At 35.1% G+C, this 72,089-nt stretch overlaps 1 long non-coding RNA gene across 6 annotated transcripts; it reads right to left on the bottom strand.

The window, feature by feature from the left end:
* Positions 1-12,680: 12,680 nt before the first annotated feature.
* LOC131165838 (uncharacterized) lies at positions 12,681-61,908 on the bottom strand. 6 transcript variants are annotated; one of them, XR_009139658.1, is made up of 5 exons: positions 61,732-61,894; positions 61,386-61,547; positions 57,569-57,648; positions 57,283-57,495; positions 12,681-13,674 (listed from the first exon to the last, which is right to left on the bottom strand). It is a non-coding gene; the product is annotated as an uncharacterized LOC131165838 (long non-coding RNA). The 6 variants fall into 6 exon arrangements; XR_009139660.1 differs by lacking the exon at positions 57,569-57,648 and adding an exon at positions 18,726-18,810 and having other exon boundaries at positions 13,426-13,674; positions 61,732-61,840; XR_009139661.1 differs by lacking the exon at positions 12,681-13,674 and adding an exon at positions 22,989-23,183.
* Between the last annotated feature and the right edge of the window lie 10,181 nt (positions 61,909-72,089).

Raw genomic sequence — 72,089 nt, 5'->3', positions numbered from 1 at the left:
GCAAAGCATATATTGATTGGTTACTTATATTGTGGTTGATTGGTTTGAGTAGTTGATTGATTATTTATTTGTGTTGTGGTTGTGGATTGAATTAAAGACTTGAGCATTTGTGTGATTGCTAAAAGAAGTCAAAAAGTCTTTGAAAGAATTATAAAAGGTTAAGAATTCATAAAAAGATTTAAAATAAATTTTAATAACCCAATTCACCCCTCATCTTGGGGCTACACCTTAGTTTTCAAACATCCATTTGAAAAAATTTCCATGAATTTTGTGCAACCAATGAAATAATCATACAAACAGTATCAAGTCGAGCAACAGGCGCAAAAACCTCAAAATAATCAATGCTTGATTTCTTCTTATATCCCTTCACTAACAATCCTGCCTTGTAGCAATCCACCTCGCCATTCAGCTTGTACTTCACCTTAAAAACCCACCTGATTCCAATGGATTTTACTCCTTCGAGAAGTGTGGTAAGCTCCCAAGTCTGACTTTTTCTCAATGACATGAATTTCTTCATCTATTGCTCGAATCCAATGATCCTCCTAGACACCTCACCATATGAAACATGGTCATAATATGCAAATAACGTAAAATTAACAATATCTTCATTCAATAAATTAATATCATTATTAACAAAATAATCCTACAAGCGCATTGGCAGAACACACTGTCTCTGAGGTTGCTGAGATGACTCTGCATGTATAGGAATCCTAACTAATGAAGATGAATCAATAAGAGGCCACTCAAATTGATCTGCAAGTTCCTCAAGAATGGTAACTAGTGGTTCCGCCTTCTTCCGAGACTAATTCCATGTAGCCTGCTCATCAAAAGTGACGTCCCGACTTACAACTGTCTTCCTCGTCTTAGGATTGTACAATTTGTAACCTTTCATTGCTATACTATAGCTAACAAAAATATATTTTTCACCTCTATCGACCAACTTCTTCCGAATAGCATCTGGAACATGTGCATAGGCTACACAAACAAATACTCATAAATGATGAATATTTGGTTTGTATCCACTCCAAGCTTCTTACGAGGTCTTTCCATAAACGCTTCTTGTCGCACTTCCGTTCAAAATATAAACAACACAAGAAAAGATTTTTGCCCAAAAATTTTTAGGCAAATTTTTAGATCTCAACATGCATCGAACCATATCCATAATAGTCATATTTTTCCTCTCTGCCATACCATTTTGCTAGAGAGTGTATCTAGCTGTTAGTTTTTTTTTTTTTTTTACCTCTATCAAATCTCAAAATTTTTATTTTATTTTTTGTCTACTTCTCAACATAAGTCTTAAAATACTTAAAAATATCATAGGCTTCAAATTTTTACTTAAAAAAATAAACCTAGGTTTTCCGACTAAAATCATCAATGAAAGTAATAAAATACATGTTATTACCCATTGATGCTTCTTCAATTGAACCATATAAATCTAAATGAATCAACTCCAATGGTTGCCTCATCCTCCATGATTTTCCTTTGAGAAAAGGTTTTCTGAATTTCTTCCTAGTAACACAGGTCTTGCATACCCTCTTAGGAAAATCGATGTGTTGGGTAACCCATAAACCATATTCTTGCGAACAAGAAATCCTAGACTTCCAAAATTCGCATGCCCAAGACGCATGTATCATAACCAATCATCTTCAATAGTCACATAACTATAGCAAGGAGCACATCCATAAATAATTTTCAAAGGAAATAGGCGGTTGGGAGCCATATTTACCTTTGCAATCACAACTCCTTTCTGGTCATCATTAATAGTGTGGACTCCATTATGGATCTGCATGTCATATCCTTTTTTTTGACATTTGTCTCACACTTAATAATTTTTTGCATAGGCATGAGACATAAAATATATCAGAAATAAAATTGCGCAATCCAAAAAATTTCATTTATAAGTAACTAGTATAATGGAGTTGTTGTCGAATTTCACCTCAAAACGAAACGACTCATCCAAGTCTAATAAAATTTCTTTGTCACCACACATGTGATTACTACAACCTGTATTAAGATACCAATGATCAGTGTGATCATGCTCGGTCTCCAAACATGCCACTATAGTAATCTCTAATTTTCCTTCATAATTTTCAACAATTTTGGCTCGATAATCAGCCTTGTTATTCTGTCACGGGAACCGACACTCACTTTTATAATGCCTGAATTTTTGACAATTGAAGCACAAGACCTCGAATTGATCTCGCTTCTATTGCCCTCTTCCAGAACTTGATTCAATTTTTTTTCTTACCCCTATTACATGAATTTTGACTTCCCTAATTTGATTCAGCTTGCTTCCGAGGTTCATCCCTTTGATTGCTAATATTCAACTATGTAGGACTTCTTCAACACTAATATTGTAACGACCTGGAAAAATATTGATATTCAAATATTAAAGAGAGAGGAAAATAGATACAGAAACAGAAGGAGGCCGTAGACTTCGTCGACGAGTGGTTAAGAAATTTCGTCGACGAGAAAATATCGAGAGGGGTTCTAAGGCAGGCTGAATTTCATCGACGAATACAGGGCCTCGTCGATGAAATTTGTGAAGGACTCGTCAATGAAATCCCCTGTTATATATATATATATACGAGAATTCGAGAATAAATTCATTTTTAAGAAGTCTCTCTCTCTCTCTCTCCTCTCTCTCCCTACGACTTTCTCTCCCTTCTCTCTTCGGTTCCGGCCCCACCAGTCGCCGGATCGACGATTCGAGGCTACCACGACGCTCTTGGTGGAATTCCCTACAAGTTTGCCAGAGCGGATCGTTGAGAAAACGAAATTGAATTTCATCCCAAATTTTGGGTAAGGTCTTTTATTGAATTTTTGGTTTTATGGTAGTTATAAGAAATGACGTAGGCGGAAAAATAATAATATTTTGTTCTGGGATATTGTGTTTTCAGGATGTTGATCTAGGAATCCTGCGGGCATAAAGCCAGATTTTTATAGGAGCTTTTCAAAGTTGAGGTAAGGGAAATATGTTATGTTAGGAGTTTTAATAGAGTTAATAGAGATTTTATAAGCATATTTTTATGTCAGTCTATTATACAGTTTTTATAGAAAATGAGCATAAATGTTTGTGTGGCCTAAGTAGACTTTCATGTGAAGAATGAATTTATACAATTGTTATGAAATATCATACTATACTAAATACAAAGATATAGATAGTATATACATTTGATATGGTTTTCCAGCATATGAGATTATACAGAGATAGATTTATATTCGCAGAGAAATGTACATGCATATACAGTTTTTATATGAATAGTTCAAGAAACAGATATATATATATATATATATATATATATATATATATATACACATATATACAGATACATGTATACAGTATTATTCATATCAGTATTTATACCACAGCTTTATACAGAATTTGTTATGCCATGTTTCCTATTACCGTAATATACAAACAGAAATACAGAGGTAGCATCAAGATGCTACAGATGCAGTATACAGTTTTACAGTATATATATATATATATAGTACATAAAGACAGTGTTACGGTAATTTTGGAAACATGATGAAAATAGTAAAAGAATATATATGTATATATGTATATAGTAATAGATCCCTGAGGAAAGGTACACAGACAGATACAAATTACAGAACACGGTACCGTTGCTAGATACAGATAGAGTGCAACCATATATCTTAGATAGTATGTGGGTACCGTCAGCTGTGCTCGGAGAGTATGCAGCTCCCCAGTACACTAGGTTGAGGGGGCCGATTTGACGAGGTAGTAGCCAGTCCCGAGCTTAGGAGAGGATGCAGTTTGGTCGGGCTGAAGTAGTGTAGAGTATGATGACTTATCTGGAGGGCCGACCAGATAGAGTCCCGCCTACGGGCATCACAACCCTGTCATGAGGGGTCAAATCATGACGTATAGAGTCCCAGGGATAAAAGCATAGTTATATATATATATATATATATATATATATATATATATATATATATATATATTTACAGTTTTACAGTATATGATGAGAATAGTATGATATATTATCAGTATGAAAAGTAGAAAATACAGACGATACAGTGTATTTTAAATTGAGAAGAAAGATATGTTTGAAAGATATGTTTTACTGATTGTTGCATTACAGTTCAGTTGCTATATTTTAAAGTACCTTTAACTTAGTTGTCACACACTAGTGATAGCATATTTCCATTTACTGAGCGTCGACTCACCCCATTACTCTAACATTTTTCAGGTGAGCCAGTGAGGCGAGCAGACCAGGCTCGCGAATAGAGTGTAGCTCAGATCACCCTGGTTGTAGGGTGAGTTTTTGGCAGAATTGTGTATGTTTTTGGGATAGATGATACTGGAGTGGCATTTTTGTATGGTCTGTATATTCTAGAATCTGGTATTGTACAGTTTATGTATAAATGGTTTTATGATTTGTGTTTCCGCTGTGTAGGAATGTTTATTGTATATAAAAAAATAAAAAAAATGAAAACAATGAAAAATGATAAGAATTTTGAGGTCGTTACAAATATGCAATTTCTCATTTAATCGCTGCTTATGTGTCTTTAAGGACACCAACAATTCTTCTAGCATCATGATGTTCAAATTCTTCAACTCTTCAATTGAGGTAACTATGTACCCCGTACCTAATCATGAGAGTTCAAAGAATTTTCTCTACAATCTGCACACCCTTCATCTCTTCGTCATAAGCTTTCATCTGATTTACGATAGTTAATGTCCACGAAAAATAATCGAAAATTTTTTCCGATTGTCTCTATTTGCAGACACACCTACTTAGTTCTTTCAACACCTTGATATGATCTCAACAAAGCATCACATGCTTGTTTTTCCGTTTTGGTGTGTGCAATGTTCTCAAAAATTGTCAAATCGATGGCCTAAAAAATATAGTGCTGGGCCTTGACTTTCTTCTATCTAAAAGTAACTAACTTCACTTTCTCTATTGTTGGTAAAGCTGCTTCGTCTTCTGATTCTCCATAACCTTGATCCACAATGTCCCAAATATTCTAGAAAAGAACACCTGCATCTGAATCTGCCAATATTCAAATTTTAATTTACCATCAGACAGTAGGTTCGTTGATTGAATCCCCCACCATCTCGGAATGCATGCTTTGATATCAATTGTTGATAAAAAAAAAAAAACAAAACTCAATGAAATATTATTTAATCAAGATCAAAGGAAAAAAAAAAAAAAACAAAGAATAAGAAGTCCAAGGAAGAAGACACAAACTTGGCAACCCTTCTATTCTCTCAATTCAAGATTGTGGCAGTCATATATCAGTGTATATATACCTAGATTTTAACCTAGGATAGTTATCCAGTGTAAGCAATCCTATATTACCCAATTGCAATAAGTCAATAAGAAATTAAATTAACAAATAAAACCAATTCTAATCTTAGTTTACGCCCAACATCATTTATGAAAATAATTCTTTGTTTGTTTAATTGTTTCTCCATCCTTCAGCCTATTCATTCCACACAATGTTTGTCGTGATCATAAATTACAAAAAAAATAAAAATAAAAATAACTAGTTTAATAAATAGTTTGCATCGTCCTTGTGTCATTATTTGTTGCAAAAGATATTAGTTTCATTGGGCTTTGATCAATTTAAATAATATTTTATCACCTTTTATATTTTGAAAAAATTTAGGGCAAAAGATACCCACCTTTCCTGAGATTTGTCAAAAAGACAGAAACCTCCCCTGAGGTTTCAAAAATACCAAACACCTTCTTTGATATTTGCCAAAAAGACATAAATCTCCTCTAAAAATAAAAATAAAAAAACTTGTCCTTTTTGCATAATCAAGGAGAGGTTTGTCTGTTTTTTATAAACCTAATGGAAATTTTTAAAACCTTAAGGGAGATTAATGTCTTCTTATCAAATCTTAAGAGAAGTTAGTGTCTTTTACCTCGAAATTTAACTTTGATTCAGTTTGAGATCTAGTAGTTTCACTAATTAATTTTATTTAATCTTAAGAACATTATTGGAATAAACGCGGAGTAGATATGGTATATTCTTCTTTCTTTTTTTTATTCTATTCTAATATTGACTGAAAACTTTTATCATTGTTTTATTCTTGTACTAATAGACGTCCACCACCGGAAGAGAATAATTACAAAATCTCTTTATAAAGTGAGAAGGATTTTATTCCATAGTTCAAAATTATATTGCAAAAAACGTATAGCTCCACAACTGCACGTAATATAAATATTCCAATTACCGTCCATTAAAATAAATCTCATTGATAGTGATGAATTAAATGTTAGTTTTATTTTTCTAATAAAATGATATAAGAAAATGCAGAGGACTCACGGGGGAGAGAGAGAGAGAGAGAGAGAAAGAGAGGGCAGGGGGGAAGTTGCAATAATAATAATAATAATATTAATATTAATTGTGGTTGGAATGCAGGGGGTCAACTGCTTTGGAATTCCTATTTGAGAGGCAAACGTGTAATTTTCAAAGAACAGTGACCAGTGAGTGAGATTATGCTTATCAAATTCCCAAAAAGCAACTTCTTTATTCGCTCCTGATTTTCAATCTTAATTAATGCCTAAGTCATCACATACTTTGGCCTGTAGCGTATTATTATTGGTCTCTTAATCCAAAAGCGGCTTAATTACTTTCTATGTGGAAAGAGTTTCTTTCTTCCTCAAAATGAAGAGCAGAATTCCTATTTAGAACTTAGTCCTAGTAAGTAGGATCGTCAATAACAATAAAATCAAGACTTAGTCTCACTAAGATTTATGTGATCATGGACATAATTTACACATAATTTATAAATAAAATTTTTGATACAAATTGAACCGATAAAACTATATATTTATAATTATTAAGTTTTGTTTTCACTTTCTTTTTAAGAAGTTTCCTAATTAAACTATTGAATTTTTTTTTTTTTTAAAAAAGATACTATATCAAAAAGGAATGAATAAGTAAATACACAAATACTCGATTTATTTTTGAAAGACAAACATATAATATGTGAACTTTCTCAATAATCCAGGTATAAAGTCTTGTTATGAGCTTGATTATAGACCAAAAAAAAAAAAATCTTATCATATTTATTTTTTTAGTTGGATACGAAAAAATATATTATACATTTACAAAATGTAAAATAAATAAAAATATTTTGAATTTTTTGAACCTTGAAAATAAATATACTAGACATGTACAAAATAAAATGTTTGATCAACCAAATTCAAATCGAGATTGCACTGTTCAAGTTACACAAACGTAAGCTCAACCCAAACAATTTTTTTTTTGTAAAAAGTGTACGATAACACCGCAAAAACTAAAAAGATAAAAAGTAGGGACAAACAAAAAAGAAAAGCAACCTAAAGAATTTGAAAGAGAGGATAAAGGTGGGGAGGAGGGGGAAGGAAGAAAGTGAAGGGATTATGTGTCTTTGGATTTGGTCGTGGTGATGCTCTACAGCCTGCAGGTGCATTTGTTTCAGTGACATGATTAGATTAAGCGCACTTAGTTTATGCTTACTATAATGAAAGTATGCCCATATGATAGGCCAATAAGGAAGGCCTTGGTCCCCATATTTACATAGCAAAAGACTGGCATATCCCTCCCATTGAGCTACATTAAGCTATCTCTCGCCTTTTCTTCTCTTGTTATATTGTTCTTTTCATTAATTTTGTGTTTGGGAATTAAAAGGTTTGAACTTTAGACTTTTTTTTTTTTTTTGTAAATTTGAAGAAAATGAAGCAAGAAATTGTCATAAACTTTTTTCAAATCTAATATTTGAAATTCATGCTCCCAAACACAAGTTAGGAGTATATTCATGTTTTGAGAAATTATGGTATCTTCCACAAATGACTACCCAAATACTTAGTGCGACAGCTATCATAACTAGCTCAATCCAATACTATATATCACCATTAAATCAAACTCAACATATAACAACTTGACATGGCGTAAAACATAAAGAAGAGTAGTTTAATTAATTAATTAAATTAAAATAGCAAAAATTTCCCTTAATATTTAATTTATGAGATAATTATAAATATCTGTTTTTTTTTTTTTTTGCCAAAAATGTTGGATGATGAGTGTGTTATACTCTTGATCAAAATATCTTGTGGAAAGGATGAAGGGCGTGGTTGGGTAATGGTGCACTTTACATGGAACGGGGTGGTGGGGGTCCGCACGGCAGCCCCGCGCCCAAGAGGGTTGTGACTTGTGAGTGGAGAAGATTGGAATGAGGTGGTCCGCTCATCTATCCCTCGCCCATCCCCATCTCTCTGCCCGAAACTAGATTTTGTTCATATTTGATTGGGATGCCCACCTTTAATATAGGTAAGGCAGCTTAAAAATATTTAAAAATCAATCAGATCCGAAAATTCAATTCGAACTAATCAAAGATTAGGTTTTATTTTGCTTTATACTTTTTTACGATTTTTAATTTTTGGTTTGATTTCGATTTTTATGTTCATAAACTAACGATTACCCAACCAATATATATGTATTTATTTATAATATATATGTATTTATTTATATCATACATTACTATATAATAATTTATATATTATATCTTAAAGTTACAAAATAGTATGTACTAAATATTTTTTTAAAGTGATTAATTTATATAAATAAAATGTGAATGCACATATAAAATCAAAATTCAAGTAAAATATCTATTTTTTCTTTGAAAAATTATACTGATTTAAAAATTAGTTCGAATCGGATAACCAACCAAACCATTGATTAACCGAAGGCCTCAGAATAATTTTGGTTCATAAAAACATCGAACCAAAACTTTCAATTTGATTTTTGAAGGTTCGATTCAGATAATCAAATTATAAACACCCCTAATTATAAGCATATGTTAGGGAAAAAAAATGTTTTTCCAAAGAAAAAAAAAAAACCTAGTGTCAGAGTCTTATATCATCGTATGCTCACATCATAATAATAGAAAAATTAGGACAAGTGAATAATCCTACTGTCATGTGATCCTGTAATGAATACGAGACCATATAGATTAGGATTGCTTCGATTGATACCATTATTAAAAATCATTTTTTTTTATACCAGCTGTAAGCTAAAGGGTTGCCATTATTAGAGAAAATCTCTTTTTAACAGATTCCCCATTTTAAAGAAAAAGCGGATAGAGTCTGCTTAAAATGACTGGTTTTTTATGAGGAAAAAAGAAAAGGTGAGGCTCAATGGAGAGAACTGAACCATACGCCATTGAAATTGAGAAGTTGATTTGAGTTGCACAATTACATTAGAGTTTCTGTATAAGTGATGTCATATAGAATAGGTTTTGTGTAGTGAACACAACAATACCTCACTTGATTTAGTATTGAGCTTGATACTAAATTTAGTGTGCTTTTATATGAATTTTAACGTAAAAATGAGAGAATGCATGCATGAAAAATGAATATGCATGGTAAAATGTTTGTAGGATTTAAATTTCCTTCATGGAGTTTGAAAAGAAGAAAATAATGTTTTATTATTTGGAAAAAGAGCAAACTTTCTAGTCGCCGCTATTTTGACGAGGAAGAAAGAGAAGATAAATGGTGTTTTAAGTAAAAAAAACATTTCAAAATATATAAGAATATATAGATAAAAGGATTAGAGGATGTGAATTGGGAACAAAGTCCGAATCCCACCCTCAAAAGAATGACTTTGTGTGAAAGCAAGTAAGGATCAAAGAAAGAGAAAGAAGTAGAAAAATATAATTATTTGTTAAAATTAGGTAATACTGAATTAGGGTTTACATATATTACTTTTGAAGTGATATTGTCCGAAAAAAAAAAAAAAAGCCATTTACAAATATCTCATCTATTCCATTTATAGTAGAATAAGGATTGCAAAGAGTTCAGTATAAAAACTTAAATCTAACATAAACCCTTCAATATATATATATATATATATCTAAAAAGTGAAACTCATAAAAGTTTATTTTAAACTAATATTTGTAATTATCCCCTCGACCGATGATGCAGTGAATCAACAATGAACGACTCATTTTCTCCCAAACACCTTCATGATCAATTATAGGTCAAGTACAAGCTTGAGTATGGAATAGATGCTCATTTCTTTCTATTGGCCAACTCTTCCATTACTCGAACTCTATTCAGCACAATGTTACATCATTTCGGGCACAATTTCAATATAAAGAAAACAAAAATAGAAGGAAAAAGATGAGGGTAAGGATAAGCAGCTTGCTAATTTTTGTTGGCATCCTTATCAAGAAACACTAGCTTCACTGTTGACACCTACATCCAATTTGGGGCCTATGGTGGCTAAAGGGTAAACCTAGAGTTGGATGCACCCTATGTGTGTTTATGATTAGGATGATAGCAGTGTATCCAAATTGTCCCACGGCTAATGTAAATAAATAGTGTTTAGGAACATGAATTTTAAGATTTTGAATTTAACATAATATAAATTTTGAACAAACTTAATATAATTTTATATCAAATTTTATTCAAATTTACACAAATTTAAATTTACGTGACTAACTCTTTGCAAACTCCGCTATAACATAAGGGATAAGACTGAAAACAAGTGAAAATGTTAATGAGCAGCTCAAATTAAGTTCAATGTCAAACCCCACTTAAGCATAGTTTGATATGAAATTGCATTAGTTCAAGCGTCAAAAGTAGGTTGCGTTAAAAAACAAGTCAAATCAAACGAAGCAACACTTTGAACTTCTTGTTATACTAAAGCACTGCAACCATGCAATGTGCCTTTTTTAACTCATCGATTGAATTTCATTCAAACTTGGACTTGAAACTGATACAGCTTCATACGATTGGCTTTGAGCTTTAAGAATAGATTAAACTTGAATCGGCCTTCTCTTTTGTTTTGCCGACCAATATCCTCATAAACGCAGTGGACAACATTAAATAGAAGAAGAAACAAAATAAAATAAGCGAACGGATGAGACAAGTTTTCTCTTTGCAACGTTTTGGACATAGGACTGTAAATGCAATATAATTATATCTCGCTCAATTTTTAAGTTCATTTCATTCTAACATATCCAACATTGTAAATGAACAACAACAAACAAAGAGTGCCTAAAAGTTCAAATCTGTACTCATAAGTTGAAAATGAACAAAGGCGCAATACAACTTGTTAGTGTATTTTAATATTTTTATTTTATTAATTATACTGTTAGTGTATTATAATATTATTATTTTATTTATTATCTTGGAAAAGAGCATATACCTCGGATTGGATTATATATCAATATTTAATTAGGTCATTCATTCATGTATTTCATAAATGTATAAAATTAATTATATGAATGTACCTTAAATCTAGGTGTGTATCTATTCAATATATACACATCTGATTTATTAAGGGCATGGAGAATGAAGGGTCATTTTGTGCCTATAAATAAACCCATAAGGCATTAGCACAACACATGAATTTTTTCTCTTCATTCTCATCATATCATCCTTCTTTTGAGTATAGAGAGTTTGACAAGCAAAGAAATGTGTTTTTAGTGGAACTTTGGACTCCTCCGTTTGTGCAAAATTGGGGAGAGTCATACGATTCAAATCGGACTGTTGTATCCTAGAGAAGACAAGTCTCGAAGAATTCTGCTGCACCGGTTTGTGGGTTAAGTCAAAAATCGTAGAGTACTTGAATCTCCTTAAGGAGAGCGAAATATTCATATTTCAGCCTATCTGTGAATCTTGTTTATATTTGTATTTTTATTTATTTTAAAATTTTATTATTTTTATTTTATTAGATTTCCTAACACAACTTTCACTACGAATTCGTGAAAATTATCATTATCATTTGAATAAATTAGACATGCAACTCATGTATGAGCCACAAGTTCGCATACAAAAAACTATCATTAGCATTTTGAATATTAGACATCCTGCCCACTGCAACAACCCAATATATAACAAGAAAAAAGAGCTTTGCTAGCTAATCTACATCCCCTTGAACAAGTAGAGCATATGCATTGAATGTGATACTTTACCAGACAATCGTTTTGGGTATCTCAGTTACCTATACTATTAATTGAAGACAAATCTGGGGCAGTTTTCAATTTACATTTTTTCTTCAGTGTATTTAAAATACCCTTCTTCCACAAATTTAAGATGAAAATGAAATTCTCAGTTATTGGGTAAATTAGTACATTAATATTTCTTAAAAAAACTACTCTCGTGTATCTACATAAACCCCTTCCCTTCAAAAACTATTTCCCTGGAGTTAGGGATATAGAATAGACTGCACATGCTTAAGAATGGGAAGCCATTCCCATGAAAATCCAATATTGCCAAAGAAATAGTTAACTAGTTGTATGGTTTGAGAAATCTTTGAAGACTCCTCCGAATGTGAATCGGGGAATCTTAGATGCACGTGCTTATTTCACATTGAACTACAACCGCAAACATTTAGAATTCCTTAAAGAATCCATTATATCTATAAACATGTCTATCAATATTTTAAATAATCCTTGACTCCTATAAGAATGACACCTTATTTTTATAATACTTTTTAGCCATGTGACTCTCCAAACAGAAAGTAAGCAGATTACAAATTCCCATGCTATGTGAGCAAACCAAATCAAATTTCCCACCGAAAAAAAAAATAAAAATAAAGGTTCTGTCCCCACTTCATAAGATTCTCGCAAGGAATGAGAATTTTGGATTCCCAATTCACATTCCTAAAATTCTCAAATTTTCACTGCCTCGGGACAGTTAGGACTAGGATCAACAAGTCAAAAAAGATAAAAATTAGAATACTCTGACTAATCCATACAATTGATTTTGAGAAGCATAGTTTCTCTCAAGATGACTACAATAATAATAATGAGATGTTCCATTTCCAATCTTTGACAGTAGGTGCCGTCCAATCCTTAAAATAGTGCAGTCGGGTTTACCCCAGCCCAAAACCATTACATTGGTGAGTGCGGATTCCATTGTTGACTCCCACTTCATCTGATTCTTATGGAGAGCAAAACTTGGAATTCCACCCTCAAACCAACACAAGAAGATGTTGTAGTCAAACTCAAGCAGAGCCAATACAAGAATTCACTATCAAATCACAGTGACTTCCACTTCATTTGTTGGCATTAAAAAGCACTTTAAACCTTTCCAGCATTTGTTTGTGGGCACAGCACATTGTGCAAGTGAGGCCTAATGCTATTAGCTCCGCAGGACCAAAACAGGAGTGCATAAAGAGAGAACAAGCATGTATAACCTACAGTTTGGTGGACAGAAAGCACTAAACCAACAAAAACCTCTTAAGCTTCTCTTTTGGTTCATTTGAGGCCCAGGGCCTTGGCTGCGTGAATAGCCACCAGAGGTAGGCCGACATCTCCCATCCCATACCCCTTCCCACTCCCTCCCAAGTTCAAACCCAAAACCTTGAATATGAAAACCACAAACTCAATTCTCCCCTACGAGATGCAGAAACCACTGAGCTATAACTCTAGGTTTTACCATTTTCTGCTCTTTAAATAATAAAATGCCTATGAATTTTTTGCATTTTGCAGCTTCTGAATCTAGTGCCTGCCAATTATCTGACTAAAATAAAATAGGGCACAACAATGGGGGAAAAGGGAAAGAGAGCTTTTCTTTTATGGTGTGATGAGAGAATAAAATAAAATAATAAATAACCATCATAAATCTTACTTTCTTATATTGTCTATAGCCTTCGTTTCCAGTGCTTTCAATTTCTGTAAGCCATGTCCTTGAGAATATCCTGATGAAGTATACAAAGGTGAATATAAGTGCTGTTGATGAGAATTGGGTGCTACTGGGAAAAGCAAATTCTAATTCTAAGAAGCAATATCCACACTGCTTCAGAATTGCCATCAGAAACTGTTTGGCAGTGGAGAAAGTAAGAAATAGAAGTCAAAGAAGACTTCAAATGATTAACTATCCAGAAAGCATGCTGCGGTTAATTTAGAACCACAATTCTAATTCGTTTGTGCTGAAATTGAAAGGAAATATTCCACCAGTAAACATTCTTCAACTAACCTTTAAACAGGATGCAGCAAGCAATGGAAGGGAATAAGCATAGAATAAATCTATATTCCAGAGCATCAGATTCTATCAATATCCAAACTAAAGAGAAACTTTAGCTAGACTTTTGTAGTAGAAATAAGGAACTACTCCCATATGACCATATGGCTCCAATTCAATCAAGTAATTAATAGTTCATAAAATCCATAGGTGAAAACTTAACATCTTCAAAATTACTAAATTATATAAAACAACAATCATCTCCATCTGAGCCCCAAGACTAATTCTTGAACAACCTGAAAATTGTCAGATAACATCTCTCTGACATGTAAAATAACTTCAAATTATATTTAGACAGCGAACACCTTTACGTCCCCATTATATGAAATTTTTTCCAGATGTTTACATTCAACATCATCATCATCATCATCATCATCATAATTGTTAAAGCTTGATATGCATTGTTGGCCCACAACCTAACAGCTTAAGCTTTTCGGTAAAGTGGTAATCTAAGATCATGTCTAGGTTAGTCTATGGTAATGGAACTGGCATCCCCATCGCAGATGGTGGATGACAAGATCAGAATTCTCAATCAAGAACATGGAACCACAGGCCAGCTAGCCTTAATTTTTCTTTTTTGGTTTCCCCTTTTTCTTATCTATTGTAGGATTGTTTAACAAAGGATTTCTGTTCAGTTCATTGCATTCTTACAGTAATTAATATCATCTTATTTTGCTGGCATACACAACCCAAAAAATTCACACTCCTTAGACCAAGTGAACTGGGTTGTTCATTGTTGCTTATTTTATAATAGTGATATAGGTCCATTAGTTTTCTTTCACTTACTCAAGGGGAGGGTGGGGGAAGAAGTCAGTATTTTAAATATATAATCCTTGTTTGGGAAACTTAGAACAAGCCATCAAGCTTTAAAAAATGGAAAAGAATGGGCTGCTACAGGCTAGGCAGATGACAATGTTTTGTCATTGTAATTGTGTGCATTGTGAAGTGTTCATCAATTATGTTCACAATTACAAGATTTTCCAACAAGCATATGTAATTTGGATGATTGATTTTTTTTTTTTTTTTTTGCTTGACATTTGGCTGGTTGATTGGCTCCACTGTGGTAGCCATATTATACTCTACCTTTATGGTATTAGTCATATCAAATCCAGTGCATTTTATATGACAAGTGAAGACTGAAATTTGTATCTGCTGGACATATTTGTTTTCTACATTTGTATCCATTCTTTAGACTCTTTTGTCAAACAGATCTTCTTTCTTTTCTTTTGTGGTTATCGAGTTCTTTAAATAAATGGAAAAGAATCAGCTGCTACAGGATAGGCAGATGACAGTGTTTTCCCATTGTAATTGTGTTCATTCTGAAGTGGTTCATCAATTATGACCACAATTATAAGATTTTCCAATAAGCAGATGAAATTGAGCTGGTTGGTTGGTTCCACCATAATGGGCATATTATGCTACTTTTATGGCATTGGTCAGAACAAATCCAGTGCATTTACACAACAAGGTGAGGCTGAAATTTGTATCTACTGAACGCATTAGTTTTCTACGTTTGTGTCCACTCTTTAGACTCTTTTGTCAAACAGATTTTTGTTTATCAAAAATTTGTGGCATATGACAGTTTGAAAACAGAATATAATTTATGTATTTCTTGAATGAATTTGCGCAGCCCAATTTACAATATATAATAAAATCGGAAGTTCTAACTATGGTAACAATCTCCTATAAGAATCACCCTCAACAATATACAATCTTCTATGTTTACACACTTTCCTAATTTACTCAAGATACATGAAAATACTCGGGATTTCTAAACTCCCCCTCAAGTTGGATCATAGATATTAATCATATCCAACTTGCCAATGAAGTCATTGAAGCTCTGTCGGGCTAACCCTTTAGTAAAGATGTCTGCAGTTTGTTCCTTGGTAGGTACATAAGTCATACAGATAGTTCCTTCTTCAACCTTTTCTTTGAAAAAATGTCGGTCCACCTCTACATGCTTAGTCCTGTCATGTTGAACTGGATTGAGAGAGATACCGATGGCTGCTTTGTTGTCACGATAGAGTTTGATAAGGAATTTCACCGAGATTTGTAATTCTTCCAAGAGTTTTCTTAACCACAGTCCTTCACATATCCCTTGTGCAACTGCCTTGAATTCAGCTTCAGCACTGCTTCGTGCCACTACATTCTGTTTTTTGCTCCTCCAAGTTACCAAATTTCCCCGTACAAAAGTGCAATATCCGGTGGTAGACCTTCTATCTTCCGCTGATCCTGCCCAATCCGCATCTGTGAAGATTTCTACTTCCCTGCTTTCACATTTCTTGAAGAAGAGTTCTTTATCCGGAGAACCCTTGGGGTACCTGAGGATCTTATACACAACATCTAGGTGAGTCTTTTTCAGTGAATGCATGTGTTGACTTACCACACTTACCGCAAATGCAATGTCGGGCCTGGTATGCGATAGGTAAATTAGTTTACCAACCAATCTTGATACATTTCCTTTTCAACTGTTATTCCGCAGTCTTCAACCCTTTTTATGGCTTCAATCGGGATTTCACTAGGTTTGCATCCAAGCATGCCAGTTTCGATTAGGAGATCAAGGATATACTTTCGCTAAGAGAAACCGATACCCTTCTTTGATCTAGCAACTTCCATTCCCAAGAAGTATCGCATTTGTCCCAGGTCTTTAACTTCAAACTCAGCAGCTAAGACTTTCTTTAATCTTTCCATCTCCACTGTATCATCTCCAGTTAGGATTATATCATCAACATACACTATCAGAATTGTTTTCTTACCACTTTTAGACTATTGGAAGAACATAGTGTGATCTAATCGCCCTTGTCGATATCCCTGATTCTTTATCACTTTCGCAAATTTGTCAAACCATGCTCTGGGAGATTGCTTGAGTCCATACAAGGACTTCTTGAGTTTACATACTCTATTTTCTTCACCTCTCTTACCGAAACCTGGTGGTATAGTCATGTAAACTTCTTCTTCTAACTCGTCATTTAGAAAAGCATTCTTAATGTCGAGTTGCTATAGTAGCCAATCTAAGTTAGTTGCCAAGGACAAAAGGATTCGAACTATGTTCAATTTCGCCACTGGTGCAAATGTCTCCGTGTAGTCAATGTCATAGGTCTGTGTAAACCCTTTTGCAACAAGTCTGGCTTTATATCTTTCAACTGTTCCATCAGCTTTATATTTCACTGTGAATACCCATTTGCAACCTATTGGCTTCTTTCCTCTCGGCAAATTCATAACGTCCCAAGTTCCATTTTTTTTCCAGAGCCCACATTTCTTCCATGATAGCTTCCCTCCATTTAGGGATTTCCAAGGCTTCCTGAATATTCTTTGGAATTTTTATCCTGTCAAGGTTAGAGGTAAAACCACGATACCCTATAGATAGGGTTTTATAAGACATGTATTTTGACCAAGGATATAGAGTACATGACCTAGTTTGTTTTCTGACTGCAATAGGTAAATTGATGTCATCAGGTGCAGACTTATCAGAAGAAAGCTCATGGTCATTTATTACCTGACGGGGACTGGGCGTGGACTCATGATTGCTCGGAGCTATCACCGGTTCCAACTCTTGTGGTGCCTCAGGTATGAGATTCTCCCTGTTCCTTGTTTTTGGCTTTCTTGAGTAAACAAGTGTTTCCTTATTAATTTGTTTTTTTGCGTCTCCCCCTGAGTTTAAGTGATCACCTGCATATGACAGGTTAGGAAATGATGCAATGGGAGACTCAGTAGATGGCACAGATTCAGTAGTATGGAAATCAAAGAACCGATCTTCACTCCACTTCTCCTCCTGAAGAGAGGGCTATTGGAAATAAGGAGTGGTTTCAAAGAACGTGACATCAAGGCTAACAAACATTCGTTTTGAGACAAGATCATAACATTTGTAGCCTTTCTGAGTAGGAGAGTAACCAATAAAGACGCATTTAATGGCACGAGGTTCCAATTTATCCCGATTGTGAGCATGAATATGAACAAAGGCAGTACATCCAAAGATTTTTAGAGAGAGGTTGGAGTGGAGTCGAGAGTTGGGGAAATATTCCTGGAATTTCTGAAGAGGAGTGGCAAAAGAAAGAACTCGACTCGACATTTGATTAATGAGATGTGTAGCTGTTAAAATAGCATCACCTCAAAAATAGTTCTTCATGTTTGTAGTGAACATCAACGCCCGAGCTACTTCAAGTATATGTCTGTTTTTACGTTCAGCAACCCCATTTTGTTGAGGGATATCCACACATGAATTTTGATATATAATTCCATTTTCTTGAAGATAATGTCCCAAGATAGTGTTGAAATATTCCGTATCATTATTAGTACGTAAAATTTGGATGAGTGTGGAATTGTGTTTGAATCATCAAGTGGAAATTGAAGAAAATAGAACAGACTTCAATTTTATCTTTCAACAAGTAAACCCAACAAATACGAGTATGATCACCAATAAAAGTAACAAACCATTTTGTATGAGTGCGATTAAGAGAGCGTGAAGGCCCCCATAAATCACTGTGAATCATAGTAAATGGGCGGGATGGCTTGTATGTGGACTTTAGGAAGGAATTATGCTAGTGTTTTGCAAGCTCACAAATTTCACATTGAAAATTAGAAGACGTTTTATTATAACAAATGGAAGGAAATAAACGTCTTAAATATTGAAAATTTGGATGACCCATCCTAAAATGCCATAACAAAATTGCCATAACAAAATTTCACTATCTCTAGAAATAGATGCAGAATCACAAATTGCAGTATTACATTGTTCACTCGTATTTGCCTCCTCAAAGTAGTAGAGTCCCTCACATGCATTAGCACTGCCAATCGTCTTCCCCGATGATAGGTCCTGGAAAACACAGTGAGAAGAAACAAATTTAGCAAAGCAATTGGAATCTTTTGTCAACTGGCTAACGAATAACAAATTGCAAGACAACTTAGGGACATGTGGGACAGATTTTAAAGTTATAGAATCAGATATTCGAATACTTCCTTTGCCTGCAATAGATAAGAGAGATCCATCTGCAATTTTAACCCTCAAATTTCCAGCACACAATGAATAAGATGAAAACAAATGATAAGAATCAGTCATATGATCAGAGGCACCCGAGTCAATTATCCATGGTGATTTATAATGGGATGTAGTGTTTAGGGATGACAGAAAATTACCTCAGTGGGCTAAAGAACCAGTGGAAGACTGACCCGATGTTTGAATGGAGGAGAACATTTTATATAGCTAGTCCAACTGCACTGGACTGAATACGCCACTGGGAGTGATATTGTTATTTTTCTCACCTTGTGATTTCTCAGCTGAATTATCAGTACCTGCCTGATGGCCACGATTTTTTTGATTTTGCCTCGGCTTCCAATCTGCAAGCTTTCCATGAATTTCCCGGCAAGTATCTTTTGAATGGCCTGGCTTGCGACGGTGCTCACACCATAATCTCCCTTTATGTGGCTTTTGCCCAAATCCCGTAGGGCCTATTGAAATTAGGGCCGAAACTTCAGGCCCATTTGGTTTCGGGTTTAGGGCTGATATTTCAGCCCCAATATGGCCCATAGGTGTCTTCAGCATCACTTTCCGTCTGCTCTCCTCACACCTCACCTCTGTGAATACTTCTCGGGTTGATGGAAGGGGTCGTCAACCAAGTATCCTTCCTCGCACATCATCCAGTTCACGGTTGAGACCGGCCAAGAACTCGAAGACCCTTTCGTTCTCGAGTCGTTTCTTGTAGCGGGTGTTGTCGCCGGAGCACTCCCACTCCTCCTCGATGCTCAGGTAGAGCTCCTGCCCAAGGTATGTCATCTCCATGAAGTACTCGGTGACATCTCTCTCACCTTGCCTCATTTGCCATAATCGAGTCTTTATCTCGAAGATTTGAAAGTAACTCTCGACATCAGAGTACGTCTCATGAAAAGCATCCCAAGCGTCCTTCGCCGTTGGTAAGAACAGATAGATCTTTTCGATTGAAGGCTTCATCGAGTTTACGAGCCATGCGATTACCATGGAATTTTCGGACTTCCATTTTGCAGGGTTGCAACATCGGTTGAGGCAGGCTTCTTCCTCTCGCCAATAAGATAACCTAACCTCTCTTTGCCGTTGATCACAAGTTTGATGGACTGAGCCCACTCAAGGAAATTTTTTCCATTCAATTTCTCCACCGAGAGTGGAAAGGCTGAGTTGTCTAACCCATTCGAACCCACGAAGGATGTGGCTTCAGAGTCGCCGTCGAGATTTTCAAAGGAACTCGACCCTCTGCTGTTAACGGTGTCGTCGGCCATTGTTCACTAAGGTTTAGAAACCTTAGCTCTAATACCATGAAAACAGAATATAATTTCTGAATTTCTTGAATGAATTTGTACAGCCCAATTTACAAAATATAATACAATCGGAAGTTCTAACTATGGAAACAATCTCCTAATAGAATCACCCTCAACAATATACAATCTTCTATATCTACACACTTTCCTAATTTACTCAAGATACATGAAAATACTCAGGATTTCTACACAGTTTTTTTTTCCCTGTGATAGAAAAATAACCTCATTAAAAGAAAGGACAAAAAGTTACAAAGATTGGAGGGTAACATATCCTTTTTAAAAATAATTACTATAAGATCCCGCTCCAATCCCTCTAAAGATAATACAACAAAACTCCCTGAAATAAACCCAATGAGTGAACCCAAAAGGAAGCAGCGAAATGACTATTTCCTATAAAAGACATAACGGAGTTGCTTTGCCATTAAAAATCTTTGCATTATTTTGATCCACATCATCCCAAAAAAAGAGGGCATACAACAGTTTGACTGGCAGTATCCCCCCTTCCCCCAACCCACCCTTTTCTTTTTTCGCAAAGCTAACAGAGAGAAATTAAATAGACACTTTTGCTATTTTTATTTTTTTTTTTTAAAAAGATGTTAAAGGCCACTGCAAAGAAGACATTTCCCAAATGTTGTTGCAGGGAAAAAAATTTCCGTCACCAAGAGAGAAAAAAAAACATTCTTGCACAAACTGATGCCTACAGATATTTTTAAACCCAGAGAGCTGTCAACTATTAGAGAGGTAAATCTTCAAATCAAGCCATCATTATCAACAACGCCAACCAAGCCTTAAATCCCAAGTAGGGTTCACAATATACTCAAAAGTGAATGCTGTCGAATCTTTACTCAGTTTTGCATTTCAAGTTATTCTAGTTCTATCCCTCCCCCCTTCTGCCTCTAACAAGTAACAACAACCAAATCACTCCTCACTGGAATCATGATTTAAAAATCTAAAAGATTAGGAAATTTTCCATCAAAGCAGACAAGTTGGCAAGAGCCATATATATATGCTTACCTCTGAAAAAACAACAACAAAATTATCAAATTTTTATTCATTTGACTGCTCATCTAACTTTTACAGTAGTGCGTTCTTGCTCTTTCCAGCATGCCTTCAAGTCCACTAAGAACCTGGACTAATTTACCAACTTTTCCCAAATTCTTCCCAACATAGAAGTGCAGCCCAACGCCTAAAGCTCCCACCAAAGCAACCTTTACTTTACCAATACACCAAGAAACACCTTTTTTATCAGCAAAGAGAAAATTTATTAAAAGACACAAAGAGGCTGCCACCCAATTATAAACAAAGACAGCCAAAACGAGGAAAACAAAAGGAAAGGGCAAGGTATCATCTATATGACAAGAGTATCCAAAAAATAAGTATTGTTTAAGAATCCAAATTGTAGAATCATCAAGCCGGCTAGTGAGGGCAATAAGCCATCTATCTTTTAGAGATGTAAGAGACAAAGCTGTTCCTTTAAAGGCTCTTCTGTTCCTCTGCATCTACACAACCCCAAAAAAACATGGTGAGGGATGAAGCCATCAAGGTCAAGGCTTTTTCCCTGTCTACATTTGTTCAAGTGCTTTCCCAAGCCCATATCTCTTTCTCCATGGTCTCAGCAGTCACCTAACACTAGCCAACCAGAGCACTAGCAGACTCCAGAGATTTTTAGTACAAATGCAGTGTAACAGGATATGATCCACATATTCAACTTCTTCGCACCGAAAGCATCCATTCACCATGATATTCCCCCCATTTCTGTGGATTATCAAAGGCAACTATTCTTACCAGGGCTGCTTCCCGAGCGAAAAAAAAATAGTCAGGGCTGACTGTGAAACAGACATTTTTACTTGGCCGCTACTTGGGCTCATTTAGATTTGTTTGATGAAACTGTTCTGCATAAAAAATCAAAGAATTCAGCAAAGGCTTCAAACTCCCAATCTCGGGCATTTCTCTCATAAGGAATGTCCTAAATTATTCCATTGCTACGAGTGATTAACATGCACACCCACTAGTGCATACTAATTACAGGTCAAGCTGAAAATATCAAGGAATTGAGCAGTTAGTGGGGTGAGACAGTACCATATGCATACCAAAAGAAAAGTATTGTCTCCGTTTTCAATTTCAAAGTGGATGAAATCCAAAAATAAAACAGAATTCTTCCCATCATTCATGATCCATTTCCAAATGCCTACTCTGTAAGGCTCCCTAGCCTCCTCAAGTGTCTACTCCATTGTGATCAAAGCTATATCTTGAAACAATGGCTTTCCTCCAAAAGTGTTCCCTCACAACCATGAATCTCCAAATCCAATTGCAAAGGAGGGCTTTGTTGAACAAGGTAAGATATTCCCAAACCACCAATTTTGAATAGATTGCTTGACAAACCCCCATTTAACTAAATCGTATTTGAATTTGTTGTAATATGTGGCTCATATATTGAGTTGAATGCATGTACAAAGGGAAAAACATGGTAGAAAACATTGAAGCTAACATGCAAGAGGAAACCGTCATTTCCCTAAAACCGTAGACGGTTTTGCCAGGTGCAAAGAAATAGTCGACTATTTTTTGTGTTGTTACATCGACTGTTTGGTCTCGGCTTCAAACCGTCAACGGTATGTGTAACACCCCGAACCCGCCAAGTGGGGCCCGAGGTGTTGTGTTCCATTCACCTATCTCTGATATCATAAATATCATCCAAGCAACGGAATATAATTAAACATCCTCAAATAAAATAGCAAAGTACTATATTACACGACCAAAAAGGAATTTTCATCTGTCCATATTACATAACCAGAATTTTAAAACAACATAAACTTAAAGACTTTAAAGTTCTTACAAACACTCACACTACACTATGTTAACCAACCCTACCCTGAGCTCGCTAAGCTCGATCACGCGAAGGTCCTGAAAAATGGGTTGTATATTGGGGTGAGACACTTCTCAGTAAGGATGGAATAAATTATTATCAGTGTGTGGCAACATGAGTTTTAGTGTATACAAAATATACTCGTTTATTAATTAACAACAACAATAAGGACACTTGTAACTATACTCACACACATTCAACATCAATCATACCACAGAATCTGCATACACACACACCATAGCACATCCACATTTACCATACATTCAATCCACATTCATGCACTCACACCCATAATTGAAAATGCACATTTACTTCACAACCCGTAGTTCCCAGAGCATCCCTTCCCATCATTCCCCCCACGCTCTTACTTCACACACTTCCACAGTCACAACACACACACGGCCCTATTCATAGTAAAACAGTAAGACGACCTCCCCATGCTAGCTAACGCCTTATCCCATCTATATAAATGACAATATAATGACCTCCTCAAATCCTACCAACGTTATATTGCGATTTATAACAGGTACAATATAACGAACTCCTCATTCCTGCCAACGTTATATTGCAATTTACATAAATAATGATTACGTGTCAAAGTTGCGTAATTAGGCGTTTAAAATCATGTATTAAAGATAATATTTTTAATTAAAAGCCTAATTATGTTCCATATATTAACATTGAGCTCAATCTATAACCTTTGAGTTTTTATTCAATAATTTACGAACTTTTGTACTGTATTATTGCAGGAAAGACTCTAGAAATTAAATCTGGAATTAAATGTACGTGATCGTGTGAACGAACACATGTCTGCGTCAAAGTGTGCGTGTTTGAGGATAATTTTCAAAAACCGAGCTGTGTTCGTGAAGACGTAGACTGACCGTGACGTGTGGACAATTGAGACTCCATGCATGCTAAGTTGAAGACCAAGAAGGCTGGCCTTGGGAGTTTTTGGGAGCCCGCATGTGACATGCATGCTTTGGGCTTCAACCGTGGGCTGGCAATACAAGGGGAGCTGGGCCTTCTACAAAATTAAAAGTAAATTAGCTGGGCTTAAAATTAAAGCAAGGAGTTGGGCTTTGTGGGGGCATGCGTGCATGAGTGCTGGGCTGCCGCGTGCATGCATGAGGGCTGCTGGCCGTGAGTGAGCTGAGCCTAAATGGTGTGAGGTTTTCGGCTAACAAAAGTGGGCCTTGCTATGGCCGTGTACAGGCTGGAACAGAAGTGAAATTGAAAAAAAAAAAAGGAAGGCTGGGTTATGATATGACCTAGCCATGCAAAAGAAGAAAGGAAGGCCCGTGTTAGTGTGCACTGGGGGCAGTAGACACAGGGGGCTGCTTTTTAAAAGTCATTTTTTATTAGCTACAAGGAAGAGGGGAGTAGGGTTTGAAGGAGAAAGGAAGATAGCTAGGGTTTGCGTGTGGGACACTACTGGCCTTGGTATCAGCGCCGCACAATGTCTTCTGCTGTGGAGACCCGAGCTCCTCCATCTCTCTCTCTCTCTTTCTCTCTCTCTCTCCCTCTTTCCTTATTGCTTTCTTTATTTTAATTTTTGTTTTAAATACATTATTTGGAAGATTTTATTATTGCATTAAATTAATATTTACTTTTTTGTTTGGGTAGTTTATTAGTTTAATTAATTTTTTGTCCTTTAATTTGTTATTTTGAATGCTTCAACTTTGGATTAATTTATTATTTTAACTGGGTACACATCTCCCTCTCTTTTTGTTTTAAACGTTAACTGTTGTTTGATTTAATATTTATTATTGAAGTTAGTTTGTTTTTCTTTTTAAAGTCATTTTTGGGATTGAATATTATTTGAGTTACTTTTATTATTAAAGTCAGCTGTTTTTTTTTTATTTAAGGCCATTAAATCTAGTTTGGGTTATATTTATTGTGGAGCTTAGTTTGTTTTTATTTAAAGTTAGTGTTGGAGTTAAATGTTGGTTTAAGTTAATTAGTGTGTTTAGTCTATTTCATTGTTGAAGAATTCCTTATTGTTTATTTACTTTTTGTTCCTCATTTTTATATTTAATTGAGTCGATTAGTGGATTGGGTATTTTTGTTTTCGTTAGTGTTAGGTTTATTTATGTTTAAGGCATTATTAGATTAAGTTTATTTTTAGTTAAGCCGGTGCTAATTTTAGTTTATGTTTGTTTGCGTCATTTTAACCCCACCACAAATTTTTCAAAAACCCAAGATTTCGAATCTGAACTAAGTTCAGTAAAATTGTTTTCATATTTTCTTTTTACTGTTTTGCGCTAATTTAAAACTAATCTGCATTCCCTGAGGAGATGATCTGGCCTATTTGGACTAATTATTGCACGACGTAACTCCTATACTTGAGATAACCTTTGCACTACTCATTTTTAGAAGTGAGTCAAGTTTTTGGCGCTATTGTCGGGGATTGCCAAAATTAGTTTCAAACTAGTGTTTCTCCATTTATTTTGATTTTTCTCATAATTTAAAAACAGAAAAAAAAAATATTTTGATAATAAAAAAAAATATATTTTGATCATGCTTGTCTGCTACTATGTTGGTGACTGTCTCCTGTTTGGGTTGATGTTTGATACCTTGAGTTAGAGACATTTCACATAGGCTATACAAATTGTCACCTAATACAGGTAGTAGGTTTCCTGTTCCTATTGTGAGTGAGGACACTGAAATTGATTTAAGTGATCTTTTTGGAGAAATTTTTTAGGAAACTATGGCTGCACCTCCACCTACACCACGCACTTTTAAAGACTTTCTGCAGCCTACACGCACCACTACACCATCCTATATTGCTTTGTCAAATGATGTACCGAACTTCACAATTAAGCATGGTATGTTGTCAATAATATCTCAATTCCACGGGATGGATTCTGAGAGTCCTTATCAGTATCTGATAGATTTTGAGTTGGCATGTACTACCTTCATTATTAGAGCAGGAACTAATGAATACATTAAGCTTCGTTTATCCCCTTTTTCCTTGAAGAATAAAGCGAAGATTTGGTTTAATTCTCTGAGACCTAACTCTATTTCTAGTTGGACTGACATGAAGCGTGAGTTCTTACATAATTTTTTTCCCTTTCAGAGAACCCAGTTCCTGCAAGAGCAAATCAGTCAGTTTATGTAGAAAGGTGATGAGACCTTCCAGGCTTGTTGGGAAAGGTTCAAAGAGCTGATAAATATCTATCCACATCATGGGTTTGAGTCTTTGGAGGCTGGTAAATTATTTCTACACTGCCCTCACTCCTGATTGTAAGCAGTTTGTTCAGACTATGTGTAATGGGAAGTTCTTCAGCAAGGAACCAGATCAGGCACTAGCATTCTTTGATTACTTAGCTGAAAGTGCACGACAATGGAATACACAATCTGATCGGGCACCAATGGCAGTGCAACCTCTCAGGGCAATTGGTGGTGGAGGTAAATATGAGGTCAAGGAGGAAACTAATATTCACGCTCGTATTGCTGCGTTAGCTAGGAGGGTAGAGGTTATGGAGTTAGAGAAGGTGAAAACAACGAAATCAGTTGAGGTGTGTTCTCTATGCGCTGACTCTAACCATAAGACCCAGGATTGTCCGATTATGCTGGTAATACAAGAGAGTAGGTCTGATCAAATTCAATCAGCAAATTGGGTTAACAGAGCTCCAAATCACCTTTCTCGAACACTTACAATTTGGGATGGAGGAATCGCCCGAATTTTTCATGGAGGAATGATCAGTCTAGTCAATCTTCTTCGCAGTTTCAGCAGCCTCCTCAATCTTATGCACCACCGCCCCAGCACCTGTATCAGCCACATCAGATTTCTCAGCACTACTCACCTCCAAAATTTCCATCTAATATCGCACCCATTCCATCGAAGAAGTCTCTTGAGGATACTCTTCAGTAGTTCATGCAAATTCAGGCCACAACTAACAATGAACTGCGAGGCGCTATTAATAAGATAAGTACACAGTTGAGTATCTTAGAAAAAGGGAAATTTCCAACATAGCCTCAGCCTAATCCTCAGGTATACCGGCAGCAACAGCAACCAATGCATAATGTTTCAGGAGATTCTATTGAGACGGCAAAGGCCATCATCACTTTGAGAAGTGAGAAAGAAGTCTCCCGACCTAAGATATCTAGTGAGAGACAAACAGTTGCCCCGACAACAGAAGTTGCAATTGAGGTAGATGAGGCCAAAGAAAAATTAGAGGAAACAAGCCTAGAATTGAAGAAGTCAGTCGATGTGGAGGCCGAGACTAGTAAGGAGTACCGACTTGTGGTACCCTATCCTCTGAGGTTGACAGCTGGTCAGAAGAACAAATAGCACAATGAGATTCAGGAAATCTTCAAGCAGGTGAAGATTAATATTCCGTTTCTGGATGCCATACAGCAAGTTCCTTCGTATGCAATATTTTTGAAGGACTTGTGCACAGTGAAGAGGAAACTGAATGTAAAGAAGAAGGCTTTCTTGCCAGAGCAAGTCAATGCGTTGACATTGAGTGAAACTCCTCAGAAACTCAGAGATCCTAGTTCTCCCACCATCTCCATTATGATCGGTGAATCTCGCATTGGGAGAGCTCTACTTGATTTTGGGAGTAGTGTGAACTTGTTACCATTCTCGATATATGAGCAGTTGGGGTTAGGTAAGCTGAAGAAGACCTCCATTGTACTATAGTTGGCTGACAGATCAGTGAATGTACCACGGGGTGTTATTGAGGATGTATTGGTTCAAGTCAATAAATTTTACTACCCAATGGACTTTGTGGTTTTGGATATGCAGCAGCCTGTCTCCACCATTTCCCAGACACCTGTCATTCTTGGACATCCGCTCCTTGCTACCTCCAATGCGTTGATCAATTGTCAGGATGGAGTACTGAAGCTCGCATTCGAGAATATGACATTGGAGATGAACGTGTTCAATGCTTGCAAGATGTCGAGTGGTTGTGATGACTCCAAGGTACGTGCAGTTGATGTGATAGATGATTTTGATATTTCAGAGTTGTTATCAGTGTTTGATTCTGACAGTACATTTGAGAATGACTCTCCAGAGCAGCCTAATGTTTTTTATGAGACAATTACTTTGTCTAAAGAGTTGACAGAATCAGAGGGGCAGTGCACAGAGATAAATGGTTCCCCTCAGTTGTTAGATGCAGGTTATATGAGTAGTTGGCGTAAGCCAACTTTTGAAACTCTTGACGTACCATAAGTCATGAAGTCATTAGAAGAAGAAGTCCTTACACTTGAGTTGAAGCCACTACCTGAGGACTTGAAGTATGTTTTTCTGGGCCCAGCTGAGGGCACATTTCCGGTGGTAATTTCTTCCCATTTTACCTTGAACCAGGAAACTGAGTTATTGTAGGTATTGAGGTAGCATCGAGGAGCAATAGGCTAGACTATTGAAGACATCAAGGGTATTGATCCTGCAATCTGTACTTACAACATCTTTCTGGAAGGAGATGCCAGATCAGTTCATGATGCGCAGAGGAGATTGAATACAACCATGAAAGAAGTGGTAAAGAAAGAAGTGCTGAAATTATTAGCTGCTGACATCATCTATTCTATCTCTGACAGCAAGTGGGTAAGCTCGACACAGGTAGTACCTAAAAAATCTGGTTTGACTGTCATTGAGAATGCTAGTGGAGATTTGATCCCATCTAGGAAAGTAACGGGTTGGAGAATGTGCATTGATTATCATAAGTTGAATTCAGTTAGCCAAAAAGATCACTTCCCGTTACCCTTCCTAGATCAGATACTCGAAAAGTTGCTGATAATGCTTTCTATTGTTTTCTGGATGGTTTTTCTGGGTATTATCAAATTGTCGTAACACAAGAGGATCAAGAAAAGACCACCTTCACTTGCCCCTTTGGTACTTACGCCTTTCGCAGAATGCCATTCGGATTATGCGATGCACCTACTACTTTCCAGCACTGCATGATGAGTATTTTCTCTAACATGTTAGATGATATGAGTGAAATTTTCATGGATGACTTCTCTGTGTTTGGTAAGTTTTTTAATATCTATTTGAAAAATTTCACTGCTATTCTGAAAAGATGTGAAGAAAATAACTTCTTGTTGAATCGAAAAAAATGTCAGTTTATGGTAAGTAGTGGTTTGGTACTTAGCCATTTAGTTTCTGAGCGTGGTATAGAGGTCAACAGAGCCAAGGTAGAGTTGATTTCCCAATTACCTGCCCCTAAGACAGTGAGGGATATCTGTTCTTTCCTTGGTCGTGCCGGCTTCTATAGGCGTTTCATTCAGAATTTCGGTAGTAGTGCTAAACCACTGTGTTCTTTATTACAAAATGAGACTGAATTTTTATGGACTGATACATGCCAACAGGCTTTTGAGACACTGAAGAAACATTTGACTATCGTACCCATTATGCAACCCCCTCGGTGGGACTTGTCGTTTGAGATTATGACTGATGCTAGTGATTTCGCTCTTGGTGCCGTATTTGGTTAAAGAGTCGATAATAAGCCTTCTGTCATCTATTATGCAAGTCGTACTTTGAATGATGCTCAGAAAAATTATACCACCACTGAGAAGGAATTGTTGGCTATTGTGTTTGCCTGAGAAAAATTTCACTCTTATGTCATTAGATCTCCTGTCATTATTTTTACTGATCACTCTGCTTTGAAATATTTGTTGGAAAAAAAGAATGCTAAGCCCAGGTTAATCAGATGGATTCTACTTCTTCAAGAGTTTGACATCACCATTCGAGATAAAAAAGGAGTAAAAAATGTTGTACCTGACCATCTTTCTTGTTTGCAGCTACCTAATGTGCCTGTATCCCTTTCTCCCTTAAATAATGATTTTCTGATGAGCGTCTTTTTGCAATGTCACGCACTTCTTGGTTTGCTAATAATGTGAACTACCATGTCACCGACCGAATGCTAGACCATTGGGTAACTCAGGATAAGCGTAAGTTCCTTGCAGAGGTACAACACTACTATTTGACGATCCATATATGTTTAAATACTGTTCTGATCAATTGGTTCGCAGACGTGTACCTAATGATGAATTCACTTCTGTGATGCATTTTTGTCATAGTGAAGCGTGTGGAGGTTACTTTGCTGCAAAAAAAAAATGTTTCAAAAATTTTGCAAAGTGGACTCTACTAGCATACTATATTCAAAGATGTTGAGAATTTTTGTAAAACTTGTGAGGCCTGTCAGAAACTAGGGAAAATCACAGCAAAGAATGAAATGTCTATGTCTCCCATTTTGTCATTTACCTGTTGAGATTCAGTATCGTGCTTTATGAGCTATAAAACAGATTAACTTTTCACTTGATGATGTCAAAGGTTTAAGAAAATTGCAGGTATGTGAGCTTGAAGAATCCAAGAGGGAAGCTTACGACAATGCCCGCTTAGCAAATGAGCGGATGAAGTTGCTGCATGACAGGAAAATCAAGGACAAACAACTTTTCCCTACGCAGCAAGTGCTTCTCTATGACTCCATATTGCATCTGTTTCCTGGAAAACTGAAGTCCCGATGGGGTGGCCCATACATCGTTAAAAAAGTTCATTCTCATGGCGCGGTAGAAATTGTAGATCCAAAGAATGGCAACAGCTTCACAGTCAATGGATAGCGTTTCAAGCCTTTCATGACTCCATTCGATCCACATGAAAAGGTCTTGCTTCTACAAGACCCCAGGGGAGTCCTCTGACCTTTCTCTTTTACTGCCTTTCTTTTTCTTTTTCTTTTCGTTTTATTTGTTCTTGTTTGCATCTTTCTTTTCTTTTTCTATTGTGTTTGTTGGTTGTGACTTTATGTTGTTCTGTTTTTTTTTTCCTGTTGGTTTGTTTTCCCCCGTGCATATCTTTTCCATTTCCCCTATGCTTTCATATTGAGGACAATGTCTCATTTTAGTTGGGGGGAGAGAATTTGCATGTGCAATTGTGTGCTTCCATGTGATAGAATTTCACTATGAAAATTGCATGTGATGTTTGCATGTTAGTTAGGTCCACCTTTTGGGAAATACTGGTATTGAGCTCAGAGCGTGCTAAATTCCTTACTTGTGAACGTTACATGTCAATTTTTTTTTTTTTCAAATTTTTTTTCTTTTTTTTTTTAGGATATAGAACATGTAGGATGTAGTGCAATCAAAGTTTGAATCAAAAGAGAATTTTATCCATTTCACTTAGTTTCAACCAAGGGAATGATGTTGAAAATCTTACTACACACACTACACAGGTTAGAAGACTTAAAAAGACTACCTTAGATTGTTTCTGGCTGATATACACTTCAATTGTTTGGAACTCTAATGAAAAGAAAGAAAAATAAAAAAGTTTGAAGCAAATGAAAACAAGAAACAAGCCAGGGATCAATTGAAAAAAAAATTAAAAAAAATAAAAATAAATAAGAATAAAAAATTGAACAGAGGGGAACAATTGTGTATTGGAAAGGGCTACCTATTACCAGGGTCCTAACTAAACAAAAAAGTGGGTACCTTTTAAAGTGTAGTAGCGTGAAAGCCACCTTTTGTACATTCACGCACTGGAAACGGCTACCTACTATGAGGTCCTAGCTAATCAAGAAAGTGGGTGCCTTTAAAAGTGTAATAGTGTGAAAGCCATCAGTACAATGGTTTTAAATTAGAGTAAGACCATGCGGTTGTCTCAGATTAATTGATGTGTTTGAAACCATTAATGTTTGCTAGTGGTCAATCTCAGAATTCCGATCCTCTCTTGTACACGTGAGCCTTGTTACACTCCATTATTTTGGTTGTTTTACTAAATGGTGTATAAATCTTTCAGTTGAGACGTAACTTGAGTCAATCTATGTCTTGTGTTCCTAAACTCATTAAGCATATTTCATGGCATGTTATTTTCATGAGTATAAGAATTTTAGTTGCTTCTCTCCTTGGTCTGATTGCATTCACGTTATTTGCTAGAAACTAGCAAAACTTTAGTTGGGAGGTGTGATTACGCGTCAAAGTTGCATAATTAGGCGTTTAAAATCATGCATTAAAGATAATATTTTTAATTAAAGGCCTAATTATGTTCCATATATTAACATTGAGCTCAATCTATAATCTTTGAGATTTTATTCAATAATTTATGGACTTTTGTACTTTATTATTGCAGGAAAGACTCTGAAAATTAAATCTGGAATTAAATGTATATGGTCGTGTGAACGAACACATGTCTGCATCAAAGTGTGCGTATTTGAGGATAATTTTCGAAAGTCAAGTCGTGTTCGTGAAGACGTAGACTGGCTGTGACGTGTGGACAATGAGACACCATGCATGCTAAGTTGAAGACCAAGAAGGCTGGCCTTGGGAGTTCTTGGGAGCTCGCATGTGACATGCATGCATTGGGCTTCAACCGTGGGCTGGCAATACAAAGGGAGTTGGGCTTTCTGCAAAATTAAAAGTAAATTAGCTAGGCTTAAAATTAAAGCAAGGAGTTGGGCTTTGTGGGGGCGTGCGTGTGTGAGTGCTGGGGTGCCACGTGCGTGCGTGAGGGCTGCTGGCCGTGAGTGAGCTAGGCCTAAATGGTGTGAGGTTTTCGGCTAACAAAAGTGGGCCTTGCTATGGCTGTGTATAGGCTAGAACATAAGTGAAATTAAAAAAAAAAAAGGCAGGGTCATAATGTGACCCAACCATGCAAAAGAAGAAAGGGAGGCCCGTGTTAGTGTGCGTTGGGGGCTACTTTTTAAAAGTCATTTTTTATTAGCTACAAGGAAGAGGGGAGCAGGGTTTGAAGGAGAAAGTGTTGGCCTAGCTAGGCTTACAACTCTTGATTTTAATGATAACAAAATAAGGTTATTTAATATTGTTTCCAAGTGATACTATTTCAGACAATGATGATTTCAGAAATAAAAAGAAAAATTCAGAAAGCCCAAACTTTGAATGTCATATCTTGAAAGCTCACAAGGATCAAGGAACATGGAAAGTCTTACATAAATGCAAGTGATCCATAATGAAAGCTCAAGATATTTTGAAAGATCCAAAGATCAACGACAAAAAGAATTCAAAGCAAAGAAGTGTCAAAATTGTTTTTAGAACAAGCTTTGTAAGTACTTCAAGTTGATTCAAGTATGAATATTCATTTTGAAGCTTATTAGGCAAAGAGACTTAGAGAACTTAGTTTAAGTCTTGGAACATATTTTTCAAAGTTAAACACGTTAATATTCCAAGATAAATTAAGAAAAGAAAAGAGAAATCAAAAAAATGTCTTCAAATAAGAAATGAGTGTTAACAGACGACTGACATTTTAAAAGATATTAAACAAAGAGACAGAAGCATGACAGATGACTACCACTCTTCTATATGTTTTAAAATTGAGTTGTTCAGTGACAAATGACTGTCACCTTTCTGTTTGTGAAAAATGTATTTGAAATACATGGACAGACGACTGCCAGAGAGCACACAGTCGTCTGGCTCGCGGAAAAATTCAAAATACTCAACGGGCATATTTTTAAAATTCCAATTACTTGAAGCCCAAATTAATTTAAAACTTGGACCCTACTTCAAGTAAACTTGGGGAACAAGTAAGAAACGTTTCTACATCTATAAATACCCTCAAGTTACATTGATTTATACACCAAGATTTCAAATCAGTAATCAAACTCTCTTTCAAGCATTCTGAAATTCTGAAAGTTCTTTGTTGCTCTCAACATCCACGAAGTTCTATAAAGTTCTGCTGATTTTCTCACTGATATTGAGCTACAATTGTTAATTCTTTCATCTATTGAAAGATTCCTACGGTGATAAATCTCTAGAACTTCAATCTGAATTTCGTATTGTGAATTTTATTGAAGTACATAGTTTTTAATCGGTAATAATCAGCTCTTTGAGGAGCAATTCTTGTACGCCTTGTTTTTAAATCTTTGCAGCAGATTGAAAGACGGTTCGAGTGTTGAATCGTTGGACCAAACAAGGGGATATTGTTTAGAGAATGCGGGTTCTAGCCTTAACCGAGGAGTGTTGTAATCGGTATTGTTCCGCCTGGTAAGAGAACAGTGATAGTGAATCCTTTGGTGGTTTTGCCAAGGGCGAGGACGTAGGCTGTGTTGAAGCCGAACCTCGTAAAACCTTGTGTTCTTCTCTCTTCCCTACTCTTTACTATTCAGCAAAATTTATAAATTGCATGGATGCTTTATCAAACTCTAAATTCTAAGTGTTTGGTTGTTAAATAGACTGGAAGGTAATTTGTTTTGGTTAGATCAGCATCGATTGTGGAAACCAAAAGAGACTACGTTGGTCGATCATCCTTAACTTATTAAACTGAAAGTTTATTTAAAAGCTTAAACATTGGGAAGAAGGTTGTTGGTGAAATTTAACAACAAGGCTTATACAAATTCAGCAAGCTTTACACATTACTCTTGCTTTACACATTACTACAGGGCTATTATTAAGTGGTTGATTATTTTATTTTGGTTGTGATTACTCTGAATCAATTTTGTGATTGTGGTTGAAGTGTGATTATTGTTATAACACAAAAATATTAAAAAAGGGGAATAAAATTTTTAAATCCCAATTCACCCCCCTCTTAGGAAGCTATCCTAATTTCAATTGGTATCAGAGCCTAGTTATAGTAATTTCTAACAAGAAACTATAAAAAGATCAAATGGCAAATATAGGAGTAGCACCCTTCGGTGAGGGCCAATCCTCAACCCGTTCACCAATCTTTTGTGAACATAACTATACCTTTTGGAAAAAGAGAATGCAAATATATCTCCAACACATGGATTGGAAAACTTGGGAAGTAGTTATGGATGGAGACCTAATCCCTACTAAGATAGTAGATGGAAAACAAATTCCCAAAGAGCAAAAAGACATGACCGATATAGACTATAAGATGCTCCAAATAAATTCAAGTACTATAAATGCTTTATACTGTGTTTTAGATGCAAATGAGTTCAATAGGGTCATGGCCTGCAAAATGGCTAAAGAAATACGGGACAAATTAGAAGTAACATATGAAGGAATAGTAGATGTTTGGGACAACAGGATAGATATGTTAACAAGTGAGTATGAAGCATTCAAAATGAATTCAGATGAAACAATCTCTAGTATGTGTTGGCCTTACAAGGCTTAAAATCTTGTTATCTTGTTTTGATGTTAGCAAACAAATGAAATTTAATGTATTTGTGTGAGTAATGATATTTCAGGGTTCATATATGTGAAAGTAAGGTCAAAGTGCCCACAAGGATCAAATATGATGGAAGCAAGGTCAAAGTGCTCACAAGGATCAAATGAAGCTTAAATGAGCCAAGACATGAATTACTTGTTGAAGAACATGAGGACATGAATAAGTTGTTAAAAGCCAAGGCATATTAAAGTCAAAAGATCCAAAGAAAGGCAAAGTAAGAAAGCTTAAAGAATATGGAAGCTTGAAAAAAGATGGATTCAATCTAAGGACAAAGCATGAAGACTCAAGAACTTAGAATGTTAATATTTTAGAAGTCTCATGTAAGTGCTTTAATGTTTAAAATATCGTTTGAAATGTTTTGAAGCTCTTAGGTTAATTTCTTAGACCTAGATACTTTTTAAAAATACCTAAATAATATTTTTATAAGGTCAAAAATTATTTTAAAAAGGTTAGAATCATTTTTGGAATAAAGAGCACCAAAAAGAGTTTTTCCCAAATGTTGTCAATTTTTATACAGCCGCATTGAGGTGAATTTTTCTCTATCAAACGCTCATTATTTTAAAGAGTGGTAAACATGAAAGTTGTAGGATTTTCTCTTAGCTTTCTTTTGACACCAAGAACACCTAATTTGGAGTTATAAAGAAAACGTTATGGCCAAAACACTGAAACGGGGTCACTGCTGTCAGACATTTAAACACTGTTCAACGGGCAAATTTTTAAAATTCTAATGTTTTAAATTATAGCCGTTTGAACCTTAAATATTCTAATAAATAGGGAAACTCTTTAAGGAAACTTTGGCAAGTTTGAAAGCCTATAAATACATGGTTTTGCAAAACAAATAAAAATCCAAGAATTGAAAAATCTGTTTTTGAGAAGCTGAAAGTTCTCTTGTTCTTCCTAAGTTCTCTTGCTCACTCATTGAAAAATTCTTTTGCTGAGAATTCTGAAGTGCTGATCCTTCTTCCTTTGAATTCCTACTACTAATCCTCTTCTAAGAAGGATATTGGTGAATTCTACACTTGAACTTCATTCTATTTCCTATTGATATTTTACATTTAAGTATATAATACTGAAATTGTACTAACTTGCTCTTTGAGAGAGTATACTTGTACGCAGATTTTATCTTGTGTTTCTTGTAGTTCATTGACGTTCCAAGGTGTTTAGATCGTTGGCTAAGCAAGGGGATATTGCTTAGAGAGGCGGACTCTAGCCTATGTAAGGAGTGACCGAACAAGGGAATATCGTTTGGAGAAGGCAGGCTCTAGCCTTAACCAAGGAATGTTGTAATCGGTTTTGTTCCACCCGTCAACGGAACAGGTTTAATGAATCCTATGGTGGTTTGCCAAAGGCGAGGACGTAGGCTGGGTATAAGCCGAACCTCATAAAAATCTCCGTCTCACTCTCTCTTTCCCTATTCTTTATTTTCAGTTCATATACAACTGCGTGGATGATTTAAATATCTAAATTATACATACTACACATATTTGGAAATCAAGTAAACTTAAAATCCAATTTTGATTTGGGTTGTGGAAACCGAAAGGGAGTACGTTGGTTACACCATATCTTGCGGAAACCATACGGGAGTACGTTACTTGGTTAACACCCCAAAGATAAATTTGCCAAGAGTTTATTTGAATTCTAAATATTTGGAAAGAGTGATTGGATTTATTTATACAGGGCTTTACTTCAGTAAGCATAAATTATAATTCATAATCACAGGGCTTATATAAACAAACAAACTATCTCAAGATCTTATATTACCAAAGTGCTGAAGACTTTATATCTTGGTTTGGTTGTTTGTTGTTTAACTTGTACTTGGCAAATAAATTGATTGTTTGGTTTGAAGATTGTATTTAATTGATTGGATAAAAAGAACTAAGTTTTTGATTGATTAAGGAATTAAAAAAACAAGTCAAGAATTGGTTAAAAGAAATAAAAGAAGTTTAAGGTATTTTAAAAGGAATCAAAATAAATTTTTAGAATCCAATTCACCCCCCCTCTTGGGAAGCTATTCCTAATTTCAGTATGTATACCAGATTTATCCACATAATCAATTCCTTAAGTGCCTTAGGAAAGACTTATACTACCTACGAAATGATTAGAAAAATTTTAAGAGGCCTTCCCTTCATATGGGAACCAAAGGCTACTGCTATCACGGAAGGTAGAAACCTTAAGACCACCTCTCTAGATAAACTTATAGGTTCACTACTTACCTATGAAATGGCTTTAAAGGAAAGAAATCCTGAACCCAAGCATAAAAGGTCCATAGCATTAAAAGCTTCTAATAACAGCTCAAGTGAAGAAAAAAGTGAATCAAATGACTTAGATCAGGATGAATTAGCATTCATCACTAAAAGATTAGACAAGTTCTATAGGAAAAATAAAAGGTTTCCTAGAAAGTTTAATAAAAAGAAACCTAAAAAAGGAGAGACAAGTAGAAAAGAAAATAAAAGTAAAAATGAACCTCATATATGCTATCATTGCAAGAAACCAGGGCACATCAAGCCGGACTGCCCGTTACTCAAGAAAGACAAGAAGAAAAAGAAGGAAGCTATGAAGGCCACTTGGAATGATTCAAGCCCCAGTGAGACGAAAAACGAGTCAAGTGGACTAGAGATGGCAAATATATGCTTCATGGCGAATGACGAAGAGGTAAATTCCTATTACTCCTCAACAGAATCTTACAATGAGTCTTGTGATAGCATGCCCTCCTATAAGGAATTACAAGCTGAGTTATTTTCTTTACATAAAAGATTCATAAAAATTTCCAAGAGAAACATAACTTTGAAAGATCAAAATAAAGAATTAATGAAGCAACTTGAAGCATCTAAAACCAGTGAAAAGGAGAAAGATTCTTGTATTGAAAAATTAGAAGATGAAATAAAAGAAATTACTCAAGAGATAGGAAAAATTAAAGAAGATGATTTAAATAAAAAAGAGTTAGAGATAATCAAACTTAAAAAATTAGTAAAGGATAAAGAGAAAATTATATATAACTTTACCAAAGGAAAAGAAAATTTTGAAAAAATGATTGGACAACAAAGACTAAATGAAAACAAAGAAGGGATAGGTTATAATGGAAAAACAAACAAAAGGAGTAAAAAATTATACATGAGATATTTCGTCAAAGAAACCAAGCACTATGCTAGTACTTCTTCAAACAACAAACATGAACACACTACTTGCTACATGTGCAAGACTAAGGGTCATGTAATGTTCAATTGTCCACTAAAAAGAAAATATGTTAAAGTTCAAGGAGAATGGAAAGTAAATAATGGAACTAAAAACAATTCAAAGAAAGTTAAGAGAATTTGGGTTCCAAAGACTAACACAATGAATCCCTCATTGTAGCCTTGTAGGTGTGCTTTAGGACAACACCATCAACGAATAAATGGTACTTAGAAAGCGGGTGTTCAAGGCACATGACCGGTAATAGGACCAAGTTCACCACATTAAAACAAAAGGATGGAGGATACGTCACCTTAGGCGACAATGTCAAAGGTAAAATTATTGGCATTGGAAAAATAGGTAAAGAACCTTCTCTTACTATTGATAATGTGCCATTTGTAGAAGGATTAAAACACAATCATTTAAGTATAAACCAATTAAGTGACAAAGGGTTCGAAATAACTTTTAAGAAGGAAAAATGTGTTATTCAAAACCCCAAGAACAATAAAACCTTGTTTATAGCTCATAGGATAAAAAATGTATATGGTATAAATCTTGAGAACTTAGTAAATCAAAATGTAACTTGTTTAGCTGCAATGAATGAAATGAGTTGGCTTTGGCATAGGAAACTAGGACATGCTAGTATGAATCTTTTATCCAAATTATCTAAGAAAAATCTTGTAAAAGGATTACCAAATACTAAATTCATAAAAGACAAGATGTGTGACGCATGCCAAAAAGGAAAGCAAGTCAAAATAAGTTTCAAAAAGAAAAAATAAATATCAACTAAAAGACCTTTAGAACTCTTGCACCTAGACCTATTTGGTCCCATTATAACCTTAAGCTTATGAGGCAAATAATATGCTTTTGTAATTGTAGATGACTATTCAAGATTTACTTGGATATTATTCTTAGCAAACAAAGACGAAACTTGTGACATGCTAATCACCTTATGCAAGAAATTACAAAATGAAAAAGGTTATAATATAACTAATTTTAGAAGTGATCAAGGTAGGGAATTTAAAAACAAAGATGTTGATAAATTTTGTAATGAACATAAAAAATCATAATTTTTCAGCACCTAGGACTCCACAACAAAATGGAGTTGTAGAAAGAAAAATAGAACCCTCCAAGAAATGGCAAGAACCATGATAAACGAAAATAATCTACCTAAATAGTTTTGGGCAGAAGCTGTAAATACAGTTTGTTATATTATAAATAGGTATCCATTAGGTCAAGCTTAGATAAAACACCGTATGAACTATGGAAAGGTAGAAAACCTAACACTTCCTACTTTCATGTATTTGGGTCTAAATGCTTTATTCTTAATAATAAAGATGATTTAGAAAAGTTCGATGCAAAATCTGATGAAGGTATCTTCTTAGGTTATTCTACAAATAGTTAAACCTTATAGGGTTTATAATAAAAGGACTCTTACTATTATTGAATCAATACACATAACGTTTGATGAATCAAATAATTATGACAATAAAGTTAAGAATGATGAAAAAGAAGATATCTCACAAAAAAAAAAAGATCTTGAAATAAAATAAGAAAATAATAATGAAACTTCAAATGAAAACATCATAGAAAATCTAGAACTACCTAAAGAATGGAGATATGCTACAAGTCACCCAAAAGATCAAATTCTTGGTGAACCATCAAAAGGAAAAACCACTAGAGCCACATTAGAAAATATTTGTAACCATTATGTTTTTTTGTCTCAAGATGAACCCAAGAATATTGAAGAAACATTAAAAGATGATTATTGGATTATAGCTATGCAGGAGGAACTAAATCAATTTGAAAGGAGTCAAGTATGGGAACTTATACCTAAACCCAAAGATAAATCAATCATAGGAACCAAATGGATGTTTAGAAATAAAAAGGATGAAAATGGGGTAATTGTAAGAAATAAAGCTAGGCTAGTAGCACAAGGCTATAATCAAGAAGAAGGTATCGATTATGAAGAAACCTTTGCTCCCGTAGCAAGAATGGAAGCTATAAGGATGCTTCTTGCCTATGTAGCCAATAAAGACTTTAAATTATACCAAATGGATGTAAAAAGTGCATTCCTAAATGGTTATATAAATGAAGAAGTTTACGTTAAACAACCTCCAGGATTTAAAGACTCTAAAAACCCAAATCATGTATTCAAGTTAACTAAAGCCTTATATGGATTGAAACAAGCTCTTAGAGCTTGGTATGAAAGACTAAGCAAGTTCCTACTCCAAAACAATTTTTCAAGAAGAAAGATAGATAGCACTCTATTTATAAAAACCAAAACTAACGATATGCTTAAAGTACAAATTTATGTTGACGATATCATATTTGGAGCAACTCATGAAGATTTATGTAACGAATTTGCTACAACTATGCAAAGAGAGTTTGAAATGAGCATGATGGGAGAATTAAATTACTTCCTAGGGTTACAAATTAAACAAGCTAAAAATGGAACATTCATAAAACTAAATATATCAAAGATATGTTAAAAAAGTTTGATATGGAAGAAAGCAAACCCATAGGAACTCCCATGAGCACCTCAACGAGTCTTGACAAGGATGAAAAAGGAAAGCAAGTAGATACCAAACATTACCGAGGAATGATAGGAAGCTTACTTTATTTAACAGCAAGTAGACCGGATATCATATTTAGTATATGTATGTGTGCTAGGTTTCAATCGGCTCCTAAGGAATCACATCAAATCGCAATTAAACGAATCCTTAGATATTTACTAGGCACATTTGATCTAGATTTATTGTATCCAAAGGGAACTGATATCGAAATGATAAGTTATTCAGATGCAGATTATGCAGGATGCAAAATAGATAGAAAGAGCACTGGTGGGACTTGTCACTTTCTAGGACACTCACTAGTTTCTTGGTTTTCAAAAAAACAAAATTTCGTAGCATTATCTACAGTTGAAGCAGAATACATAGCAACTGGGAGCTATTGTGCTCAAACTTTATATATGAAACAACAATTAAGGGACTTCAAAATTCAATATCAAACAATTCCCATAAAGTGTGATAATACAAGCGCTATAAATATTTCAAAGAATCCAGTATCACACTCAAGAACCAAACATTTTGATATACGTCATCATTTCTTAAGAGATAATGTAGATAAGAAAGAAATAGTTCTTGAATTTGTTAACACTCACGATCAATTAGCTGATATAATCACAAAACCACTAGCTGAAGATCAATTTGTATTTATCCGACGAAAATTGGGAATGTTACATATACGAGAGGTTAACTAAGAGAGAAAAAAAATTTTCTTCAAGGCAGACGACTACCAGACACCAGGTAGGCGCCTGACAGGGTACTGTCTATCTGGAAAGACAGTTGACAGACGACTGTCACCTTGATGACAGACGTCTGTCTCACGACGGTTCAAGTTTACTTGACATGAAAAAACACTCTTTTTAAAGCCCCAGACGCCTGTCCATTCGTCTACCCTTCACTAAAGCAACTCCTCGTTATCTCTCCTCTAAAATTCTCCTCTCCAAACCTCTACCGAACTCCACTTCATCAAACCCTAAATCCTTCACACCTAGGGTTTCTCAAATTTCTGCTACATCATCATGCCAAGAACCAAATCAGTTGGGAAAAAGGACAAAGCTTCTTCTTCAAGGCCTGCTAGCAACAACGAAATAGAAAAATGGTTGGTTTCATCTCACGCAAAAGCTTTGTACGAAAATCACATCTCTACAATCAATCCAATGTTTTGTAAGGTACTAGATGTTACTTTCTTTGAAGAAAATTTCCCTGAGATTCTTGAGTTGTTCAAAAATATAGGATGGGATAAGTTTGTTCCCTGATTAGATTAAACTTTTCTACTCAAACTTGATAAAGAAAGATGTAGGATTTGACACCGAAGTATTTGGCCAAAAGATCACACTTACTCCACATTCACTAAGGAAAATACTTCGTATAAAGCATGGTGATTTTGAGAGCAATCCAATAGAAAAACAATGGACAATGGAGCAGGGTTTTTCACCACAAGAATTTCTGCCTCTTGTGATGAACGATCAACCCGTCTATTTTGGAAATCCTCCACAATACAAATAGCTCAATTTGCAAGCACAAATTCTTCACAAGATCATTGCTTATAATATAATTCATAGATCAGGATCCTTTGATCATATCTCCTTCTTTGATTGCTTCGTCATGTGGTGCATACTAAAAGGAAAGAAATTAGATTTAGCTAGCCTCATACTCAAATGAATGGTCATGAAGCTCGAATCTCCTAGAATTGGGCTTCCATATGGTGGCATTCTTTCCTTAGTTTTTGCTCACTTTCAAGTCCTCACTCCATCTTCCAAAATAGTAAAGCGAACCCATTACAACATACTCTCCTCCACTACTTTAAAAAGTATGGGTTACAAAAAGTACACCGAGGGATGGATGTTTAGGGCAATAGACCTGCACGACCAGCACCAAAAGAACGTAATCTAGCTCCTGAAGAAGCTGATATGCCTACATGGTTTCTTCCTTTTTATCAGCACTATTCCAGCTTCAGTTCTGATACGAGGGATGGTTTTGCTTCTCTTCAAGACAAGATCTCAAATATTGATGATAAATATATTTTACTGGACAAACGTCTTGACAACATAGAGCAACGTATCACTGGTTCAAAACCAAATGACACTGATGAAGAAAGTGATGAAAATGATGATGGCTCACACAAATCATCCGATGAAGAGGCCAAATCAGATGAAGACTCTGTTAAAGCTGAAGAAGAAGAAGAAGAAGGATCACAGCAATCTAAAGGAAAAGGAATTGCTGCAGATAGTGACACAGCTTCTGATACTAGACTAAAGACTTTTGATGATGTTTGAACTTTTTGCTGTTTTGTAAGCTGCACATGCTCAATTTATGGATGTATTATGCCTTTTTGTTGATGTCAAAAGGGGGAGTATGTGTGTGTGCGCAAAGTCTATGAGTCTATGTTTCTAGTTTGATGAACTATGAGTTCTATGTACTATGAGTTCTATGTCTTTGTTTCTAAGTCTATGTCTTAATGTTAAATCTGAAATTATGTCTTAAGGACTATGCTTATTGACAGGGGGAGTTTTATTTTTATTTTTTATATATCTTTGCTCTTTCTTTGTCACCATAAAAAAGGGGGAGATTGTTGGCCTAGCTAGGCTTACAACTCTTGATATTGATGATAACAAAGTAAGGTTATCTAATATTGTTTCCAAGTGATACTATTTCAGGCAAAGATGATTTCAAAAATAAAAAGGAAAATTCAGAAAGCCCAAACTTTGAATGCCATATCTTGAAAGCTCACAAGGATCAAGGAACATGGAAAGTCTTATATAAATGCAAGTGATCCATAATGAAAGCTCAAGATGTTTTGAAAGATCCAAAGATCAGCAACAAAAAGAACTCAAAGCAAAGAAGTGTTAAAAAGCATGACAGATGACTGTGAGGCACTTGACAGACGACTGTCAGTGCAAAATGAGACGTCTGCGTGGGTTTTGTCAGCCGACTGCCACTCTTCTGTATGTTTTAGAAATTGAGTTGTTCAGTGACAGACGACTGCCACCCTAAGGACAGACGATTGCGACCTTTCTGTTTGTGAAAAATGTAATTGAAATACATGGACAGATGACTGCCAGAGAGCACACAGTCGTCTAGCTCACGGAAAAATTCAAAATACTCAATGGGCATATTTTTAAAATTTCAATTACTTGAAGCCCAAATTAATTTAAAACTTGGACCCTACTCCAAGTAAACTTGGGGAACAAGTAAGAAACCTTTCTACATCTATAAATACCCTCAAGTTACATTGATTTATACACCAAGATTACAAATCAGCAATCAAACTCTCTCTCAAGCATTCTGAAATTCTGAAAGTTATTTGTTGCTCTCAACATCCACGAAGTTCTCTAAAGTTCTGCTGATTTTCTCACTGATATTGAGCTACAATTGTTAATTCTTTCATCTATTGAAAGATTCCTATAGTAATAAATCTCTAGAGCTTCAATCTGAATTTCGTATTGTGAATTTTACTGAAGTACATAGTTTTTAATCTGTACTAATCAGCTCTTTGAGGAGCAATTCTTGTACGCCTTATTTTTAAATCTTTGCAGCAGATTGATAAACGGTTCGAGTGTTGAATCGTTGGACCAAACAAGGGGATATTGTTTGGAGAAGGCAGGCTCTAGCCTTAACTAAGGAGTGTTGTAATCGGTATTGTTCCACCTGGTAAAGGAACAATGATAAGTGAATCCTTTGATGGTTTTGCCAAGGGCGAGGACGTAGGCTGTGTTGAAGTCGAACCTCGTAAAACCTTGTGTTCTTCTCTCTTCCCTACTCTTTACTTTTCAGTAAAATTTATAAATTGCGTGGATGCTTTATCAAACTCTGAATTCTAAGTGTTTGATTGTTAAATAGACCGGAAGGTAATTTGTTGGTTTGATCAGCATTGATTGCGGAAATCGAAAGGGACAACGTTAGTTGATCATCCTTAACTTATTAAACTGAAAGTTTATTTAAAAGCTGAAACATTGGGAAGAAGGTTGTTTGTGGAATTTAACAACAGGGCTTATACAAATTCAGTAAGATTTACACATTACTACAGGGCTATTATTAAGTGGTTGATTATTTTGTTTTGGTTGTGATTACTCTGAATCAATTTTGTGATTATGGTTAAGGTGTGATTATTGTTATAACACAGAAATATTAAAAAAGAGGAATAAAATTTTTAAATCCCAATTCACCCCCCTCTTGGGAAGCTATCCTAATTTCAGAAAGGAAGATAGCTAGGGTTTGCGTGTGGGACACTACTGGCCTTGGTATCAGCGCCGCACAATGTCTTCTACTGTGGAGACCCGAGCTCCTCCATCTCTCTCTCTTTCTCTCTCTCTCTCCTTCTTGCTTTCTTTATTTTAATATTTGTTTTAAACACATTATTTGGAAGATTTTATTGTTGCATTAAATTAATATTTACTTTATTGTTTGAGTAGTTTATTAGTTTAATTAATTTCTTGTCCTTTAATTTGTTATTTTGAATGCTTCAACTTTGGATTAATTTATTATTTTAACTGGGTATACATCTCCCTCTCTTTTTGTTTTAAATGTTAATTGTTGTTTGGTTTAATATTTATTATTGAAAATACTTTGTTTTTCTTTTTAAAGTCATTGTTGGGATTGAATATTATTTGAGTTACTTTTATTATTAAAATCAGTTTGTTTTTTTTCATTTAAGGCCATTAAATCTAGTTTGGGTTGTATTTATTGCGGAGCTTAGTTTGTTTTTATTTGAAGTTAGTGTTGGAGTTAAATGTTGGTTTAAGTTAATTAGTGTGTTTAGTCTATTTCATTATTGAAGAATTCCTTATTGTTTATTTACTTTTTATTCCTCATTTTAATATTTAGTTGAGTCGATTAGTGGATTGGGTATTTTTGTCTACGTTAGTGTTAGGTTTATTTATGTTTAAGGCATTGTTAGATTAAGTTTATTTTTAGTTGAGTCAGTGCTAATTTTAGTTTATGTTCATTTGCCTCATTTTAACCCCACCACAAATTCTCCAAAAACCCAAGATTTCGAATCTGAACTAAGTTCAGTAAAATTGTTTTCATATTTTCTTTTTACTGTTTTGCGCTAGTTTAAAACTAATCTGCATTCCCTGAGGAGACAATATGGCCTATTTGGACTAATTATTACACAACGTAACTCCTATACTTGGGACAGCCTTTGCGCTGCTCATTTTTAGAAGTGAGTCAAATAACAACACAACACCATAACATATCAGTTAATTGCACCACAGCAATCACAACCACTTTATTAAAAAAAATATTAATCTCATGCCACACAATTTAAATTATAATTTTGGAATACCGTAAACTACCCAGGAAAAATACATTTTTAACGAAAATCAAGTCTGATCGCCTCCACAATTTTATTTAACCACAAATATATATTTTTCAGAAACAATGACGATCAACCTACACATTTTAGGTTTTTCCCAAATACATATAATAATCAAAAACACTCATTTCATATGCCTAAATAATTCAGAAAAATCATATATACTATTTCGGTATCCAAATTCTAAATTTAATCAGTTAATCTTTGAAATAACAATTATTATAAAATCCCTAGACTCACAAATGTCAGTTTAATCAACTCATAATAATAATAATAATAATAATAATCCAAAATTCAATTTCCATATATCCGAATACCCAGAAAACATATATATCAATTTCTGTAATCACATATTAATATTTAATCGGTTAATTTATAAAAATTCCTGACATAATTTATTCCCCTTACCTTAGCCTTGAAGCAGGGTCGACTCCTCACAATATGGGGCCCTAAGCGAAATATTTAATTAGGGGCCCTTAACATTTTGTTTAAATTTTATTTTTATTTAAAATTAATTTTTCTTATTTTTTGATATGCAAAATCACTAATTAAAGTTTTACATTCAAGATTACATTGAAACTTGAAAAAAAAAAAAAGCATTAAATTATATTTACTTTACTTTCCAAAATACAATTTCATTTACTTTTGAGATAGTGGGAAAGTCAATGTATGGGAAGAGATGACATCATAAATAATGTTAACATTAAAAAAAAATGGGGGCCCCAACTTTTAAGATAGGGGGAAAAATCAATGTATGGGAAGAGATGACATCATAAATAATGTTAATATTAAAAAAAAAAATTTGGGGGCCCCAAACTGCTCAATGGCCTTATGGTCAAGCCGGCATTGCCTTGGAGTGGTGCCTAGGATCCTCAAATGACGATTTCACTCCAGTTAAAATGACGAGAATTGAAACTAGGACCCCATGGTGGTGTTCGTTTTTTTATTTGGCTTACCGATAGAGAGGAATTCTAGAGAGAGAAAGTGGGTTTGAGGGGAGAGAGAGAGAGAGTGAAATTAGGGGGGTTCTATTTGATGAAATTCAAATCATCCTGAAAGTTCAGGATGATTCTTACTCTTTTCATACATATATATTATAAACTTTACTTTTATATATATATATATATCTTTACAAACATTTAAATTTTTTTTGTTTATCATTATAATACTATTAATTTTATTTGTTTCATTATTATTATTAATTAATATATTTTATTAATTTATTTAATTAATCAATTAACTAATTAATTTATTTATTAATTAATTATTTTTTTATTTTTTTATTATTATTTATTTTTTCCGAGTTACTACAGTATGTCTGAAACCGTTGACGGTGTGGCTCGGTCACTCAGCATTGGTTTTCAAATTTTGAATTGGGAAGTTGGATAGGTTAGGTTTTGGAGGGAAAACCTCCGGGAAAGCTATATATACATGTTGTATGATGTAACTCGGTGTCTTTAGACACGAGATAGTAAAAAATTCATTGTTGTTTGCTCCCATGGATGTAAGCATTGCTGAACTATGTAATTCTTCGAGTCATTATTTTATTACTTTCATTATAATCTGTGTGACTATGTTTTTCTGTATATTTCACTGTTAAGTGCTGCATTGTGAGATTGTTTGTTTCCGCTGCGCATTAATTTGCACAACAAATTGGTATCAGAGCTTTGTTGTAATGGCTTCTAGAATTTCTTCTGCAAAGTTTGATGTTGTTAAGTTTGATGGAACGGAAAACTTAGGACTATGGCAGAGATGGGTTAAAGATTTGTTAGTGCAGCAAGATATGGTGAAGGCATTATATGGAGGTCAATTGGAAGGCGTGGATGAAAAGTTGGAAGGAATTGGAAGCAAAGGTTGTGGCGACTATCAGACTTTGTCTGGCCGATGATGTGTTGTATCACATCATGGATGAGGAATCTCTTGTGGCTGTTTGGCAGAAACTTGAAAGTCGGTATATGTCTAAGTCTCTAACGAACAAATTGTATCTAAAGCAAAAGTTGTATTGGCTTAAGATGGCGGCGAGTTCGGATTTGAACCAGCACATCAATGTATTTAATCAAATAATCAGTGATTTGATGTGGATTGATGTGAAATTCGAGGAAGAAGACAAGGCGTTGATGCTATTAAATTTCCTACCAGCATCTCATACGTATGAAAATCTGGTTACAACTTTAACATGGGGCAAAGAAACCCTGAATTTGGAAGAGGTAACCAGCGCTACACTGGGTTTTCATCAAAGAAGAAGGCTAACGATGAGATTTCAAAAGGTGAAGGGCTTGTGGTAAAGGGTAACCAAGAACATGGGAGAAGCAAATTTCGAAACTGATCGAGTAGTAATAAGTCTCGGTCGCAGTTCAAGAAGAAGAAAGACATTAGATGTTTTAAGTACGGGAAAAAGGGGCACATAAAACCAGAGTGTCCGAAAAGAAAGAAGGGGAATGCAGAAAATCAAGAGGATTCTTCAAAATTGGCGAATGTAGTTGAAGAAGGAAACTCAGAAAATAGTGATGGTGATATGCTTTCTGTTTCATCGAGGATCTCAGATTCGGCGTGCTCTTCTCACATGACACCAAATAAAGAATGGTTCAGTACCTACAAGTCAGTTAATTTTGGTTATATTCTAATGGGAAATGATGCTTCATGCAAAATGTTGGAATAGGAAACGTCAAAATTAAAATGTATGATAGTGTTGAAAGAACATTATGTGATGTAAGGCACATACCGGATCTATGGAAGAATTTAATTTCATTGGGCATTTTGGATTGTAACGGATTTAGTAACAAGTCTAAAAGTGGGGTAATGAAGGTGTGTAAAGGCATTCTAACGGTGATGAAGGGGCAGAAGCTAGCGGGAAATATCTATGCACTACTGAGTACTACAGTTATAGGTGGAACTGCAGCCGTAGATTCTGAGTTGAATAATACTATTTAGTGGTATACGCGGTTAGGGCATATGGGTGAGCATAGGATGAAGGAACTTCATAAGAGGAATCTTTTGAAGGGTATCAAAACATGCAGGCTGAATTTCTGCAAGTTTTGTGTTCTTAGGAAACAGAACAGGATATAGCTCAAAACAATCACTCACAAGATGGAAGGTATTCTTGACTACATTCATTAGTATGTTTGGGGACCGGTGAGAGTAGCATCACAGGGTGGACATGTACTTCGTGAGTTTTATCGATGATTACTCACGGAAGGTCTGGGTGTACTTCATGCGGCACAATTCAAAGACATTTGTCAGGTTTAAATCGTGGAAAGTTAAGGTGGAAAACCAGACCGAGAGGAGAATTAAATGCCTCAGGTCAGCTAATGGAGCCAAGTACGCTGATTTGAGGTTCATGGAGTTTTGCAAGCAGCATGGCATAAGGAGATATTTCACAGTTCGCCGGACACCACAACAAAATGGGGTGTGGCAAAAATGATGAACTGAACTCTTGCTAAGAGAGCTCGGTGTCTTAGGTTGAATGCAGGGCTAGCAAAGAACTTTTGGGCTGAAGCTGTGAGTATGACATGTTTCTTGGTTAACCAATCGCCAAGGGCATCTCTAGAGGGGAAGGTTGCAGAGAAGGTATGGACAGGTAATGCGGTAAACTACTCCGATTTGAAAGTATTTGGTTGTTTAGCCTATATGCACATTTCTAGAAAGAGATCTATGCTTGATACAAAGTCTAGACATTATATTTTTCTGGGATATCATAAATGTGTGCAAGGGTTCAAGTTGTGGGATCCAATGGCAAATAAGGTGGTGATTAGTAGAAACGTGATTTTCGATGAGAAAGTCATGGTGAAGCGTACTCAGGAGGAAGATGAAGAGAAACAGGTGCCAGAAAACTGAAGCAAAAATAAGCATGTTATGCAAGTGGGGTTGGAAACTTAGGGCAATGATGATGGTGTTCGGAATGCAAGGAGTTCTAACTCGAGAAACCAGCAAGATGATAGTATCACTATACACAGACCCATACGCACTATCAGGCCACCATCCATGTATGGATTTGATGATCTAGTGTCTTATGCTCTCATTACCAGTTGCAAGGATTCAACTACTTTTCAAGATGCGGTGGACAGCCAGGAGAAAAGTAGATGGATGGGTGCTATGGTGGAGGGAATGGAGTCATTGCATAAGAATCAGATGTGGGATTTGGTGGAGCTTCTAGAAGGGAAGAGGGCGATAGGTTGCAAGTAGGTGTATAGGAAGAAGGAAGCGGTATTAGAAATGGAAGGAGATAAATTCAAAGCTCGGTTAGTAGCAAAGGGATACTCACAAAAGAAATGGGTTGATTATGATGAAATCTTCTCCCCTATGGTCAGACACACTTCCATCAGGGTTGTGTTAGGATTGGTGGCGCATTACGATATACAATTGGAGCAAATGGACGAAAAAACAGCGTTTCTCCATGGTGATTTGGAGGAGCAGATTTACATGGTACAGCAAGAAGGGTTCAGTCAACCCAGACAGGAGCATTTGGTTTGTAAACTGAAGAAGTCACTTTATAGGCTGAAACAGTCTCTGAGACAATGGTACAAACGTTTTGACTCCTATATGATCTGGATAGGCTACAGGAGGTGTGAGTATGATTGTTGTGCGTATGTTAAAAGTATTAATGATGGTTCTCTTATTTTTCTGTTGCTTTATGTCGATGACATGCTAATTGCTGTGAAGGATATGATTGAAGTAAATCAGTTAAAGACTCTATTGAATAAAGAGTTTGACATAAAAGATTTGGGGGCAATCAAGAAAACTCTTGGGATGGAGATTTCTAAGGACGGAACTATAGGGAGATTGTGATTATCTCAAGACTGTTATATGGAGAATGTGTTGGAGAGGTTTAGCATGACTAATGCAAAACCGGTAAGTACACCATTAGCGAATCATTTTAAATTGTCTACCACTCAGTGCCCAAGTACAGATGATGATACTCGTGACATGTCAAAAGTCCCCTATGCTAGTGCAGTAGGGTGTTTAATGTATGCTATGGTATGTACAAGACCGGACCTTACACAAACTATCAGTGTGGTAAGTTTCTTTCAAATCCGAGTAGACAACATTGGGATGCCGTCAAGCGGATTTTCATATACTTATGGGGTACTTTTCACTATGACATCATGTTTGGCCAGCAACAGAGTGATCCGTCAGTTGTGGGATATGTTGATGCAGATTATGCAAGGGATATGGATGACAGGAGGTCTACAACAGGGTATGTGTTCACCCTTGTGGGAAAGCCTATTTGTTGGAGGTCTATGGAACAATCTCTGGTTGCATTATCAACAACTGAATCGGAGTATATGGCAGTTGCTGAAACTGCCAAGTAAGCGTTACGGCTTACAGGTTTAGTCAAAGAGTTGGGTATACAGCAAGGTGGAGTTTAGCTGCGTTGTGATAGTCAAAGTGTCATCTATTTAGCGAAGAACTAAGTGTATCATGCAAGAACCAACCATATAAATGTGAAGTTTCACAGGATCCGAGAGTTGGTTTCTTCAGGTGAACTTGTGCTTAAGAAAGTACACAATTCTGAGAATGCAGTAGATATCTTGACAAAGTCAGTTACCATGGATAAGTTCAAGCATTACTTAGACTTGTTGAATGTCTCCAGTTGCTAGACAGGAGGCGGTCCCAAGGTGGAGCAGTGGGTTATGTTTTTCGGTTTTCTCCTAAAGGGCGTATATTTGCCAAGGTGGAGATTGTTGTAATATATGACTCATATATTGAGTGAAATACATGTACAAAGGGAAAAACATGGTAGAAAACACTGAAGCTGACATGCAGGAGGAAATCATCGACGGTTTCTCTAAAATCATCGATGGTTTCTCGAAAATCCTTGACAGTTTTGCCAAGTGTAGAAAAACAATCAACTGTTTTTGGTGCTGTTACATCGACTGTTTGGTCTCGCGGCTTCAAAGTGTCGACGGTATGTCTAAAACCGTTGACGGTTTGACTCAGTTACTCAACGTTGGTTTTCAAATTTTGAATTGGAAAGTTGGATAGGTTGGGTTTTGGAGGGAAAACCTCCGAAAAAGTTATATATACATGTTATATGATGTAACTCAATATCTTTGGAGTTTAGACACAAGATAGTGAAAAATTCATTGTCATTTGCTCCCGTGGATGTAGGCATTGTTGAACCACGTAATTCTTCGTATCATTATTTTATTGTTTTCATTATAATCTATGTGACTGTGTTTTTCTATATATTTCACTATTAAGTGTTGAATTGTGAGATTGTTTGTTTCCGCTGCGCATTAATTTACACAACAGAATTCCTCTCCTATATTTCTGCAAAGAAATATTTTTTGAATATTTTCAAGCCTTTGGGCCACCAAGCATGGAATGGGAAGAGAGGATGTGAAGTGTATTTGAGAGAACACTTTTAATATGGGCAAGTCTTTTTCCTTTGAGAAGTAATCACGCCTCCAACCAACTTTTTATCTTTTTTTTCTGACCTCCAACAATAGGCTCACGAACACTTTTAACCTAGAACTCAGGACAGTAAGAAGCTTTAAATAGTTCAAAGGAAATGCCCCCAGCTTGCAACCCATGATACCAGCCAAGAACCTTCCATCAACTTCGTCCCCCATAGGGATAAGCTCACTCTTCCCTTGATTAATTTTCATATTAGAAATTTCTTTGAACTGAATAAGGATGCAGCTCAGGCTAAGGGTTTGATTAGCCCCCGCGCCACAAGATAAAATTGTGTCATATGCAAGGTGAAGATCAGAAACTACCATTTCCCTTCCACTTCTTCAATTTATAAGCCCTTATCCTCCGTGTTTTGCAATAGAAAACTACAAACTTCCATCACAGCCATGATAAGCAGGGGAGAAGGGTCTCCTTGCCACAACCTCTAAAAGATGAAAATAGCTCAAGGGACTGCCGTTTATAAGAATGGAGGATGCTGTAGCGATACATTGTTCAATCCATTTGCATCCTAAGTTTCCAAAACCCAATTAAAGACAGGAGAAAATCTGAACATAAATGTTCAGAAGCTTTCTCCATACCAACCATGAATACAATTTTTTTTGCTTCGGATTGAGTGTCCACAATTTTTGAAGCAATAAGGGCAGTGCCCATGATTTGTCTCCCTTCAATGAAGCATGCTAGTACTGCTCAATAACTTCTTCGCTCGCGTTTTTGAGCCTCGAGTCTAGGCAAGCATCATAAAAGTAGCAAAAACTTCAAAGACCTTAACAATGTCAGATACAGGCCGAAGTAAAGCCTTCAGGGCCTTAAGCTTTATTTCCATTGGAATCCTTCAGGACATAAAAATTTTATTCATTGGAGGGGCTTTTGAGCCCCAAGCAGCGGGCTCAAAGTATATATTCTTATATAAATTGCAAATGCATTCCTTAATATACCATCCTCTTCAAGGGTCGCCCCATGAATTTCTCTTTTATTCCAAGCATTAAATCTTCTATGAGCATTGGCTGTTCAATGAAAAAACTTTGCATTGCGCTCCCATCTTTAAGCCACAAATACCTAGATTTTTTTTGGCGAGTAATTCCTTCCATATGAATGGCATCAGTAAACTACACTCTGAGCACTAATCTCTTTCTTTGTCTTCATTAGTCACCTTGATTCACAATTTTTTTCCTATAATTGCATATATTTCACCAGCCAATATTTGTCCCTATTTCCCCACAAAAAATTATTAGGCAAACATTGCAAAAAAATGCAACTTATTGCAACTTCACAACTTGGCTATTGAGAAGAAAAATAATATCTTTCTCCAACATGTGAAGTTTATAAAAACTTTACAAGCTTCCTATTATTATCTCCTTAAAATTTATAATGTCCCATCAGTCAATTTCCGGTCAAAGAAATCTCCCATAGTTCCTTTTCACCAAATAAAAAAAGATAGATTTTTATTTTTAAAATTAAATAAATACCTCAATTTTGGGTGATCACCTGCTAGCAATTTAGGTGTGCAGTTAGCCGGTTAGGATCTAAAATTGATGGAAACAAAAGCTGAGACAATAGGGCATTGCATACTTGCAGCATTACCTTGTACCTCCTTACATTTCAAGTAGACACATGAGGCTTAAACTTTTTAAACCCGCAAGCACAAGAGGACCTTCACATACACAAGAATCCAAATTTCAACAAGACTACAACATTACAGCCACATTACTCAAAAAGTACAACTGGGTACCAAGAAGGATTTCAAAAACTATAATAATATGGATCAGTTAAGAAACGAATACTAAATGAATTTAAATATATTTTTTTCGTTCTTTTAAAACATACAAGTAAATTTGTCAAGTACATTGCATGTGATTTCAAGTGAATAATATTGTGTTAATATATTTGAATTATTGGATTTTTAATTTATACAACTTTACTCACAAATATATTCACCAAAATAGTTAGTAAAAGTCAAATCTAAATAATTCCAAGTACAGTGTATATGTTTTTATAAAGAATTTGATCATATACTCTTACAAATAAATTTACAAATTAAAATACCATTACTCAAGATTATTTACAAAAAAATGTTCTATAATGCATCTACACATTATATTTTCCTTTGCAATAACTTCATATTTCACATTTTATAATTTTTATTTCTTTAACATTTTGGGACATTCTAAACCTATAAAATTGTTTATTACTTTACAATGTCTTTTTTCTTGGAATTTTATTGTTGAGCTGATTGGTTTAGAATGATCAATATCATTGAGTTCTTCAGTTGAGCTGCTTGGAGATATTTTATGAGATGTTTAATTCTTTTAGGATTCTAGCAATTTGAATTGCTCCATAGTAGATCTTAAATTATAGAAGAAACAAATGCTCCAGTCCGATAAATGTGTGCAACTATTTCTCTCTTTAATGTGATTAAAATTTAAGCATAAAAAGAGAAAAACATAAGAGCAGGAGGTTCACTTGCAAACTAAGTAATAGTAGGTGGGAGTGCGCAGAACTGTGAATCTCCTCCTGCTTTGGGGAAAAAAGAATTGATCACCCTTTTAAGAAAGAGATCAACACAAGAATATAATATAATGGGCACAGTGGTCAGATGATGCGCTAACACAGCATCCATACACACAAGGGATAAACCCTAATACTTAAATTCAATTCATAATATTCAACTACAAATAAAAACTCCTAAGAATCATATATTTATGTGCAAAAGACATTAAACTCCCCAAAGCTTGGCCAAAAGACACAAACCTCCCCTTAGGTTTCAAAATTCCAGACCTCCATTGAGATTTGGCAAAAAGACACAAACTCACCTTGAGGTTCCAAAAATCCGACTGACTTCCCCTAATATTTGGTAAAAAGACAAGTCCAAGGAGCGACTATAAGTGTTCCAGGTATCAAATGTCAAGGAAAGTCTGAGGAATATTTTAAGCTTGGTCGCCATCTTTTTGTCAAACCTAAGGAGAGGTCAGTATCTTTGTCCTATATTAGATCCAATATGCTAGGAAATCAAGAAAATAAATTTAGGGAACTTCAATACTACTAGGATACTTCTTTTCTACCAAACGAAACCCTAAAATACACTAGAGAGAGGGTTCAGTTTCAATTCCTTATATCTTGCATATAAGTTCTGAGTCGCATGAGATTATTCTATAGAAGATTTTGGTCCATGGAATCTAAACTCCGCTTGATATTATGCTTAATTTCAAGGCCATTACCAATAAGCCTCTAAGGTAAGATTAATTCATTTGCTTGCTTACTAAACATGAGAATATTTTAAATTGCATGAAACTTAAATTTGGAAGATGACAGTGGCAATTAATGGCAGTGTGCTTGCATACAGATGGAGATTCACCTATTAACTGTTGAATTGTTTCACGCATGAATCTGATTGCTTTAGTGGCATGAGAAAAGCACTTGCAGTGGATATTACTTCTGCTTGTCAGTAGTTACATCATCATGTTATATATATTCAAATGAGACTTAGGAAATTTGTGGGAGTACTGAATGAAATCTTTTATTTGTGAAACTCTACAATGTGAGATATTATTCTTTTTAACTTCTAGCTCAATGAAAGCATTATTTTTTACCTACTAAAGTTGAGATGTAAAAGGAGAAGTTTTTAAGGGCAATGTATTCAAATTCTTAGACCTGTTGGAATTGAATTATTGAGAAAGTTCTTTTGGTAACATGTTTAGCATTTGAAGTTAGGGGGAAGGAGAGAAGAATTTAATCTGAGACTGCCACCTCTTTCAAAGCTCAAGAAGAACCTCACCTTTCTATTTTATTGGTTATATTTGTCAGCTGTAGAATCATAGGTGTTCAAGCACGTTGAATACTAAGAATATGAGTCTAATATATGTATCAATGAAAAAGGATTTTGGTACAGAGAATTGATGAAATAGATTAGATTGATTGAGGCTTAGAAAAAGGAGAGTAGGCTGGGAAGGACGGATAGAATGAAAGTGTTAAAAATCTTGTTCCTAACTCATGCTGTACTTTTCTATTGTTTGGCTAATTAGTCAAGCATGATTGTGCTATTGAAGACAAATAAATTTCCAAGATGCTTGCTTTTTTTTTTTCCTAATTAGTGTTCTGCACGGGGCATAGATGGAGAAACCAAGAGGGTATTAGGGACAAAGTCAAAATGGGGAGGAAGGAGAGGATAACAGGGAGAAAAAAAGTGGAAGCACGGAGGTATCATACAAGCTGATAGAACTTGATGTGGTTCTGCAAAGAAAAGAAAAAGTAAAGAGGGAAGAAGAGAAAAGGGGACTAAGAGAAAACACAATTCAACTCAAAATCGATTAATCTTCAACCTGATAAAACCTATTAAATCATGACTATTTACAGGAAATAGGAATTATGAAAATTACAACAACACCCTTTCATTATAATTTCCTTACTCTACAATTAATAATGAACCCCTAAGATGTTAATAATAATTAAAATACTAATTAAAATCTAATGGGCCTAGATCAAGTTCGTATCTTGAAATTGGGTCTCAAAATAGCTAGAATTTATCCAACCTACGTCACATGTAACTTCATATTATGGCATCCAAAATTTCTAATGAAAAGGGAAACAAGAAAGATACAACTCACCCTCCATGCATGGGGATAATTTTTAAAGGCTAGATCGCAAATGGCATCCACAATGTGCCTCAATCGTCTTTAGTACCTTTATTACCATCCATAAACATCATAGGAACAACACCCATTGATGGCTGGCTCTTGCGGCAATCCAAGAAACAGAACCTAAGCACGGTGAGCATATTCAAAATCATGCCAAAACCCAAATAGCGTAGCAAACCTGCACTGAGGAATGAAAAAAAGATCAATCAAATTTACTATTTTAAAGAATTAAACTTAACAATGCTTTCTCACTTACTCAAGATGGGTGCTACACGCATGCTCAAACAACCATACTGTATGCAAGAGTAAACACCCTTAATATGACATAAAATCCCCCTGGATGAAGTAGAACAGTATATGACTTCGAAATCAGTTTCTTGAAAATTACATATTTTTTAAAATTCTTGTGCTACTGTTCTTGCAAGATTAAGAAATTCATATGAACAACAACTCAATCACATGAAACAACAATAAACACGCAAGAACCACTCAAACTGATGGCATGAAAAATACAAAGATGGCGGCAGACTACTTTGCATGCACATATATTTGAGGACGGTGAGAAAAATACTATACACTGAAAGTTAAGTACTTGTTTTTGCCACGGGTTGATCAATTACATTGGCATAGATCATAACGTAGGAGTACAAAAAAACCAAAAAAAAAAAAAAAAGGCTAGTAAGTGTAAAATTCTCCAAGCAAAATTGTAATAGACATAAGGTAAATGCAAGAATAATTTAAGGTGAAATAAACTAAAAAAATTTGTAATTGCTAAGGTACCCCAACCGAACAAGATATGTTACAGGGAGACCTCACAAGAAACATGCACTTTCATGAAGAAAGAAATTTTACAGACAAGCTGATTGAATCACTGAAGTGAGTGATCAATTATAGCACCGTAAACCAGCAAAGCACATGCAGATAAAAGCCATTCCAGCTGAAGTGGGCAACAAAGAAACATATGAAGGGAAGAAAAAATTTAAACTTCTGCATTTAAAAAAAAATGGACAAATTAAGTATTGCAGGAAATAAAACTGTGGGAGGAAATTAAAGTATAAACGAAGAATGATAAAAATATATGACAACATTGAAAGAATAACAAACAGAATAACATGTTAAAAACATGAGCAGCGGAAGAAATTTGCACCTCCGTCCATTGTACTTGACTTGTAAATATACTACTAAGAACTATTTCAATTTCTAGAAAAAGAGAACTATAATTCTATGAAGTGTCTTCTAGTCTTTACCTTAGACTTAATGGGATGAATTGATGGAATACACAGGCCCTTTTATAGGCAAGACTAGGGACCCTTCACATAACTCTTATGACTTTTGAGCTCCCTCATTAGTTCCATTCATCAAGGAACAAATATGAAGAGTTTGTAACTTTATCACTAATAAGACTATTAATTCATGCACTCATTGGATAAATAATCACCAAGTGCACTTAATGTGGAATGTAAACAATCACAACTTGGTTATTGGAACCATAAAATAAAGGCGAAATGTGAATCACTTTAAGGGAATAATTATAAAATAATATAAATATTTCTTACATTCTCCCACTTGGTTCACATAACACAGATTCTTTATCTAAATGAGTCATGATATAACTTTAATTGCATGCACATAATCTTTATAGTGATTGCTCCCACTCACTTAAGTCATACTACACAAGGAACCATAGCGGTAGCGCTTTATTTATCAAGCATTCCCTTCTATGTATTACAATGCATAATACTTCATGAGTAAGCACTTTAGGAAAAACTTTATGAATGATCAACGTCATTCAGGTCCAACCTTAATATCCTGATGTATATGATGAATTTATCTTTATACGCATAAAATTGAATAATTCATCAAAATAACTCTCTATGTGACAAAATGTCAACAAGTACAAGAAAAGAAAAAACTCAATGCCACAAAGACCCATATTATCCACATGACCCTTAAACTGCATAACCGATAATCCTTTGGTCATTGGATCCGCAATCATCAAGTCTGTAGTGGTGTGTTCAACTGTAACCAAATTTTTCCAAATATACTTTCTCACACTAAGATACTTTATGTCAATATGCTTGCTTCTGCTTCTGCTTTTATTGTTTTTAGAAAAGAACACTACAACAGAACTATCACAGAGAATCTTTATCGGTCTTTCTATAGAATCAACAATTTTGAGACCATTGATAAAATTCTTTAACCATAAGGCCTGTGTTGATGCTTCATAGCAAGCTATAAATTTTGCCTCCATAGTAGACATAGCAATAATTTTCTGTTTCACACTCCTCCAGGATATAGCTCCTTTAGCAAGAAGAAAAATATATCCAAAGGTTGACTTTTTGCTGTCTACACAACCAGCAAAATCTGAATCTAAATACCCGATTACTTCCAAAAAATCAGTGTGTCTGTAAGTCAACATGTAATCATTGGTTCCTTGCAAGTATCGCATCACCTTCTTTGCAGCTACCCAATGTTGCACCTTATTGACAAACTTTGCTTCTTATTGCCTTGGTCAAATTTGCCCTTTTTGGTTTTTGACTTCGCATGAGCCACCAAAAAATCTTTAACATGTTCATGCTCATCAATCGCATTTCTAATGCTCTTTTCCATATGGGACTTTATGAGCATTAGACTTAAACGATTGGTTTGCTCCCACCATGCATGCTTATCAAAGACTTCTTGTGCGTCACCATCCTTAAGGGTACGTGGTTTCACTTCCCGAAGTGCATAATCGAGATCCATGTACCCAAGAGTAAACATAAGGGAATCCTTCCAGTCAGAAAAATTATTATCTTCAAGCAGTGGAACATCTTGTGCACTATTAACTTAAGAAAAAACTGCAAAACCAATAAATGACTTTAATGCTATGAAATAAAATATTAAAACTTTATGTAGTAAACTCCACCTTCCTATGGGCCAAGGTTGCAAAACGTATGAATTTACTAGTAAGACAAATAAATTTAATCAATATGACAAAGAGTTACCCATTATCCTAAGGGCATTAGGGCAACCTCACCACATTGATAAATTTACTTTCTCATGCTAACTAAATTATAAAATCAACAACTTTCCTATAGGACCAGGTCACTAACTTCATCACTTAATTACAATTTTTAATATCAATAATCATATTATGGCACAAACTTTTAAATTGATTTGCTTTATTGGGATGTCGTGGCTACTCCCGAAATTTTAAATCAAGCCACATGACATTTATATTGACTTCCAAGATTGAGTAGGAATTCTTGGGTGAAAAAACTTTAGGCCCAAAACAACTCTAAATAGAGTCAATATTACTAATCAAGCATAGGCTAAGAGGCTTGGTTCTGATACCAAATGAAACAATAACAAACTGAATAACATGTTAAAAACATGAGCAGCAAAAGAAATTTGTACCTCCGTCCATTGTACCTAACTTGTAAATATACTATTAAAAACAAGTTCAATTTCTAGGAAAAGAGAACTATAATTCTATGAAGTGTCTTCTAGTCTTTACCTTAGACTTAATGGGATGGATTGATGGAATACACAGACCCTTTTATAGGAAAGACTAGGGACCCTTCACGTAACTTTTATGACTTTTGAGCTCCCTCATTAGTTTCATCCATCAAGGAACAAATATGAAAGTTTGTAACTTTATCACTGATAAGAGTATTAATTCATGCACTCATTGGATCAATAACTACCAAGTGCACTTAATATGGAATGTAAACAATCACAACTACCACTTAATGTGGTTATTGGAACCATAAAATAAAGGCGAAATGTGAATCACTTTAAGGGAAAATTTATAAAATAATATAAATATTCCTTACAAACACAGCATTTGTCATTAAACCTCCACACTTCCTTTTTTGCAGCTTCAAAATCAAACATTGGAAATTGAATACAACAAAACACCATTACCTGAAACATGTTCATTCGTGAAACGAAACAGCATCTATTTTCAACCTACCCAAAACTCAAACGGAAATTACCCACATGTAAAACTGTAATCCGCAATGGGTGCAAATGAATTGCATAATTGCGGTTCTAGAGGAAAATAAAATGCCAAGACGTGAGAGATTTTTTACCAGCTTTTTCAAGCAAATCTTCCGACTGCGAAGAGCTTCTCAGAGGTAATGCACTGTCGTTCTGGTACTTCGCATTGGTTTTTCGAGGGGAGAAAGAAATGGAGGAGGGTGTGGAGAAGAATCTCACCTTCGCCGCCTCGCCGGCGGAAGCTGTCACCTTCCCTATTCGACAGGAAATTTTCGCAGTTAATTCAATCTGAATTACAAAACATGAAAATAGCCCTACAATTTAAACATGAAAATAGCCCTTCAATTTGACGAAATTGGATCATGCGCATGACATGGGTAATCAATTTTCAAGGTTTTTTCGTGTTTGATTGATAAAAAAGTGGATTGTGAAACTCACTTGAATTCTAGGCGTGGGATATGATTTTTGAACAAACAAATTATTGGCAAGTTTGGCATAATAACAAATCTTATTTCATTAGTTAAAATACTCACGGAGGGAGAGGAAGAAGGAGAGGAACCTCTATGCCTTATATATAAGGACTAGTCTAGGGGTAGGAAAATGCGTTAACAGACTGGGTTCATACGAATCATAAATAAGTCTAAATTAAACAAGTTCATGTTGAATCGTTTATTAATAAGTGACAACCATGTAAACCTAAATCCTGCCTATTTAATAAATAAGTCATAAATAAATCACCTGTTCAAAAAATATAATTAATTTATTTTAAAAAATTAAACATTTCATAAAAAATGACATATTTAAAAAATAATAATAGTCCTTCATTATATTTGGCGACCCACCCTGAACCCGCTTAACCTGTTTAATAAATGGATCGAACCCGAATTGACTCGTTTATAAATAGGTCAGTTTGTATTAAACACAAACGCAGTTTAAACGAGCGAGTCACACATCACCCATTGGGCTTCAACCAATTTTGCCACCCTTATACTAGTTACGCATGTTACAAAATAAAATAACTTCCTTACTAACTTGCTGACTTCCTAACTAACTTGCTGACTTATATGTACATAAATCAACTATAACGCCCCGAACCCGAAAAGAAATGTGCACCTTGTTGATATGGATGGTAACATCTAATCCCCTTAAGCGTTTCTTTCACGGGGTATCACATTCTCCCCCACTTATAGAACGCAACGTCCTCGTTGTGAACCCACATTTCCGAACTCAGGCGATGTGAATCTCATCATACTTTCGGCTGGGTAATTGCTCTAATACCAAAATGTAATGCCTCGAACCCGAAAAGAAATGTGCACCTTATTGATATGGGTAGTAACATCTAATCTTTTTAATTGTTTTTTCCACGGGGTATCACATCAATACTCCCCCTTAGGATGGAGTGTGTATATTTAGCACTCCCATCTTGGAAAGGAAAAATGTAAACTGTGGTGAGGTCAAGACCTTTGTAAATAAATCTGTTAAATGATACTTTGAATTCACATGAAAAGTACGCAATATTCCAGTTTGGATTTTCTCCCTAACTAAATGGCAATCAATCTCAATGTGTTTAGTTCTCTCGTGAAACACTGGGTTGGCTGCTAAATGTAGAACAACTTTGCTATCACATAAAAGCAAAGCTGGTGAAGTGTGATTAATACTAAAGTCTTTAAGCAATACAATTAACCAAGTTAATTCACAAGTTGTAGATTTGAGAGCCCTATATTCATCTTCGGCTAATGATCTTAATATAGTGTCTTGTTTATTGGATTTCCAATAAATAAGAGAATCACCCAAGAAAACACAAAACCCCGTAATTGATTTTCTTGTTTCGGGGCATGTTGCCCAATTTGAATATGTGAATGCCTTCAATTGTAAGGATGAAGATACAGGTAAAAATATACCCTGCCCTAAAGTCCCTTTTAAGTACCTCAACACTTTATATGTAGCGTCCAAATGAAGTTGTGTTGGTTTATCCATAAAGTGAGCGAGAATGTGAATAGAAAATGCCAAGTATGGTCTTGTAATAGTAAGATAAAGCAACCTCCCTATTAACATTCGATAGACAATAGGATCTTCTAATAAACCATAATTTGTATTGGTGAGGTGAGGCGCAAGTTGGGATCCATAGGTATTTTAACTAATTTACAGTCACTATGTGATGCCTCGATTTTCCATGCCATTTTTTTTCCATTCAATAATAAATAAATTAGTACACGTCGGCCGCGTCAATAACTCTGCTACCATTCCCACGGCCCGACCCGCATTGGGTACTGGGTAAACAGACATTTTATTTATATTAACCTAACAACAGAAGACATAATATATATACTGTTAGACGTCCCAGCCCCGAAGTCTATAGTCCAGAGGGAGTGAATTGACTATTTTGTGGAATTACAAATTTTCTCTACAAAATAAAACACTTGGCAAGATGCAAGCAATTATATCACAATATATGAAATTTAAATCATACACAAGACAAATAATAAAAAGTATAGGGGGAGAAAATCAACACCGATATTTTTACATGGTTCGGCACCAAGCCTACATCCACGCCTTGAGACCAACTCAAGGATTCCACTAAACGATCTCCTTCACCGGCGAAGAAGCATTACAACTCGGGAACAAATTCCTACCCGCTCACCAAGAGCCTCTTCGGTTCACAAAGAACCTTCATCATATGGTCCACAAAGAACCTTACAAGAAGATGATGAAAATATAATATAATGCTCCTCAAATGAGCAAATATTAAATACAAAACAAACCTTACACTATCTCTCAAGTAATGAATCAAACACAATTAAAGAGTAAGAGAGAATGAGCACTTGTGAATGAAGAACAACAATGCAAAGTGCTAAGTGCTTAGGTTTTGGTGTAAAAAGATAGTTTTCACTAAGAATGATCAAAAGCCTTCAAAACCATGTTAATATAAGTCTAATAGCTTGTATTTATAGCCCAAGAGCCAAAGGAGCCGTTAACTTGCCATTGGGGGAAGAAAAGATATTTTATTTGGTAAACTAGTCATTTTCTGTTCGTTAGCGTCATCCTGCCTGTTGGACTCGTCAACGAGCCCCTGTTCTTGTCGACCAATCACACACTGCAACTCATCAACGAATCCCCTGTGTTCGTCAATGAGGTCCCTGAATTAAAAAAAGTCATCAATATAAAAGTTGTGACATTTTATCTTAACTTTCCAAGGACACCAAGATCATCCCATTTGGACTTTTCTAAAAAAAGTTATGCCCAAAATACCGAAAGGGATTTAGGACTCAAGGCTGCACTACGGTAGTGACAATTGCTTTGTTTTTCCTTGTCAAAAAGCATTTTAATGACTCAAAACATTCTTGGAAAAAAGTATGCGAAATATATTAAGTCTAATGAAGATTAAAACTTGTCCAAATGAGTTTTCTTTTAAATATAAGATATCTTAATTAATAAAACACGTTTGAAAACTCATTTTGATATCTTATATGCTTAGTATGTCCTTTTATAAATATACTCGACTTTCTTTGAACCTTTAGGACATAAAACTTGTTTTAACACAATCGGGACCAAGTATAAAAATGTTCTTAAAATTAGGATGTTAAAAACTTGTCCCTTTGAAAACATATTTGAGTTTTAGGATTCATTTGACAAACTCTTGTTTTAACTTAAAAAACTATGAATATTGAGTTTGTGACTTTAGTGCAACCCTATAAACTCACGTGTTCTAGTATGCATGTGCTTTGCTCAACTCTTACTCGGAAATCATGCAGAAACAAAACGCAAGAGTTACAAATTGAACCTACCACTCACACAACCCTTATTACAAATAATTCAACAATTATGAAACATCCGGTTTTGCTTGGGTCATTCTGAATATGTGTCAATTTGATCTTTTCTTCTTGACGTTTACTTGGTCCGATCTTTATCTTTGATCCAATAACTCATCTACGAGTACCTGTACTAAACATGATTTGCAAAGATAGAAAAACACTAGGAACAACATATAGGTTAATATCATCAAAACACATTAAATAATGATGGTGTAGCCACTATGGCTAACACATACCATCCAGAATACAATACCAGAGTATCAATGTCCATATATATATATAATATATATATATATATATATATATATACACATCTCTATCTCATACCCAAAACAATTCAACCCTAGGGGAACCACACCTCCCTAGTCAAAAACTCACCTTGTATAATAGGGTCTTAGCTCCTTACTATCACGAAGCTTTATCACCTAGTTTGTCTTCGTTCCCTGAAAAGTCTAGATAATTTGGGCGAGACACATCTCAGTAAGATAGAATACATTATTTACAATATGTGGCAATATGAGTTCAATTTTAACACATTTTACTTTTCAAATCATCAATTCATCTGAAAAAAAAAAATACACTAATACATATATGTTCATAATCATATAGATATAAAACACAAGCTTTTATAAACTTTAAAACCATTTCTCAAGTTCATTCATATACAATCCATATTTACTAGCGAAGTCTCTAAGGATAGGGGAGATTGCACGCCCATACATGCAGCTTCCCTCTACTCTGATATCGTTTATAATCTTACCCGATTAACTTGGGTTCGACTACAACTGATACTCATCAGGGCACTCACCTTACTCAATAAGCTCTCAGGCAGAGAGTTTTACTTCGCCTCAATTATTTATGTTATAAAACACATACTTTTTCATTTTTCATATTCATTTCACATTCTAACTCATTACATATTTATGTATACATAAATCCACATTTATGTACTTTACATAATACAACAGATCACATAATTTCAATTCTCAACACATTCACGATTTCCATACTAAGCATACCTCCCTAACGGCATCAGTAGGAACTTCACAACACAATTTCCATACTGAGCATACCTCTTCAACAACATTAGCAGGAACTTCACACACACAATCTCCATACTGAGCATACCTCCCCAATGACATCAGTAGGAACTTCACATACACAATTTCCATAGTGAGCATACCTCCCCAACGGCATTAGTAGGAACTTCACATACACAATTTCCATACTGAGCATACCTCACCAGCGGCATCAGTAGGAACTTAACACACACAATTTCCATACTGAGTATACCTCCCCAACAGCATTTGTAGGAACTTCTCACACAATCTCCATATTGAGCATACCTCCCCAACAGCATCAATAGGAAAGGAATACCACCTACCCGCAATCATTATACGGCATTGGCATTTCATCAAACACATTTTAATGATCCCATTGCAACTTTCGCACTTTACAATGTTCACATTTCCCAAAATTTACAATCAGTATTCTCAATTCAATCATCACATTTCAATTTCCATATTACATTATTCACCTTGCAATATTCTCATTTTCTCTTTCTCAACTCATCATTTATTTTTCCATATTCACATTTCAATATACTCATTTCAATATTCATATTTCAATGTTCATATTTCAATTCCCACCTTTCAATATTTATATTACAGAATTTTCGCATTTCAATATTCCCATTTCCCTTTTTATAATTTCATATTCACCATTCAGTATTCACATTTCAATGTTCGCATATCAATGCTCATTTCATTCACATACTAGCATATGTCATAATTCACATGTTTCCATATTTCTCAAAATACCGACACTAGTAATTCTCACATTCTCATTTTCATAGAAATCGTTTCTATACACATATAAATACCACATTTCAGAAACATATATTTCAATACGCATTTTATAATCTCATAATTCTTAGGGTAAGTCATTTAATCCAATTTTAAACATATTTCAATAAAAATCATATGCCACACAAATTTAATTTGATACTCATATCATAATAAATTTTAGGTAAAATATCATAGTATCATTTTCACATAACAACCCAATCAGTATTTCTCAAATCGACTTGTAATAATTTATTCCCCTTACCTGGCTTACTGAGAGTCTCGTTAAAACATAGATCCTACGCCCTCGGGGCCTGAAACTCAAATCCTGCAATTCCCGTTTTCTCCATATTAATTAATTCATTTTCCAAAATAATACTCATATAACCTTCCCTGGGCTCCATATACTCCAAATTAACATTTAAACTAATACTTAACACCCTTACCTGATTTTCTGAACTATGCCTACAGGGTCCCGAAATTACACCTGCAGTGCTTACCTGAGCCCCAAATTCAATAACCTAAATTCAACCTTAGAATGCCCAATATTCTAGTATTTCTAAATCTACATTAATTAAATAATAATTAGCCCCTTAATAACCCCCTTATCCTAATTTTGGGTTTATGACTACAACGACCCCATGAGAAATCTGTTTCACTAGACTTGTAGAAAATTATCCCTATATTCTCATGGTGGTGTCTAATCGTCAATTAGGCTTGAGATTTACGAGAAATTGAGGTAATAGTGAGAATTTAGCTTACCCTAGGAGATATGTCTGCGTCACTCCTACGACAAATCCGCTCCGATAGAAATGTTGGTGGCAGAGAATGGAGCCCAATAGTATTTTCCATTCTTCGATTGGCCTAGTAATCGCTAAGAAATTAAGGAGAGAGAGGAGAGCGTGAGGAGAGAAAAAGAAAGAGAGATGGAGAGTTAAGCTGTAGAGACCCAAACCCAAAATAAATTGGGTTCATCGACGAAGGAGTCACGTTCGTCGACGAAGTCCTTCAGAGCCTCATCAACGAAATTCAGAGCCTCGTCGACAAGCAAATACCGAGCAGGTCAGAGAAATATCCAGAACTTGGGCTCAGCGACGAAGGGATGGCTTTGTCGACGAAGACGCCGCCTTGTCGACGAGTTGGACTTAGTCAAAGGCCCTATAAATATCAATTTTGATTGCTTAAGGGCTAAGTTTGCTCCCAAAAGCTCTCTCTCTCTCTCTTTAACCTACGATTTTCTCTCTCTCTCTCTAAGGTTCTTCGTCGTTCGACGTCCATTTCTAAAAACGGAGGTTCCTACAGGGATCAGAGGAGGAAGTTCTACAACTTTAGTGGATTGGACCGTTGTTTTGAGGATTCTCGGGTTTTCCCAAAAATCGAGGTAAGGATTTGATCTCTATTTTGATTGGATATTTGGATAGTAGTCGAAATTATAGTGAGGTTATATTCTGTGGTTTTTAGGTTTTGAGGGTCGCGGGTTGTCAATTTGGACCGTGTTCATACAAAGTTTCTTTTTGAGTTTAAGGTAAGGGGAAATTGATTATAACAACATTTTTGGAAAACTAAACCGCTAAAAAGCTAGTTTATATTTATATATATGATTGAACTGCTTATTTGCTAAATTCTATTGAGTATAAATGTCGGTTTTACAATTTTACGTTTTTTGGTAAAAATGAGGATGTTGGCGTATGATCTCCAAATTTTATGAAAATCACCTATTTGCATTTATACTGTAGTAGGAGATGCTTGAATCATTTACTTTTATATTTAAATGATGTTTATCGAATTTTTATCATTTAGCGGATTTTTGGATTAAACTCGTGTGATATATGTTGAGATGGAAATGTATGAATTTGATATACTATGTATATGAGATATGGGAACTGAAGTTCCAAATTTGTTATACGGAAAATGTGGAAAACAGAAGTGGGTTATACACTGAGCGTTATCAGTGAAACAAAAAGGGGTAAATCGAGTGGATAGGTGCCGGTTTGAACCCGATGTGATTATCTGAATTTGTGAAAATACTGGAATTTGCACAAGTTACTATATTTTGCTATAAATTGTATATATGATAAATGGAACCATAGCTTGCTAACAAAGGAGTTGAAAGATACTCCAGCAAAAGGGGTTGAAAGATACTCCAGTAAATGGGGTTGAAAGATACTCCGATGTGAGAAGTTGAAAAAGCTTCATTAATGGAGGTGAAAGATACTCCCAATGGCAGGGAATTCCTCAACTGGAAGGGTACGGTGCAACCACACATGTAAATCAGTGTGGGTACATAGACCAGATGGGGGCAGTCATACTATATATTAGATACTTGACAAATGTCTGCACGAATAAGGCATTGTTGGAGATATCAGTGCATAACCCGTGCCACGGGGTAAATAGGCAAAACATGTTATGACAAGTTGGTAGTTGTTCTAATATTCATATGCATGATTTAAATACTAGAATGTGCAAATAAATCTTATATATTGCAGTATTGTAAAGAAATGTTTCACACACACACACACACATATATATATATATGGGTTTTATTCAAATGTGCATATGTGGTCACACACTATTGTAACGCTTTCTTCCTTACTGAGAAGTGTATCACCCCATTATACAACCTTTGTTTTCAGGTCCATCAGGATATCATTCCTAGTTGCTTAAGGGACTTGGAGAACTGTTTTTGGGTTGTAGCATACGTAAGTAGTTTATGTGTATATTGAACTTAGTTTGGAATATCCTTTTGGGGTTGTATTAATAGAATATGTTCTAAGTTTGTATAAGTGTATTTGAGGATACAACAGTAAACTCTGGTATATGTCTATTAGAAATCCTGATGAATGTTTATGTTTTTTCGCAACATTTACATTCCTGTCATGTATGAGTTACACCTGAATGTCCCTGTTTAGGGTGGGTTTTCTATGTATCTTAAACAGGTACAAGTATTTTGTATGAGTGAGTGACACCTAGGTCCGTATAAACGGTCGGGTCGTTACATGAGCACAGAGAGATCTTGAGAGAGGCGCAGAGAGAAATCCAAAGGGGGGTTCCAAAAGAAAACGGATTTCAATTGAAATCTAGAGGGGGGGTTCCAAAAGAAAACGGTTTCACAAGTTATCATATTGCCTTTTGATCATGGTTTTTCACAGTCTAAGTGTGACTACTCTTTGTTTACTAAAGTCACTGCAAGCTCATTTCTCGTTTTGCTTGTTTATGTGGATGATGTGAAAATAACAAGCAATGATATTCAAGTTGTGCAAGACGTCAAGAATGTTCTTCATGTTGAGTTTAAGATTAAAGATCTTGGAAATTAAAATACTTCCTTGGATTGGAAGTGGCTCAAACATCTAAAGGCATTTTTGTTTGCCAAACACACAATGCTCATGAAGTGTTAACTGATTTAGGTTTTATTGTGTAACAACCTCAAAAAAAATATTTATATGAGATTAGTGTAATAATCTTAAAATAATAATAATAATAATAATAATAAAATTAATTAATTAATTAGATTTAATTAGCTAAATAAATAAATAAATATAATGAATAGTATTAGTATGAAAAAGAAAGAAAAAACTTATTGGAAAAAAAATATATATATATATATGTATATAAATTATTAGTAATATATATATATATATTTATATTTATATATTATATTAATATGATATGGCTATGTAGATTGCATTAATCTAAGGATTTCAATTGAAATCCGTTTTCTTCTAGAACACCCCTCCCTCTAGATTTTTCTCTACGCCTCTCTCAGGATCTCTCTGCGCTCAACTTTACGTTTCCCTCTCTCCTCAATTTTTTGGCAAATATTCAGTTGATCGGAAAATCAAAAATACCATTGGGTTCCTAGTTTCGCCACCGACAGCGGATTTGTCATAGGAGCGGCATAGGCACCATTCCTGGGGTAAGGTAATTTTTCCTTATTTTCTCAATTTTTCCTTAGATCTTCAGTCAAATCGACAATCGGGCACCACCATGGGGTCCCAATCGCGATCGTCGTCATTTTGGCTGAAGTAAATTTTCAATTTGGGTTTCCTATGTTCCATTTCAAAGCGAGAGTGAGATGTAGAGAATTAAATGAATTGATTATATTTAAGGGTATAATTATTTATTTAAAATTTATGAGCCTAAAAAATATTAAAATAGTAATTTATTTAGGGTTGATTTAATAGAATTAGGATTCTTGATTCAGGGCTCAGGTAAGTGCCGCGAGTGTAATTTCGGGACGCTGCGGGCATATTTAAGGAAAATCAAGGTAATTTGATTATTTTGGAGTTCAACAATTATTTAGATTATTGGGAGCCTAGGAAATGTTTTATGGAAATTATGTTGGAATTCTATTGAATGTTTTGGGGAAATGGAAATTGTAGATTTTGTGTTGGAAATGCTACGGACTCAAGATTGAACTGTGTGGGCATCTCAGTAAACTAGGTAAGGGAATAAATTGAGTCAGTATTTTCATGTAAATATTTACTATTTTACAACATTTTATTCTAGGAAATTATGTATAGTATAGAATTATGTTTGGAAAATTTACTACTGTTAACAGGAGATTGTTTAATACATTTAATTTGGGAAAATGATTTCAGTACAGATTTTATGAGTAGAACATGATTTACTTTTGTGTGGCATGGGTATAGAATTTTATGATTTTATGTAATGACAAAATGCTATGTTTTTAGAATAAGCATGCTATCACTATTTCAAAAAATTGTTAAAAACAGTACAGAAATATATTTAAAGTATATTATAATGCAACGACACAAGGGTCGTAATTTATGATATGTCGAGGTAAGGGCTGTAATTTATATGAAATGGTACAAGAGCCATAATTTATATGATATGATATGTTGGTGCAAGGGTCGTAATGTATGATATACTATTTTCATGAAATTATTATTATGTTAGATATTATGATAAAACAGTTATATTCAGCATATGAAACATAGTATATGATATTAGAACCCGGATGACTTAGTTTAGTTCAATTTTCAAGAGCACGGTACTATAGCTATATATATTCAGATTATGATAGTGCAACCACGCGATCAGAGTGTGGTAAGGTAGCAGTCGATGTGGCTTCAGTGTAGTTTGGAGATGTTCCCCTAGCAGTCCGGACCAGGTGGGGCAG

This window comes from Malania oleifera, chromosome 10, assembly GCF_029873635.1.
Source record: "Malania oleifera isolate guangnan ecotype guangnan chromosome 10, ASM2987363v1, whole genome shotgun sequence".
Lineage (NCBI taxonomy): Eukaryota > Viridiplantae > Streptophyta > Magnoliopsida > Santalales > Ximeniaceae > Malania > Malania oleifera.
Note: the sequence above shows the minus strand (reverse complement) of the source record. Positions and strands in the feature narration are given on the sequence as shown.